Source organism: Nerophis lumbriciformis, linkage group LG07, assembly GCF_033978685.3.
Source record: "Nerophis lumbriciformis linkage group LG07, RoL_Nlum_v2.1, whole genome shotgun sequence".
Taxonomy (NCBI): domain Eukaryota; kingdom Metazoa; phylum Chordata; class Actinopteri; order Syngnathiformes; family Syngnathidae; genus Nerophis; species Nerophis lumbriciformis.
The window spans coordinates 45,263,848-45,332,500 of record NC_084554.2 but is presented as its reverse complement, the minus strand read 5'-3'; the positions used below and the strand labels follow the sequence as shown (position 1 = coordinate 45,332,500).

The window sequence follows — 68,653 nt, the reverse complement described above, 5'->3', positions numbered from 1 at the left end:
TTATATACTTCATTACATTGCAATATACTTCATTACATTACATACTTCATTATATTACATTACATACTTCATTACATTACATTACATACTTCATTACATACTTCATTACATTACATAACATTACATTACATACTTCATTACATTACATTACATACTTCATTACATTACAATATACTTCATTACATTACAAAAAAATGACATGACATCACTACATTACAGTAAACTACATTATATCACATTACAATATACTACATTACTTTACACTATATTGTACACTACATTACAATAAACTACATTATATTACATTACAATAAACTACATTACACTACATTACACTGCATTACATTGTACACTACATTACAATAAACTACATTATATTACATTACAATAAACTACATTACACTACATTACACTGCATTACATTATACACTACATTACATCACATTTACATTACTTTACATAACACTACATTAAACTACACGACATTATTTTACATTACATTACACTACACTACATTATTTTACATTGCATTACATTATACTACATTATATTACGTTACATTATATTCACATTACATTACATTGCATTGCATCACATGATTATATTTCACTCCATTATATTACATTATACATACTGAATTACATTACACTACGTTATACTACATTACAATAAACTACTTTATATTACATTACAATAAACTACATTATATTACATTACAATAAACTACATTACACTACATTATACATTGTATGCAATGCAAGCAGCCCATATTATTACGACGCTATTCACGTTTTTAGTCGCCATTATAAAGGTGCGTACCTATTCAATTGGCCCATTTTCGCTTTTAAATTGGCCGACTTTTTTTTTTAATCGGCCAATTTAATAGCGAAAATGGGCCAATTGAATGGGTACGCACCTTTATAATGGCGACTATTTCCAGCACGAACAATCACATGTTATACCGTCGGAAAGGCCTCGTTCGCGCTGATGGCGGAATTTTAAATTGGGAACATTTCATGTTACCATGGCAACGCTATTCACCAACAACAACAAAAAATGGACCAATTGAATGGGTACGCACCTTTTGTCTAATACGAGACGAATCGGCCAACGAGCCCCCACATACAGTATGTCATACCGTCGGAAAGGTGTGGTTCGCGCCGATGGAGGTACTTTATGTTGGGAACATTTCACGTTACTATTCACGATTAAAAAAAAAAAAAAAAAAAAGGGCCAATGTGCGTCTCTCATATTAGCATGCTAACGTTTTATGCTGGCTTTGTTGCTACGTTCTATGTCTACACCAACAAATACTGCATCTTCTTACGCAGTCATGTGCTTGCTTCTTAACGTTAGTATGCTAACATTAGCATGGCCATGTTTTTTTTGATTGATTGACTGATTGAGACTTTTATTAGTAGATTGCACAGTACAGTACATATTCCGTACAATTGACCACTAAATGGTAACACCCCAATATGTTTTTCAACTTGTTACTATCATATATACTATCATCATAATACAGTCATCACACAAGATCATTATCAGGGTATATACATTGAATTATTTACATTATTTACAATCCGGGGTGTGGGATGTGGAAGGGGGGGGGGGGTGTAGGCTTGGTTGTTATCATCACTTCAGTCATCAACAATTGAGATCAGAGAAATGGACATTGGAACAGTGTAGGTCTGACTTGGTAGGATATGTACAGCAAGTAGTGGACATAGAGAGAGAGAGAGAGAGAGAGAGAGAGAGAGAGAGAGATCAGAAAGCATAGGAAAAAGTATCTACATTTGATTATTTACATTTGATTATTAACAATCCGGGGAGGGTGTTAGTCAAGGGTTGAAGTTGCCTGGAGGTGTTCTTTTAGTGCGGTTTTGAAGGAGGATAGAGATGCCCTTTCTTTTACACCTGTTGGGAGTGCATTCCATATTGATGTGGCATAGAAAGAGAATGAGTTAAGACCTTTGTTAGATCGGAATCTGGGTTTAACGTGGTTAGTGGAGCTCCCCCTGGTGTTGTGGTTATGGCGGTCATTTACGTTAAGAAAGTAGTTTGACATGTACTTCGGTATCAGCAGAGGTGGGTAGTAACGCGCTACATTTACTCCGTTACATCTACTTGAGTAACTTTTGGGATAAATTGTACTTCTAAGAGTAGTTTTAATGCAACATACTTTTACTTTTACTTGAGTATATTTATAGAGAAGAAACGCTACTTTTACTCCGCTACTTTTATCTACATTCAGCTCGCTACTCGCTACTAATTTTTATCGATCTGTTAATGCACGCTTTGTTTGTTTTGGTCTGTCAGACAGACCTTCATAGTGCCTGCGTTTCAACAAATACAGTCACTGGTGACGTTCACTCCGTTCCACCAATCAGATGCAGTCACTGGTGACGTTGGACCAATCAAACAGAGCCAGGGGTCACATGACCTGACTTAAACAAGTTGAAAAACTTATTCGGGTCTTACCATTTAGTGGTCAATTGTACGGAATATGTAGTGTACTGTGCAATCTACTAATAAAAGTTCCAATCAATCAATCAAAAATGTGAAGGAAAAAAGACCCTTTTTTTATTTCAACCGTACTTCCCGTCAAAAGCCTAAAGACTGACTGCGCAGTTCCTGTCTTCACAATAAAAGTGCCGCTCCATCACGCCTGCGCTTTCAAAATAAAAGTCTCCGAAAGCCAGCGCAAACAAGCTAGCAAGCTACGGATTTTGCCGCCAATGTATTTCTTGTAAAGTGTATAAAAACGAATATGGAAGCTGGACAAATAAGATGCCAAAAACCAACCACTTTCATGTGGTATTGGACAGAAAGGAAGACTTTTTTTCGCTTCCATTCGAAAATGTGGACGTTATCATCACTACTGTCTGATTCCAATCAATGCAAGTCATCAGAATCAGGTAATACACCAACTTATATTCTTGTCTTCATGAAAGAAAGGAATCTATATGTGTTAAACATGCATGTATATTCATTAAAACACCTTTAACATGTAAACAAAAACGGCAAAATAAATGAATATAAATTATATACTGTATATATCAATGTATGTATATATATATATATATATATATATATATATATATATATATATATATATATATATATATATATATATATATATATACATATGATATGTGTGTGTATGTTACTCATTAGTTACTCAGTACTTGAGTAGTTTTTTCACAACATACTTTTTACTTTTACTCAAGTAAATATTTGGGTGACTACTCCTTACTTTTACTTGAGTATTAAATCTCTAAAGTAACAGTACTCTTACTTGAGTACAAATTCTGGCTACTCTACCCACCTCTGGGTATCAGGGAGGTGTAGCGGATTTTATAGACTAGGCTCAGTGCAAGTTGTTTTACTCTGTCCTCCACCCTGAGCCAGCCCACTTTGGAGAAGTGGGTAAGAGTGAGGTGGGATCTGGGGTGGAGGTCTAGAAGTAATCTGACTAGCTTGTTCTGGGATGTTTGGAGTTTAGATTTGAGGGTTTTGGAGGTGCTTGGGTACCAGGAGGTGCATGCGTAATCGAAAAAGGGTTGAACGAGTGTTCCCACTAGAATCTTCATGGTGCTTTTGTTGACCAGAGAGGAGATTCTGTAGAGAAATCTCGTTGATGTAAGTAGTTTTTTTTTTTACTGGAGAGTGTATGTCGGCCGTCTTTCACTGCAAAAAGTCAGTGTTCAAAAACAAGAAAAAAAAAATACAAAAATGAGGGGTATTTTATTTGAACTAAGCAAAATTATCTGCCAATAGATCAAGAAAATTTGGCTTGTCAAGACTTTCCGAAACAAGTACAATTAGCTAACTTCAATGAACCCAAAAATACCTTTAAAAAAGTATATTCTCACTAATAACAAGTGCACTTTTCTTGGTAGAAAAAAAAATGAGACCTTTTTGCTCAATACGTTGAAAAATATTCTTAAATGAAGTAAATGCTAGTGCCATTATCTTGACATAATGATATGCGCTCGGCATCAAGATTTGTTTTTCATGCTTGAAGTAAGAAATGATTACTTTAAAAAAGTAGTTTTATACTTGTGAGTGTTAATGACACAGCTTTGCATCAGTTGATATTCTCGTTTCAGGCATGTTTGACTCATTATAGGTCATAAAACCTCAGCAACAAGCTGTAATATCTTACTGAGATCATTTAGGACCAAAACGCTTAAAAAAAGTAAAACACTCTAACATACAATCTGCTTAGTGAGAAGAATTATCTTATCAGACAGAAAATAAGCAAATATCACCCTTATTTGAGATATTTCATCTTACTTAGATTTCAGTTTTTGCAGTGTATATGTCGGCTATCTTACCCTTTTAGCTAATTTTACACTTTTTACTCTATTTCCCCGGCCATACACATTAGAGTCATATAACTTGGTATGCGACACAAGATAACTGTTAGCATGCTAACTTTAGCTTGCTAGCATGCTAACTTTTTTAGCTAATTTTGCTACCCCAGAGTCATATAACTTGGTATGCAACACAAGATAACTGTTAGCATGCTAACTTTAGCTTGCTAGCATGCTAACATTAGCATGCTAACTTTTTTAGCTAATTCTGCTACCCCAGAGTCATATCACTTGGTATGTGACACTTGTTAACTGTTAGCAAGCAAACGATAGTATGCTAGCAAGCTAAATTAGGCTTGGTAACCTTTTCATCAAATGTTACACTTTTTTGTCAAATTCCACAGCCATACACCTTACAGTCATAACTTGGTATTTGAAAAATGATAACCGCATACATGTTTACGTTAGCATGCTAGCATGCTAACATTAACGTGCTAGCTTTTTGAGCTAATTTTGCAACCATTTACCCTTACAGTCACATAACTTGGTATGTGACACATGTTAACTGTTAGCCTGCTAAAGTTAGCGTGTTAACATTAAAGTGCTAGCTTTTTTTTAGCTAATTTTACACTTATTACTCTAATTCCCCGGCCATACACATTAGAGTCATATAACTTGGTATGCGACACAAGATAACTGTTAGCATGCTAACTTTAGCTTGCTAGCATGCTAACATAAGCATTCTAACTTTTTTAGCTAATTTTGCTACCACAGAGTCATATCACTTGGTATGTGACACTTGTTAACTGTTAGCAAGCAAACGATAGTATGCTAGCAAGCTAAATTAGGCTTGGTAACCTTTTCATCAAATGTTACACTTTTTTGTCAAATTCCACAGCCATACACCTTACAGTCATATAACTTGGTATTTGAAAAATGATAACCGCATACATGTTTACGTTAGCATGCTAGCATGCTAACATTAACGTGCTAGCTTTTTGAGCTAATTTTGCAACCATTTACCCTTACAGTCACATAACTTGGTATGTGACACATGTTAACTGTTAGCCTGCTAAAGTTAGCGTGTTAACATTAAAGTGCTAGCTTTTTTTTAGCTAATTTTACACTTATTACTCTAATTCCCCGGCCATACACATTAGAGTCATATAACTTGGTATGCGACACAAGATAACTGTTAGCATGCTAACTTTAGCTTGCTAGCATGCTAACATAAGCATTCTAACTTTTTTAGCTAATTTTGCTACCACAGAGTCATATCACTTGGTATGTGACACTTGTTAACTGTTAGCAAGCAAACGATAGTATGCTAGCAAGCTAAATTAGGCTTGGTAACCTTTTCATCAAATGTTACACTTTTTTGTCAAATTCCACAGCCATACACCTTACAGTCATATAACTTGGTATTTGAAAAATGATAACCGCATACATGTTTACGTTAGCATGCTAGCATGCTAACATTAACGTGCTAGCTTTTTGAGCTAATTTTGCAACCATTTACCCTTACAGTCACATAACTTGGTATGTGACACATGTTAACTGTTAGCCTGCTAAAGTTAGCGTGTTAACATTAAAGTGCTAGCTTTTTTTATCTAATTTTACACTTATTACTCTAATTCCCCGGCCATACACATTAGAGTCATATAACTTGGTATGCGACACAAGATAACTGTTAGCATGCTAACTTTAGCTTGCTAGCATGCTAACATAAGCATTCTAACTTTTTTAGCTAATTTTGCTACCACAGAGTCATATCACTTGGTATGTGACACTTGTGAACTGTTAGCAAGCAAACGATAGTATGCTAGCAAGCTAAATTAGGCTTGGTAACCTTTTCATCAAATTTTACACTTTTTTGTCTAATTCCACAGCCATACACCTTACAGTCATATAACTTGGTATTTGAAAAATGATAACCGCATACATGTTTACGTTAGCATGCTATCATGCTAACGTTAACGTGCTAGCTTTTTTAGCTAATTTTGCAACCATTTACCCTTACAGTCACATAACTTGGTATGTGACACTTGTTAACTGTTAGCCTGCTAAAGTTAGCATGTTAACATTAAAGTGCTAGCTTTTTTTAGCCAATTTTACACTTTTTACTCTAATTCCCCAGCCATACACATTAGAGTCATATAACTTGATATGCGACACAATATAACTGCTAGTATGCTAACTTTAGCTTGCTCGCATGCTAACATTAACATGCTAACTTTTTTAGCTAATTTTTGCTACCGTTTTCCCCAGAGTCATATAACTTGGAATGTGACAGCTGTTAACTGTTAGTGTGCTGACTTTAGCATGCTAGCACGCTAACTTTTTTTTGCTATTTTTACGCTTTTTTGTCTAATTCCGCAGCCATACACCTTACAGTCATATTACTTGGTATTTGAAACATGATAACCGCATGCATGTTTACGTTAGCATGCTAGCATGCTAACATTAACGTACTAGCTTTTTGAGCTAATTTTGCAACCATTTACCCTACAGTCACATAACTTGGTATGTGACACATGTTAACTGTTAGCCTGCTAAAGTTAGCATGCTAACATTAAAGTGCAAGCTTTCTTAGCTAATTTTACACTTTTTACTCTAATTCCCCAGCCATACACATTAGAGTCATATAACTTGGTATGTGACACAAGATAACTGTTAGCATGCTAACTTTAGCTTGCTAGCATGCTAACATTAGCATGCTAACTTTTTTAGCTAATTTTGCATATTCGCAGCCATACACATTTGAGTCGTATAACTTGGTATATGAAACATGCTGACCGTTATCATGCTATCGTTAGCACACATGCAAAGTGCTAGCAGTTTTATGTAATCATGCTACTGTTTTAGGCTGGTTCTGTGGCTCATTTTGTACAGTTACACCTAAAACTGCCGGATTCAGACACTCGGCACCATCTACTAAGTACGGCGGCACAGGTCCAGGGCACAGATAGCAGGCCCGTCAAAATTTCCGCGGGAATTTTCTAGTTGTGTTATTGTGATGGTGTGTTTGCTATATGTCAATATTAGAAGCCAAATATTAAACATGTTGTCACTGCTCGCTGCAAAGACGCAGGCGTACCTAATCATCTGGCAGGCGAGCGCACATACTGCACCACATGTAAGAATCTTGTTGCCAGGAAACCTTCCGACACATTAATGACCAGAGACCTTGGGCTTGAGAGCCGTGCATGACACAAACGCACACTTTGTTCTAACATGAACACGCACCTTGTTCACCGGGCACCGGCGTACGGTGAAAGTAGTTCCCGCCTATGGATTGTGCTGCGGCACAGCAGAGAGATCAAGAAAATCAATGTGGAGCTTTCCGCATGAGCGCGGTTGGAAGTTTTCTTGAAAAGGCGGCTGATTCGCATGGAAGGTCACCTCTCTGCCATTGTGCACACGTTCATTGAAAACAGTACTTCTCAGGAAGTATGCAACAAAATGCTTTGATGTCATCACACTGGAATTTAGTAAGAAATCACACAAAGGATCAACAATGTTTTTTTTTCCCACACAAATATAATTATTTTTGTGGCAAAAACTGCATGCAGGTGTCACTTGAAGACTGTATTTCTGCATGAAGTATACACGGCGGCAATATTTGTGGAGTGCTTTGCTGTATAAAGTGAGTATGTCGGCTATTTTTGTGGAGTGTATTGCTGCACAATGTGTATGTTGGCTATATTTGTAAAACAATGTTGCTGTATGAAGTGAGTATGTCGGCTATATTTGTAAAACAATGTTGCTGTATGAAGTGAGTATGTCGGCTATATTTATAAAACAATGTTGCTGTATGAAGTGAGTATGTCGGTTATATTTATAAAACAATGTTGCTGTATAAAGTGAGTATGTCGGCTATATTTGTAAAACAATGTTGCTGTATGAAGTGAGTATGTCGGCTATATTTGTAAAACAATGTTGCTGTATGAAGTGAGTATGTCGGCTATATTTGTAAAACAATGTTGCTGTATTAAGTGAGTATGTCGGCTATATTTGTAAAACAATGTTGCTGTATAAAGTGAGTATGTCGGCTATATTTGTGGAGTGTATTGTTGTATGAAGTGAGATGTCGGCTATATTTGTAAAGCATGTTGCTGTATGAAGTGAGTATGTCGGCTATATTTGTAAAACAATGTTGCTGTATGAAGTGAGTATGTCGGCTATATTTGTAAAGCATGTTGCTGTATGAAGTGAGTATGTCGGCCATATTTGTAAAGCATGTTGCTGTATGAAGTGAGTGTGTCGGCTATATTTGTAAAGCATGTTGCTGTATGAAGTGAGTATGTCGGCTATATTTGTAAAACAATGTTGCTGTATAAAGTGAGTATGTCGGCTATATTTGTGGAGTGTATTGTTGTATGAAGTGAGTATGTCGGCTATTTTTGTAAAGCATGTTGCTGTATGAAGTGAGTATGTCGGCTATATTTATAAAACAATGTTGCTGTATGAAGTGAGTATGTCGGCTATATTTGTGAAGCATGTTGCTGTATAAAGTGAGTATGTCGGCTATATTTATAAAACAATGTTGCTGTATGAAGTGAGTATGTCAGCTATATTTGTAAAACAATGTTGCTGTATGAAGTGAGTATGTCGGCCATATTTGTAAAGCATGTTGCTGTATGAATTGAGTATGTCGGCTATATTTGTAAAGCATGTTGCTGTATGAAGTGAGTATGTCGGCTATATTTGTAAAACAATGTTGCTGTATAAAGTGAGTATGTCGGCTATATTTGTGGAGTGTATTGTTGTATGAAGTGAGTATGTCGGCTATTTTTGTAAAGCATGTTGCTGTATGAAGTGAGTATGTCGGGCATATTTGTAAAACAATGTTGCTGTATGAAGTGAGTATGTCGGCTATATTTGTGAAGCATGTTGCTGTATGAAGTGAGTATGTCGGCTAAATTTATAAAACAATGTTGCTGTATGAAGTGAGTATGTCGGCCATATTTGTAAAACAATGTTGCTGTATGAAGTGAGTATGTCGGCTATATTTGTGGAGCATGTTGCTGTATAAAGTGAGTATGTCGGCTATATTTGTGGAGTGTATTGTTGTATGAAGTGAGTATGTTGGCTATATTTATAAAACAATGTTGCTGTATGAAGTGAGTATGTCGGCTATATTTGTGGAGCATGTTGCTGTATAAAGTGAGTATGTCGGCTATATTTGTAAAACAATGTTGCTGTATGAAGTGAGTATGTCGGCTATATTTGTAAAACAATGTTGCTGTATGAAGTGAGTATGTCGGCTATATTTATAAAACAATGTTGCTGTATGAAGTGAGTATGTCGGCTATATTTGTAAAACAATGTTGCTGTATGAAGTGAGTATGTCGGCCATATTTGTAAAGCATGTTGCTGTATAAAGTGAGTATGTCGGCTATATTTGTAAAACAATGTTGCTGTATGAAGTGAGTATGTCGGCTATATTTGTAAAACAATGTTGCTGTATGAAGTGAGTATGTCGGCTATATTTATAAAACAATGTTGCTGTATGAAGTGAGTATGTCGGCTATATTTGTAAAACAATGTTGCTGTATGAAGTGAGTATGTCGGCCATATTTGTAAAGCATGTTGCTGTATGAAGTGAGTATGTTGGCTATATTTGTGAAGCATGTTGCTGTATAAAGTGAGTATGTCGGCTATATTTGTGGAGTGTATTGTTGTATGAAGTGAGTATGTCGGCTATTTTTGTAAAGCATGTTGCTGTATGAAGTGAGTATGTCGGGTATATTTGTAAAACAATGTTGCTGTATGAAGTGAGTATGTCGGCTATATTTGTGAAGCATGTTGCTGTATGAAGTGAGTATGTCGGCCATATTTGTAAAACAATGTTGCTGTATGAAGTGAGTATGTCGGCTATATTTGTGAAGCATGTTGCTGTATGAAGTGAGTATGTCGGCTAAATTTATAAAACAATGTTGCTGTGAGTTAGGGTTTCGTGTATTTTCAATGTACGTCCAGGGTTAAGAAGGGGTTAAAAACAAAACAAAAAAATGTGAAGATGTGCGCACGCAGGAGCATTTGTGAGGGAGGGGCAGAGACAGAGAGAACTAGAGAGTTGATTGATTGACATACTTGCCAATCCTCCCGATTTACCAGGGAAACTCTCGAAGTTCAGTGCCCCTCCCGAAAATCTCCCGGGGCAACCATTCTCCCGATTTCCACCCAGACAACAATATTGGGGGCGTGCCTTAAAGGCACTGCCTTTGCGTGCTGGCCCAGTCACATAATGCTTAGGGCTTTTCGCACACACAAGTGAATGCACCGCATACTTGGTCAACAGCCATACAGGTCACAATGAGGGTGGTCGTATAAACAACTTTAACACTGTTACAAATATGCGCCACACTGTGAACCCACACCAAACAAGAATGACAAACACATTTCGGGAGAACATCCGCACCGTAACACAACAGAACAAATACCCAGAACTAGGGATGTCCAATAATGGCTTTTTGCCGATATCCGATATTCCGATATTGTCCAACTCTTAATTACCAATACCGATATCAACCGATACCGATATATACAGTCGTGGAATTATTATGCCTAATTTGGACAACCAGGTATGGTGAAGATAAGGTCCTTTTTAAAAATAATAATAAAATGAAATATGATAAATAAATTAAAAACATTTTCTTGAATAAAAAAGAAAGTAAAACAATATAAAACAGTTACATAGAAACTAGTAATCAATGAAAATGAGTCAAATTAACTGTTAAAGGTTAGTACTATTAGTGGACCAGCAGTATCCCTTGCAGACTGTATTGATATATATTGATATATAATGTAGGAACCAGAATATTAATAACAGAAAGAAACAAATAAATAAAAAAATAATAATAAAATTAAAAAAATAAAACCGATAATAAAAAAAACGATACCGATCATTTCCGATATTACAATTTAAAGCATTTATCGGACATCTCTACCCAGAACCCCTTGCAGCACTAACTCTTCCGGGACGCTACAATATACCCCTACAATGTAACTGAACAAATTTACATATGCATACAAATGTGTCTTTTTTTGTTATTATTTCTTCTAATGAATGAAGTAACGTTTATGACAACCTTTTTCCAAAACACAATATAGAATGTGAGACATAACAGGACAATGCATGCTGTTATCACTTGTTTTCAAAACGCTTACTAAATAGTGGGACCCCAAAAATTTACTGTGGGACCCCATTTTTATGACTTGATGGGGTCCTTGAAAATTCCTAGCACCAACACTGCTGTCAACAGAGGAGAAAAAATGCTTTATTTAAATAAATGTATTATTTATAAAGCAAGTTCGAGTATCATTGGCAAATTTTCACCTAGTCCCGGCCTTGGCACGCATATATATGTCCTCTTTTTGGGATTTCACAATATGGTCAGCCTAATCTCGGCCATATTTGTGGAGTGGATTGATGTAAAAAGTGTATCGGCCATATTTTGTGGAGCAATCAATCAATCAATCAATGTTTATTTATATAGCCCTAAATCACAAGTGTCTCAAAGGGCTGCACAAGCCACAACGACATCCTCGGTACAAAGCCCACATAAGGGCAAGGAAAAACTCACCCCAGTGGGACGTCGATGTGAATGACAATGAGAAACTTTGGAGAGGACCGCATATGTGGGTAAACCCCCCCCCCCCCCCCCCCCCCCCCTCTAGGGGAGACCGAATGCAATGGATGTCGAGTGGGTCCGACATAATATTGTGAGAGTCCAGTCCATAGTGGATCCAACATAATAGTAAGAGTCAACTTGCTGTACTTGGCGTATGTCGGTCATATTTGAGGAATGTGTTGCTGTGACACAGCAGACCGTGCTCAATAAATGCCATCCTTGACAAAGATGGCTGACTTATCTACAAAAATGGGCGACACGCATGCTTCTTGCAGCAATACACTCTTTTTGCAACAAAAACGACAATATTTTGCAACCATTTCACAGCATTTAGCGCCTCTTTTGAACTGCAAGATTCGGGGTTTTTTTCCAGATTGTGTTTGTGGAGTAGAATCAGAGAGAGGAGAAGAAGCGGTCAGAAGAGTGAAAAAGTGAGGAGATGCACATAAAAAGTAAAGAGGATGCATTTTATACAACGTCTTTAAAGGGGAACATTATCACCAGACCTATGTAAGCGTCAATATATACCTTGATGTTGCAGAAAAAAGACCATATTGTCATTTCTGTGTAATCATGTTTTGTCTTAGTCATGTTTTGTTTAGTTATTGGACTCTTTAGTTTCTGGCTTTTCACTCCCTTGTCTTGTTTCCATGATTACCCATTAGTTTCACCTGTTCCACGTTTGGACTCATTGTGCACTCTTGTTTATCAGCATAGCAACCCATTAGTTTTCACCTGTCACGTCACGCACCTGTTTCACGTTTTGAGTCACGCACCTGTTTTCGTTAATCATGTCTGTAGTATTTAAGTTCAGTGTTTTCAGTTTGTCTTTCTGGTGACATCTCCACATTTATGCTTCTGCACATTTCTGACTCTTTTTTCATGTCCATCGTTCACGCTGCTCCTTTTTGTCCATGCCAAGTAAGTTTTGTTTATTATTGCCACAGTTAGTGTTTTTTGTTGTTCATAGTTTTTGCCTTTGTGCAAGTGTTTGGTTTCATAGTGTGTTCTCCGCTATTGTGCGCGCCTTTTGTTTACTTACTTGTTTTGTATTTATAGTGTTTAAATAAAAATGTACCTGCATTCCCGTCTTGCCCGAGCCAACTTTCCGTTGCCTTCGAGAAAAACTAAACCCCAGGACCAAGTCACGACACATATATTTTTTTAACCGATTTCCGAACTCTAAATGGGTGAATTTTGGCGAATTAAACGCCTTTCTAATATTCGCTCTCGGGAAGCAATCCGCCATTTTCTCAAACACCGAGTCAAATCAGCTCTGTTATTTTCCGTTTTTTCGACTGTTTTCCGTACCTTGGAGACATCATGCCTCGTCGGTGTGTTGTCGGAGGGTGTAACAACACGAACAGGGACGGATTCAAGTTGCACCAGTGGCCCAAAGATGCGAAAGTGGCAAGAAATTGGACGTTTGTTCCGCACACTTTACCGACGAAAGCTATGCTACGACAGAGATGGCAAGAATGTGTGGATATCCTGCGACACTCAAAGCAGATGCATTTCCAACGATAAAGTCAAAGAAATCTGCGAGCGGATGAGGGTATGTCTACAGAATATATTAATTGATGAAAACTGGGCACTCTCAAAGTGCATGTTGTTGCCAAATGTATTTCATATGCTGTAAACCTAGTTCATAGTTGTTAGTTTCCTTTAATGCCAAACAAACACATACCAATCGTTGGTTAGAAGGCGATCGCCGAATTCGTCCTCGCTTTCTCCCGTGTCGCTGGCTGTCGTGTCGTTTTCGTCGGTTTCGCTTGCATACGGTTCAAACCGATATGGCTCAATAGCTTCAGTTTCTTCTTCAATTTCGTTTTCGCTACCTGCCTCCACACTACAACCATCCGTTTCAATACATGCGTAATCTGTTGAATCGCTTAAGCCGCTGAAATACGAGTCTGAATCCGAGCTAATGTCGCTATATCTTGCTGTTCTAACCGCCATGTTTGTTTGTGTTGGCTTCACTATGTGACGTCACAGTAAAATGGACGGGTGTATATAACGATGGTTAAAATCAGGCTCTTTGAAGCTTTTTTTAGGGATATTGCGTGATGGGTAAAATTTTGAAAAAAACTTCGAAAAATAAAATAAGCCACTGGGAACTGATTTTTAATGGTTTTAACCCTTCTGAAATTGTGATAATGTTCCCCTTTAAAGCTGCACAACGCCGGCGGCACTCCCGACAAGTTTGTCCAATAAAAATCTCCACCACGTAATTGCTGCACTTTGTATGTAAATACACTTTGTTCTAATAAAACCATTCTCAAAAGCATCAAGCAAATATTAGACGGCGTGCTCTTCATTTCATCAAAGTGTGCACAACCCTGGCCAAGAAGACGCTCGTAATGAAATTACCATGGCAACAGATGGCTTCCCAAATGGCTGGAAGACACCAGCTGTCAATCAAAAATGCCACACTTTGTTGTCTTTCCCGGGTGGAAAAAAATAAAAAGCCTGCCGATTATTTTGCTGCCTAATTTGTTGCAACATCCTCGCGCCTTTTTTTGGGAGTGAGCATCAGGAGTGAAAACCTGGGCTGTTCCGTCTTGGCTTGAGTCACAGAGAGGCCTGAGAAGAATAAGACGGTGGGGGGGGGGGGCGGGCGTAACCTCGCCTCAGGCCTCGTCTTGATGAGGCTCTGCTTGGTGGAAAAACTTCAAAGGGTTCCAAGGAAGGAGAAGTTCACGGCGATGACGTCGTCGCTGCAGAACTTTCTCACGGCTTTTTTGTGCAACTCACTCATAAGTCATCATTCACTTGTGGACTATTAAGAGTTTGTCAGGGGGAAGAAGTGATCCACAGGACAGTGTGACACGGACAGTGGAGTGTGTTGATTTAAGGTGTTTTTTTTTACTGGAGAGTGTATGTCGGCCGTCTTTGTGGAGTGTGTTGATTTCAGTGTTGGGTTAGTTACTGAAAACCAGTAACTAGTTACAGTTACTAGTTACTCAAAAAGTAACTCAGTTACTTACACCAAAACGTAATGCGTTACTGTGAAAAGTAACTACCGTATTTTTCGGACTATAAGTCGCAGTTTTTTTCATAGTTTGGCCGGGGGTGCGACTCATGCTCAGGAGCGACTTATGTGTTAACACATAACACATTACTGTAAAATATCAAATAATATTATTTAGCTCATTCACGTAAGAGACTAGACCAGGGGTCGGCAACCCGCGGCTCCCGAGCCGCATGCGGGTCTTTGATCACTCTGATGCGACTCAGCAGCTTACTATGATGGTACAACATTTGGCGCTCTCTACAATCTGTATTAACAGCGAGCCAGCCCAACACTTGTTATACAATATAAATTCTTCTGATTGCACACGTACGTGACAGCAAGGCATACTTTGTCAACAGCCACACAGGTTACACTGACGGTGACCATATAAAACAACTTTAACACTCTTACTAATAATGCGCCACACTTTGAACCAAAACCAAACAAGAATGACAAACACATTTCGGGAGAACATCTGCACCTTAACACAACATAAACACAACAGAACAAATACCCAGAATCCCATGCAGCCCTGACTCTTCCGGGCTACATTATACACCCCTGCTACCACCAAACCCCGCCCCCACCCCAACCCTGCTCCCTCACACATCAACCCCCCCTCTGTGCGTCGGTTGAGGTGGGCGGGGTTTGGTAGCGGGGGTGTATAATGTATCCCGGAAGAGTTAGGGCTGCATGGGATTCTGGGTATTTGTCCTGTTGTGTTTATGTTGTGTTACTGTGCAGATGTTCTCCCGAAATGTGTTTGTCATTCTTGTCTGGTGTGGGTTCACAGTATGGCGCATTATTAGTAAGAGTGTTATAGTTTTTTTTATACCGCCACCGTCAGTGTAACCTGTGTGGTTGTTGACCAAGTATGCCTTGCTGTCACCTACGTGAGCAAGCGGAAACACCATACAACGTGTGGCTGATCAGGCACGCTGGTTGAAGTGGGCGCTATATGCTGTACCATCACGGCACGCATGACACTGACAAGCGCCATTCATTTAAAACCCGTGTGCCGCACCAGCTTTCAAATTCCACATAAAGGTGTGGGCAGCGTGTCTGCGACCCCTGGTTTATACATAGCACAAAGCAAAAAGAAAACTTTGTATGCAGTGTTATTTCATTGAAAATTTCAAAAAAATTTGCTGCTCCCATTGTTTTCTATAATTTGCGAAACTGGTCAAAATGGCTGGTAAAGGTTGCCGACCCCTGGACTAGACGTATAAGATTTCATGGGATTTAGCGATTAGGAGTGACAGATTGTTTGGTAAACGTATAGCATGTTCTATATGTTATAGTTATTTGAATGACTCTTACCATAATATGTTACGTTAACATACCAGTTGGTTATTTATGCCTCATATAACGTACACTTATTCAGCCTGTTGTTCACTATTCTTTATTTATTTTAAAATTCCCTTTCAAATGTCTATTCTTGGTGTTGGGTTTTATCAAATAAATGTCCCCCAAAAATGCGACTTATACTCCAGTGCGACTTATATATTTTTTTCCTTCTTTATAATGCATTTTTTCAGCCGGTGCGACTTATACTCCGAAAAATACGGTATTTAGTTACTTCTTTTTTTCTTTCTTTTTTTTTTTAAGGCTCCCATTAATGCCCTTTTAGCCTTCATTTCAGTACTGTTATTGCACTTGGAGAATAATACAATCTGTTGATCAACTTGGCATGCATTTGCATCACTGCTAAGCAATGTGGTCTACATACAACACACAAAGACAAAGATATGTTTCAAAGGGCCAATTTATTTCAGGCCAGAACAAATTGACAAAACTATTTTAAATAGCTGGAACATAACATACATAAGTAACAAACAGCATAATAACAACATAGTTGTAAACCTGGCTTCACCCAAGGAAGGCACACATGACATACACAAAGCCTAACCAGGCATTTTTTTCTCTCAAGGAATTGTGAAATAAAATCATGTCTTCAGGAGATCAACACTGTACTGAAGCCCAGAACACTCTACACATTTCCCCAGTTTTAGTTTAGAGATAAGGAAAGATTGGCTTGGCCCACTAGGATCCTTCTTTATGTTTGTGAACTTTATAGTCTATACATTTAGAGTGATGTGACAATCAAACACTCTAGAAGTCTAGAAAGAAAGAGTATATAAGAGAATTGACAGAGTGTGTACCTTCAGTGCTGAATGATGAGCAGAGGCAGAGATTGGAGTGTTTTCTTTAGATCGCTTTCCATGTTTATGTACTCACTGTCAACTGTGTCCAGGAACTTGGAAAATGCTTTCGTGCCATTTGCTGTTTGACGCCGGTATCATGCTAACTAGCTGCCTGAAATCAGGTGACTCCACTGTAGAAATAGCCTGCAAGTCTTCTAGCACATACGATGCAATGGCTCTATCAATGTTGTCCTGGCTAGCAGTACCTCCGTTAAAATCCTTAAGTGGAGCTGAAGTGGCATCGGCGTCTGTGTCTCTCTTTACTAGCTTCATCGAAGCATATTGCTTTGGTAGCAGATTTGAATTGCTGTTTTGGGCAGTAGATGGGATCTTTGATCCAAGACACAACTTACATTGAACTAAAATGTTATTTTCTTTGTGCTCGACAAAAGAAAAGTAGTGAGAATATCTCCATGTTAAGAAACTCGACTTCTGGCTGCGCCATCATGTCTTGTTAGTAAACACAGACACCCCACCCCCCCACCCCGCCCCCACCCACACAAAGCACGCCTCTTCTCTTCCTTGTGACACAGAAGGACGACACTGCAACTCTCCAATAAAACACACTCAGATCTTCTGTTTCTAGCCGATACTACATAAAAATAACGCAAAAATAACGCAGTAACGCATCATGTAGTAACGGTAACTGAGTTACTGAATATAAAAAATAATGCTAGTTACCGCCGAAAATAACGGTGTTACAGTATTGCGTTACTTTGTAACGCATTAGTCCCAACACTGGTTGGGACTAAAAGGTGTTGTTTACTAAAGATTATGTCGGCCATCTTTGTGGAGTATGTTGATTTAAGGTGTTTTTTACTGGAGAATATATGTCAGCCATCTTTGTGGAGTGTGTTGATTTAGGGTGTTTTTTATTGGAATGTATACATCAGCCATTTTTGTGGAGTTTGTTGTTTTCATACTTGCCAACCCTCCCGATTTTTCCGGGAGACTCCCAAATTTCAGTGCCCCTCCCGAAAATCTCCCGGGACAACAACCTGTCGACGCGTCTGCTTTTTCACCGTACAAACAGCGTGCCGACCCAGTCACATGTTGTATGCTGCTTCTGCAGACACACGTAAGTGACTGCAAGGCATACTTGGTCAATAGCCATATAGGTCACACTGAGGGTGGCCGTATAAAGAACTTCAACACTGTTACAAATATGCGCCACGCTGTGAACCCACACCAAACAAGAATGACAAACACATTTCGGGAGAACATCCGCACCGTAACACAACAAAAACACGAACAAATACCCAGAATCCCTTGCAGCCCTAACTCTTCCGGGCTACAATATACACCCCCGCAACCACCAAACTTTAAGTGCCTCTGGTTTTATATATATATGTATACATATATACATATACATATACATGTGTGTATATATGTATATGTGTACATAAATAAGTATATACATATTTGTATACACATACAGTATGTGCATATTTACATACATGCATATATACATACATGTATACATATATATGTATATACCCAATACGTATATATGCATATATATATATATGTATACGTATGTATGCATATATACATAAATGTGTATATGTATATATGCATGTATACAAATATATGCACATGTATATACGCATATATATGAGCATACATATATATGTATGTGTATATATGCACATACACATATATATAAATGCGTATATATGCACATATACATATATATGTATGCGTATATATGCACATATACATAATGTATATGTATATATGCACATATAAATAAACTATATATGTATACGTATATATGTGCACATATACATACAGTATATATATATATACGTATATATGCACATGTACATATACGTATATACCTTATCGAGTCATACCTCAAATTAAAGCTTGTGATAATTCCTTTGAAAAAATGTCATTATTTTGTCAATATACTCTACTGTGATGATGTAATGACCCCAAAAAATGTTTGTATTCATAGCACATGGTGCTGTATGGGGAATAAACAGTAAATACAACATAAACCCAATAAATAGCTAATAAAGAAAAACTCATTAGATAACGCTAACACACTGAGAGGAGAGTCCCAAAACCAACAGCAATGTTTTAATTACAGCTCTTTCTCCCGCTGGACCAACATAAAGGCCGATTTTATTCTATCTCGCTCACTGCACAGCTTGGCGAGCAGGCATTAATTGGTTTTTATTTAAAAAAAAAAACAAAAAAAAAACGTGGAAGCAGCACAACAAGTGCTTCCTGTCTTTGTTTAATTGGCTCTGGAGGAGTTGGAGGGCTTGAAAAGAAAGAATGGGAGCACTGCTGTTTATTGGAGAGGCTTTGTTTGACATCTGAGGACTTTAGAAGGCAACCTAATGGCGGATGGATGGCGGCCTCTAGTGGACAAGCAAGGAAATGCCTCCTATTACTTTCTTAAGCACGAAAGTTAAATGTTAATTACAACAAAAAATATTTTATTTATAAACCAAGAAAATCTGAGTGAAAATGTGTAGCACTAAAATAACAAAAAAATTATGTATTAGCATATAATTTAATTTTCTTAGTTTAAAGCAATATAATTAATGTTGGAAAATTATATTTTAGAATGATCATAAAGTGCAATTATGTGGAAATACCTAACAAAAAAACCCGAATAAAAATTGACTTTTCTTCTGTCTCGTTAAAAGCGCAAACATGAAAATAGTTTATAATAGGGATGTCCGATAATGGCTTTTTGCCAATATCCGATATTCCGATATTGTCCAACTCTTTAATTACCGATACCGATAACTCCTTAAAAAACAACCCCACACCATAATTCCTCCTCCACCAAATTTCACACTCGGCACAATGCAGTCCGAAATTTAGCGTTCTCCTGGCAACCTCCAAACCCAGACTCGTCCATCAGATTGCCAGATGGAAAAGCGTGACTCATCACTCCCGAGAATGCTCTGGAGTCCAGTGGCGACGTGCTTTACACCACTACATCCGACGCTTTGCATTGGACTTGGTGTTGCATGACTTAGATGCAGCTGCTCGGCCATGGAAACCTTTTCCATGAAACTCTGTGCGTACTGTACGTGGGCTAATTGGAAGGTCACAAGTGATTAGGACACCTGATTTTGATCATTTGGATGGGTGGCCAAATACTTTCGGCAATATAGTGTGTATATATATAAAAAAATATATGTGTATATATATATATATATATATATATTATTTTTTTTGTATTAATATATATATTTATATAAATCAATCAAATATATATTAAATATATATATATATATATACATATAAAATATTAATATATATTAAATATGATTACATTAATATAAATGTATATAAATAATACATGTGTATATATATTTTTATATGTAAAATACATATAATATATATATATATATATATTTTTTTATATATATATATATACATATATATATATATAACTATATATATATATATATATAACTATATATATAACTATATATATACTGTATATATAAAAAAATATATATATTACTATATATATTACTATATATATAACTATATATATATATTACTATATATATAACTATATATATACTGTCTATATAAAAAATATATGTGTATATTTTACTATATATATAACTATATATAACTATATATATATAATATATATTTATATATATATATTAGTTGTGTATATGTATGTATATATATATATATATATATATATATATATATATATATATATATATATATATATATATATATATATATATATATGTATGTGTGGGGAAAAAAAATCACAAGACTACTTCATCTCTACAGGCCTGTTTCATGAGGGTTTCCTCAATCATCAGGAGATGAAAATCTCTACTACGGTATCGAGCACTATTTTTTGGATAACCTTATTAAGACATATATATATATATATATATATATATATATATATATATATATATATATATATATATATATATATATACATACATAACTAAAATATGTGTATATATATATATATATAAACATATGAATATGAATTAATAGATATATAAATACATCTACAAGAAAGTATATGTATAGTATATATATATTTCTTTGTGTGCAAAAAGTAACATGAAAGTGTTGCCAAAGGGTAAACAGGAAAATAACTTTCACTTTATTTGGCGTTAGTGATCTCACTCCTTGGAATGTTCCAATCCATGATGTCCAACGCGAGACTTTTGTGCGTCACAAACGACTCAGAAGCCGTTTATCAGATCATATGACTATTTTTTTTTTCCTTCTTAAAGTGATACACACACAGAAGCAGTCACTCACACCGATGCTCGGTAACATTGACCCATCACTAACATGGCTTCACTTCTTTGTACACTTGCATGAGGACAAGAAGTGTGTGCGTGTTTCTGCACCACCACTCCTTTACATTTGACTCATAAAAAACATATTTTTTACTCATTCCCATTCTTAATCCAGTCATCATTTTTCAGAATTGATTTTATCTTAATTTCATTTTTTAAGAAATACATTTTTTGTTTAAACTATTATTCATATTATTATTATTGTTGATACTGTGGCTTTTAATATATACATATATATTAATAAACCCAACTAAATCTGAAATAGGAAAAATCAGCAAAATAATCCTGGACAGAGTCAACACAAGAATCAAGGACAAAACACCACTCAACCAATGAAGAAATACAGCAGCAGTAATCAAATGGTTCAACAACATCCAAGACAAACAACAGCACAACTTTATCTCCTTTGATATCGAAGAATTTTACCCTTCCATCACGCAAGACCTACTGACTCAAGCACTAGACTTCGCCTCAGACTACGACTCAATCACAGGCAACGAAAGAAACATCATCATCCACGCAAAAAACTCCATTCTCATCCACAACAGTACACCATGGCAAAAAAAGAACAATGCAACATTTGACGTCACTATGGGAAGTTTTGACGGAGCAGAAACGTGTGAACTCGTTGGGAGTTTCCTCCTCTCCCAGCTCGCCAGCCTCAATCTGAACCTTGGTATTTACCGTGATGACAGACTGGCAGTGTGTCGCGCCTCGCCAAGGAGCAGCGAGAATACCAAGAAGCGCATATGCCAAATTTTCAAAGAGAACGGCCTACGGATCACGATTGAAGCCAACAAGCAAACCGTCAACTTCCTTGACGTCACTTTCAACCTGAGAAATAACAGCTACCAACCATTCACGAAACCCAACACAACACTCCAATATGTGCACCATGACAGCAACCACCCACCCACCACCACGAAAAGAATACCTACCGGAATTAATAAAAGGCTATCGATGCTGTCATCTAGCAAAGCTGAATTTGACCAAGCAACCCCCCCGTACCAAAAAGCCCTTGATGAAAGCGGATACAATTTCACCCTCACCTATGAACCCACGCCAGGAAATCAGCCAAAAAAGAACAGAAAACGAAACGACATCATCTGGTACAACCCCCCATACAGCAAAAATGTCTCAACTAACATTGGACACAAATTCCTCAATCTGATTGACAAACACTTTCCCAAAGACAACACCCTAAGAAAAGTATTCAACAAGAACAACATTAAATTGAGCTACAGCTGTATGAACAATATACGACAAATCATCTCAAACCACAACAAAACAATTGCAAATGAGCCGTCGGCCCCCCGGACAGAGCGACTCCAAAACCAACAAAGGCTGTAACTGTCGAAAGAAACCTAATTGCCCTCTCAACGGGGGGTGCTTACAAACATCAGTTGTCTACCAATCTAAGGTAATACGCAAGGACATTAACACATCCGACACATATGTAGGATTAACCGAGGGAGAATTCAAAACCAGATGGAACAATCACAAGGCTTCTTTCAGGAACCAAAACCTGCGGAATACCACAGAACTCAGCAAACACATTTGGGACCTCAAAGACAATAATGTTGAATATTCAATAACATGGCAAATTCTTGCATCCAGCACACCTTACAATAGTGGTAATAAAAGATGCAACCTATGCTTGAAAGAGAAACTGTTTATTATTTACCGTCCAGACCTGTCATCCCTCAACAAGCGCAGCGAAATTGTAACAGCATGCCGCCATAGACGGAAACACCTCCTAGGTAACACATGAGCCAATCACCACGCCCCTAGGCCAGCCTGTACCCACCCACTCTGTGCCCTATATAAACCATGGTATGCGAATGCTCCCATTAAAATCTCCTGACGATTGAGGGTACCCCCCCTCATGAAACAGGCCTGTAGAGATGAAATAGTCTTGTGATTTTTTCCCACACATACATATATATATATATATATATATATATATATATATATATATATATATATATTTTTTTTTTTTTTTTTTTTTTTTTTTTTTTTTTTTTAAGTATTTTATTTACTAAGTCTTAATTGTTTAGTACATTTCTAGCGCTTGGGTTGAAGTTGCTCTATTTCCTTTTCTTACATGAGATGATGTCAGTTTTGTCATTTAAATTTTAATATTTTTAGGCCAACACAAACAATTAAGAGTAGGAATATTTGAGCACCTAACGATTCGATTCCTGCGGTGATGATTCAAACCAAACGATTCTCGATTCAAACCCATTCTCCCAATGTATTATTTGGTACAATAAACATATTTTAAAACATGTTACAGGTTAAAAAATATCCTTCTGGTTGCATGGAGATGGCCCCAAAACATCTTTTTCTAAAATGGATTCCTATAAATATATTTTAAATAAAATGTAAATATCAAAAAACTTTTTTTTTTTAAATAAAAACTGTGGTGCCATTCATAGTAAAACACGGAACAGTTGTTGTTTTTACCGTAAAAAAAACAACTAACTGTTGGCTCTGGTGGCAGAATATTCCAGTAAAAAAGCAGCTAAAAAAACGTACATTTTGCAGTAAAATTCTGGCAACTGACCTGCCAATTTTTTTTTTTTTACATTGTTCGTAAAAAAAATCAAGTACATCAAGACTGTAAAAAAACGGAGGTAATACAGTAATACAGCGTAAAATCTAGTGTTTTTTACAGTAAAAAAAACAAAACCTGGTAGCTCTGTAGGTAGAATTGTACCATTAAAAAAAGCATCTTTGTATTTACAGAAACAACAAAAACACATTTTAACAGTAAAATTCTAGCGACTGAGCTTCTTTTTACCATAAAATCTAAATTTTGTGTGTGATTTGACATTGTACATAGAAAAAAATCTATGGTAATAATCAAATGCATGAAGAGCGGCCCCCTGGGGTCAGACTGTAAAAAAAACAAAAACGAGGTACCGTTCTGCCATTTACAGTAATACACCGTAAAATCTACAGTGTTTTTTACAGTCAAAAACTGGCAGCTCAGTTGGCAGAATGTTACTGTAAAAAAAGCAGCTTTCTATTTACAGTAACAAAAATAACATACATTTTACAGTAAAATTCTGGCGACTGAGCTGCCAATTTTTTTTACTGTAAAAACAAAACATTTCGTGTGTTTTTATATTGTACTTAAAAAAAATCTAATCAAATGCATAAAGAGTAGATCTTTGGGGTCAAACAGTAAAAAAAAAAAAAAAACTGGTACCGTTCTGCCACTTACAGTAATACACCGTAAATTTTACAGTGTTTTTTACAGTCAAAAACTGGCAGCTAAGTGGGCAGAATTTTACTGTAAAAAAGCAGCTTTCTATTTACAGTACATTAAAAAAAAGTACATTTTACAGTAAAATTCTGGGGACTGAGTTTTTTTTTTACTGTAAAATCTAAAATTATTTTTGTATTTATCCATCCATCCATTTTCTACCGCTTGTTCCTTTCGGGAAAAAAAATCAAATGCATAAAGAGAGGCTCTTTGGGGTCAAACAGTAAAAAATGTTAACATAAATGTTAGCATAAAAGTTATCATAAATGTTAGCATGAATGTTAGAATAAATGTTAACATAAACGTTAGCATGAATGTTAACATGAATGTTAGCATGAATGTTAACATGAATGTTAGCATGAATGTTAGCATGAAGGTTAGCATGAAGGTTAGCATAAATGTTAGCATGAATGTTAACATAAATGTTAGCATGAATGTTAACATAAATGTTTGCATGAATGTTAATGTCAGAAAAATTGTATTTAAATTATCAAAAAACTTTCCGTTCTGAGTTCTCAATGAACAGACAAGAAGCGGTCTTTGTTGCACCAAGCCAAACGCTTGGAAGATTCCGCTGTGGACGATGGAATGAGACGGGAGGGGTCATCCATTGTCCTCGAAAACCTGCCCAAGCTGAATCCAGGACGAACCCAAGCCTGAGGGATCTTCTTCTTTTGTCTTCAATGTGACCGAAAACAATGACTGTTTACATGCTCCCCATTCCTGCTGAGACAGGTGTTGTTGCGTAAACATTGAAATCTCTAAATAAAAGAGGAGACGAAAACCTTCTTTGTCAGAGCATGGTGCAGGACTGTACAGAGAGTGCAGTGGCCATGTCTCTCCTCAATATTGAGTCCAAATTGAATTCTGTCTCTGTTTGATTCCTTGCCTTTTGTCTTGTTTAATAGATGTCCTCAGTGTTTGAACGTGACAGTTAACATGAATGTTAGCATAAATGTTTGCATGAATGTTAACATAAATGTTAGCATACATGTTTGCATGAATGTTAACACGAAAGTTAGCATGAATGTTAGTATAAATATTAACAAATGTTAGCATGAATGTTAACAAATGTTTGCATGAAAGTTAGCATGAATGTAAACATACATGTCAGCATGAAGGTTAACATAAATGTTAGCATGAATGTTAGCATAAATGTTAGCATGAATGTTAGCATGAATGTTAACATAAATGTTAGCATGAATTTTAGCATACATGTCAGCATGAATGTTAGCATACATGTTAACATGAATGTTAGCATAAAGTTAGCATGAATGTTAGCATGAAGGTTAGCATAAATGTTAGCATGAAGGTTAGCATAAATGTTAGCATGAATGTTAACATGAAAGTTAGCATGAATGCTAGCATGAATGTTAACATAAATGTTAGCATGAATGTTAGTATAAATGTTTGCATGAAAATTAGCATGAAAGTTAGCATGAATGTTAGCATGAATGTTAGCATACATGTCAGCATAAATGTTAGCATGAATGTTAGCATTACTGTTAGCATGAAGGTTAGCATAAATGTTAGCATGAAGGTTAGCATGAAGGTTAGCATAAATGTTAGCATGAATGTTAACATAAATGTTAGCATGAATGTCAGTATAAATGTTTGCATGAATGTTAGCATGAAAGTTAGCATGAATGTTAGCATACATGTCAGCATGAATGTTAACATAAATGTTAGCATGAATGTCAGTATAAATGTTTGCATGAATGTTAGCATACATGTTAGCATGAAAGTTAGCATGAATGTTAGCATACATGTCAGCATGAATGTTAGCATACATGTCAGCATGAATGTTAGCATGACTGTTAAAAAATGTTTGCATGAATGTTAGCATGAAAGTTAGCATGAATATTAGCATACATGTCAGCATGAAGGTTAACATAAATGTTACCATGAATGTTAGTATAAATATTTGCATGAAAATTAGCATGAAAGTTAGCATGAATGTTAGCATACATGTCAGCATGAAGGTTAGCATAAATGTTAGCATGAATGTTAACATAAATGTTAACATGAATGTCAGTATAAATGTTTGCATAAATGTTAACATAAATGTCAGCATGAATGTTAGCATGAATGTTAGCATGAATGTTAACATAAATGTTTGCATGAAAGTTAGCATGAATGTTAGCATGAATGTTAACATAAATGTTAGCATAAATGTTAGCGTGAATGTTAGCATGAATGTTAGCATAAGTGTTAGCATAAATGTTTGCATGAAAGTTAGCATGAATGTTAGCATGAATGTTAACATAAATGCTAGCATGAATGTTAGCATAAATGTTAGCATGAATGTTAACGTAAATGTTAGCGTGAATGTTAGCATGAATGTTAGCATAAATGTTAGCATAAATGTTAGCATGAATGTTAGCATGAATGTTAGCATGAATGTTGTCATAAAGCTACAGGTTGAAGAGACTTCATGCATCAGGACTTTGAGGAATGTCCCGCCAGCTGTGGGTGAGTCAGGCGGTGTTTTTGACTAGTGATGAGTGGCGAGGAGTGGGTCAGCTGATTTTACAGAAAGTGAAAAAAGTATTCCAAGAAAAAAAAAAAAAAGTTGAATTCTTTCTTTATGCTGCTTTTTTTCTGTGTGCAGATAACCTTTCACCTAGTTATCATTAGCAGATAATAACACTTATAATACTAATGATAATCATGGTAATACTACTACGTCTAGTAATAATAATAATAATAAAAATAATACAAATACTAATAAAAATACTAATATTAATAATGTACATACTAATAAAAATACTACTACTAATAATAATAATATTATACTTCTACTAATACTACTACTAATAATAAGCCACAGGGGTCAAATTCAAGGCCCTAGAAAGCCCCCAAAAATTTGTCAAACAAATATTTCATCATTTCTTACTAAATGTAGTCCTTCTTTCTACTTTGACAGAAAAAAAAACTACAAGCAATTGCATAAGTTTTTTTAATTTAAAAATCTAATAGAACAACAAACATTATCATACAAATGAAAGGTTTTCATGTTAAAATAGAAAAATACTTCATCTGCTTGACAAAGTAAGTTATCCAGCACATTTTACTCTGTAAAAATATATTTTACGGTAAAGTTGTGACATTTAATGTGGTTTTTGATGCATTTTACTGTAAATGGAAAAAAACGTACCGATAAAATTCTGACATTTGAGCTGCCAGTTTTTTTTACTGTAAAAATACTGTGGTACCATTTTGCCATTTACAGTAATACACTGTAAAATCTAGTTTTTACAGTACAAAAAACACTTACAGCTGAGTAAAAAAATTAATTTTCTATTTACAGTAACCAAAAAAAAAATTCTTTTTTTTTAGCAAATGAGCTGCCAGTTTTTACTGCAATAAAAATAAACTGGTACCGTTTTGACATTTACGGTAATACACCGTAAAATCTATATTGTTACCGTAGAAAAGCAGTTTTTTATTTACAGTAACACAAAAAATTAATTAAAAATTCTGCCAACTAAGCTGACAGTTTTTTCACAGTAAAAAAACCTGGTACCGTTTGGCCATTTACAGTAATACACTGTAAAATCTAGGGGTATTTTTACAGTAAAAAAAACTGGCAGCTCAGTTGGAAGCATTTTTTCTATTTACAGTAACAAAAATAACAAATTTAGCAATTGAGCTGCCAGTTTTTTACTGCACAACAAAATAAACTGAGGTACCGTTTTGTTACAATAATACACCATAAAATCTACTTGTTTTACAGTAAAAAAAAAAAAAAAAAAATCCTGTCATCTCAGTTGGCAGAATTTTACCATAAAAAAAGCACTTTTCAATTTAGAGTAATAAAAAAACATTCAAAATTCTGGCAACTGAGCTGACAGTTTTTACTGTAAAAAAAACCAAAAAAACGGTTGTACCGTTTTGCCATTTACAGTAAGACACTGGAAAACCTTTTTTTTTTTACAGTAAAAAAAAAACATTTTATGTGTTTTTTACAGCATTTCACTGTAAATAAAAAAAACCAGTACTGATAAAATTCTGTGACAGTTTTTTACTGTAAAAAAACCCCACTGGCACCGTAAAATCTACAGTTTTTACAGTAAAAACAAAACAAAAAACTGTCAGCTCAGTTGGCAGAATTTTTCAGTAAAAAAAAGTTGTTTTCTATTTGCAATAACAAAAAACCCAATTCTAAATTCCGCCGACTGAGCTGACAGGGGTTTTTTTTACTGTAAAAAACTATGGTACTGATTTGCCATTTACAGTAATACACCGTCAATTCTACAGTTTTCACGGTAAAAAAAAAAAACTGGAAGCTCAGTTGGCAGAATTTTGCGGTAAAAAAAGTTTTCTATTTACAGTAACTAAAATGTTTTTGTTTTTAAAATAGGTAACTGAGCTGACAGTTTTTACTGTAAAAAATAACAGCGGTACTGTTTTTCAATTTACAGTAATATGCTGTAAAAAACACAGTGAATTTTATGGTAAAATTCTTGCAACTGAGCTGCCAATTTTTTACCGGAAAAGCTACAGATTTATTTTTTTACATTGTACGTCAAAAGAAATATACTAAACAAACACAAAGAGCGGCCCTCTGGGGTCAAACTGTAAAAAAAACAACTTTGGTACCGTATTGTTATTTACAGTAATACACCGTAAAATCTACAGTTTTTACGGTAAAAAAAACTTTCAGCTCAGTTGGCAGAATTTTACCGTAAAAAAAAAAAGTTATTTACAGTAATAAAATACCCACTATATATTTTACAGTAAAATTCTGGCAACTGTGGTACAGTTTTGCTATTTACAGTAATACGCCGTAAAATCAACAGTTGTTTTTACGGTAAAAAACTGACAACTCAGCTGTTAGAATTTTACCATAAAGCATCTTTTTATTTACACTATCAGAAAAAAAGTACATTTCAGAGTAAAATTATGCCATAAACCTGGCGTTTTTTTTTACCGGGAACATTTTTTTCCATTCACAGTAATACGCTGCAAAATTTACAGTTGTTTTTACGATAAAAAAAACTGTCAGCTCAGTTGGCAGATTTTTACCGTGAAAAAAGTTTTCTATTTACAGTAACAAAAAAAATAAAGACTTGGGCAACTGTGCTGACCAGCGTTACTGTTTTTCCATTTACAGTAATATGCTGTAAAAACAACTGTGAACTTTACGGTAAAATTCTTGCGACTTTACTGCCAGTTTTTTACCGTAAAATCTACAGATTTGTTTTTCTTTTTGCATTGTACGTTAAAAAAAAAATCAAATACATAAGGGGCGGCCCCCTGAGATAGAACTGTGGTACCGTTTTGCCATTTACAGTAATACACCGTAAAATCTACAGTTTTGAAAATCTGCCAACTGAGCTGCCAGTTTTTTATCGTTTAACAGTTTATTTACAGTAACAAGAACAAAACATTGTACATTTTACAATACATTTCTGGCAACTGTGGTTCACTTTTGCCATTTACAGTAATACGCGGTAAAATCTACAGTTTTACAGTAAAAACTGTCAGCTCAGTAGGCAGATTTTTACGGTAAAAACCAGTTTTCTATTTACAGTAAAAAACAAATAAAAAATGGCACTGTAAAACACTGTGGTACCGTTTTGCCATTTACAGTAATGCACTGTAAAATCTGCAGTTTTTACAGTAAAAAACTGTCAGGTCAGTTGGCAGATTTTTACCGTAAAAAAGGTTTATTTACAGTAACAAAAAACCCATTGTACTGTCTGGCAACTGTGGTACTGTTGTCATTTACAGTAAAACGCCGTAAAAACTGTCAGCTCAGTTGGCAGAATTTTACCGTAAAAAAAGCAGTTTTCTATTTACAGTAACAAAAAAAAAGTCAATTTCAGAGTAAATTGCTGCCAACTGAGCTGACAGTTTTTACTGTAAAAAACTGTGGTACCGTTTTTCCATTTACTGTAAAATCAAGTTTTTTTCTTAAGGTAAAAAACTGTCAGCTCAGTTGGCAGATTTTTACAGTAAAAAACTTTATTTACAGTAACAAACATCAAAAAATTGGGCAACTGAGCCGACAGTTTTTACTGTAAAAACAGCAGTACTGTTTCCCATTTACAGTAATACACTGTAAAATCGATTTTTTTTCTTACGGTAAAAATACTTTTCTATTTACAGTAACAAAAAAAGTCAATTTCAGAGTAAATTTCTGCCAACTGAGCTGACAGTTTTTAACTGTGGTATCGTTTTGCTATTTACAGTAATACACTGTAAAATCTACAGTTTTTACAGTACAAAATTGTCAGTTCAGTTGGCAGAATTTTACCGTAAAAAAAGCAGTTTTCCAGTAACAAAAAAAAAGTCAATTTCAGAGTAAATTGTAGCCAACTGAGTAACAGTAAATACTGTCAGCTCAGTTGGCAGATTTTTACGGTAAAAAACTTTGTATTTACAGTAACAAGCATAAAAAATTGGGCAACTGAGCTGACAGTTTTTACTGTAAAAAACAGCGGTACTGTTTTCTCATTTACAGTAATACACTGTAAAACCTAGTTTTTTTCTTACAGTAAAAAAACAGTTTTCTATTTATAGTGATAAACAAATATAAAAAATTGGGCAACTGAGTTTTTACTGTAAAAAAACAGCGGTACTGTTTTTCCATTTAGAGTAATATGCTAAAAAAAACATGAATTTCACAGTAACATTTTTGCGACAGTTTTTTACCCTAAAATCTACCGATGTGTTTTTAAATTGTATGTAAAAAAAAAAAAAAAAGATCTACTAATCAAATGCATAAGGAGCATCCCTCAAGGGTCAAACTGTAAAAAAAACAACTGTGATACCGTTTTGTCATTTACAGTAATACACTGTAAAATCTACAGTTGTTTTTACAGTAAAAAAAAAAAACAGTTGGCAGAATTTTACCGTAAAAAAAAAAAAAGCAGTAACAAAACAAAGTCAAACAGTAACAAAAAAAAGTCAATTTCAGAGTAAATTGCTGCCAACTGAGTAACAATAAATACTGTCAGCTCAGTTGGCAGATTTTTACGGTAAAAAACTTGTTTTTATTTACAGTAACAAACATAAAAAATTGGGCAACTGATTTGACAGTTTTTACTGTAAAAAAAAACAGCGGTACTGTTTTCCCATTTACATAACACACTGTAAAATCTAGTTTTTTATTTACAGTAATAAACAAAAATAAAAAAAATTGGGCAACTGACAGTTTTTACTGTAAAAAAACAGCGGTACTGTTTTTCCATTTATAGTAATATGCTAAAAAAAACATGAATTTTACAGTAACATTTTTGCGACAGTTTTTTACCGTAAAATCTACCGATTTGTTCTTAAATTGTATGTAAAAAAAAATTATCTACTAATCAAATGCATAAGGAGTGTCCCTCAGGGGTCAAACTGTAAAAAAAACAACTGTGATACCATTTTGTCATTTACAGTAATACACCGTAAAATCTACAGTTTTTTTTACAGTAAAAAAAACTGTCAGTTCAGTTGGCAGAATTTTACCGTAAAAAAAGCAGTTTTCCATTTACAGTAACAAAAAAAAGTCAATTTCAGAGTAAATTGCTGCCAACTGAGTAACAGTAAATACTCTCAGCTCAGTTGGCAGATTTTTACGGTAAAAAACTTGTTTTTATTTACAGTAACAAACATCAAAAATTGAGCAACTGAGCTGACAGTTTTTACTGTAAAAAAAACAAACAGCGGTACTGTTTTCCCATTTACAGTAATACACTGTAAAATCTAGTTTTTTTCTTACAGTAAAAAACAGTTTTCTATTTATAGTGATAAACAAAAATAAAAAAATTGGGCAACTGAGTTTTTACTGTAAAAAAACAGCGGTACAGTTTTTCCATTTAGAGTAATATGCTAAAAAAAAAACATGAATTTTACAGTAACATTTTTGTGACAGTTTTTTACCCTAAAATCTACCGATGTGTTTTAAAATTGTATGTAAAAAAAAAAAAGATCTACTAATCAAATGCATAAGGAGCATCCCTCAGGGGTCAAACTGTAAAAAAACAACTGTGATACCGTTTTGTCATTTACAGTAATACACCGTAAAATCTACAGTTGTTTTTACAGTAAAAAAAACTGTCAGTTCAGTTGGCAGAATTTTACCGTAAAAAAAGCAGTTTTCCATTTACAGTAACAAAAAAAAGTCAATTTCAGAGTAAATTGCTGCCAACTGAGTAACAGTAAATACTGTCAGCTCAGTTGCCAGATTTTTACGGTAAAAAACTTGTTTTTATTTACAGTAACAAACATCAAAAATTGGGCAACTGAGCTGACAGTTTTTACTGTAAAAAAACAGCGGTACTGTTTGCCCATTTACAGTAACACTGTAAAATCTAGTTTTTTTCTTACGGTAAAAAAGTTTTTTATTTACCGTGATAAACAAAAATAAAAAAATTGGGCAACTGACATTTTTTACTCTAAAAAACCAGCGGTACTGTTTTTCCATTTATAGTAATATGCTAAAAAAAAAAACATGAATTTTACAGTAACATTTTTGCGACAGTTTTTTACAGTAAAATCTACCAATTTGTTCTTAAATTGTATGTAAAAAAAATTATCTAATAATCAAATGCATAAGGAGTGTCCCTCATGGGTCAAACTGTAAAAAAAAAACTGTGGTACCATTTTGCCATTTACAGTAATACACCGTGAAATCTACAGTAAAAAAAACTGTCAGTTCAGTTGGCAGAATTTTACCGTAAAAAAGCAGTTTTCCATTTACAGTAACAAAAAAAAGTCAATTTCAGAGTAAATTGCTGCCAACTGAGTAACAGTAAATACTGTCAGCTCAGTTCGCAGATTTTTACGGTAAAAAACTTGTTTTTATTTACAGTAACAAACATCAAAAATTGGGCAACTAAGCTGACAGTTTTTACTGTAAAAAAAACAGCGGTACTGTTTGCCCATTTACAGTAACACACTGTAAAATCTAGTTTTTTTTGTTACGGTAAAAAAGTTTTTTATTTACAGTGATTAACAAAAATAAAATAAAAAATTGGGCAACTAGGCTGACAGTTTTTACTGTAAAAAAAACAGAAGTACTGTTTTTCCATTTACAGTAATATGCTAAAAAAAAAAACGTGGATTTTACAGTAAAATTCTTGCGACTGAGCCGGCAGTTTTTTACCGTAAAATCTAGAGATCTGTTTTTACATTGTGCGTAAAAAAAAATGTACTCCAATGCATGAGGCGCGGCCCTCAGGGGTCCAACACAAGTGCGATGTGGCCCTCAATGTAAAGGAGTGTGATAGGCTGAGAAACAGGAAGTGATAGAAAAAAAAAACAGTTCATGGTAACTTGACTGTTACACATTTTTATTCACGTTGCTTCCCGGTTACAAAACGGCGCCACGTCGAGCACAGGAAGTGCACGGCGAACGTTGAAGAGCGTGGCGAAGAAATTGCGCTATTTGTCGGAGGGAGCGGGCCCACGGGTGGAGGATCTAGGGCAGCCCTAGCGGCTTGTGCGTCCACCTCACCTTCCTCAGGGCCTCCTCCTCCTCCTGGCGCCGCTCGTAATGTGCAAAGTCGTCAAAGATGGAGGTGCTGTGCTTGTAGGCGGCGATGATCTTCAGCACCTGCTTGGCCTTCTCCAGCGGCACTTCCTGCGTGTCGCGCGAGTTGGTGACAGGCTTGTTGTCGTTGTTCTCCAGCCGGACGTGCCGCAGCTGGTTGTTGGGCACGTCCTTGACGAAGGCCCACCTCACCTCGAACTTGCCCTTCCACTTGTCCTGCGACCAGACGCCGGCGTGGGCCTCGTAGTCCACCGGCGAGCGCATCTCGGCCACGCCGCAGAAGTGCCCGCTGCCGTTGACGCTGAAGAGCAGGTAGAGCGGCCCCTTGCCGCCCAGCGAGCGGTAGGCGGCGTCCAGCCGCTTGTTGCCGTGCTCCGTGCTGCACCAGATGGAGTACTTGATGGAGCGGTGGATGTCGTCCTCCGAGTAGCTCTTGATGATGAAGACGCGGCCGTTTTTCAAGCTCCAGTCGAACTCCCTGGGGTTGTAGTTGTTGAGGGCGCGCAGCTTCTCCAGCGCCGGGTGCGCCTCGCCGGGGCACGGCAGCGCGCACGGGGGGACGCCCGGTCCGAAGCAGTCGCCGCGGTTCCTGGGCGCCACCCAGCGGCTGGGAGGCGGGGGGCCAGGGAGGTGCAGGGACTGGAGGTGGAAGGGCTGGGTCAAGGGGGTCTGCAGTAAGGCCGGGGGCGGGGCGAGGAGCGGCGGCGTGTGCATCACCGTCTGAGCCAAGGGAGGCTTGTTCAGAGAGCCTTTGTCGTCCCAGGTGCCAATGTTCAGGTTGTGCTTTATGGGGGGCGGTGGAACGGCGCCGCACGCCATCCCCATGTTGGCCTTGGGCTTGGCCTTGATTGACGGCTTGGCCGGCTTCTTGGCGACGGCGGCCCAGGAGGAGGGCTTGATGGCTGAAGGCGGAAGGTTATTGACGGCCACGCCGCTCATACCCAGAGGCGAGCCCACCGTCTTCGTGACGGCCACGTCGGCGCCCAGTTTCAGGCCCGCCATCCCCTGCTCCACGCCGCTCGGCACCGGCCCCTTGCCGAGCTGGCCGTCGCCGCCGAAGCCCGCCTGCCCGTCGGCGATGGCCCGGCCCAGCGAGCTGGGCGCGTAGCCGTAGCTGTTGCTGTAGACCGAGCTCTGCGTGGACTGGCCCTGGGACACGCTGGTGCCCCAGGTAGAGAAGTCCGCGTTGCCGGGGAAGAAGTTGAAGCCGTGCTGGCCGAGGAAGGGCGGGGTGCTCCCCAGCGCGCCGGGCTGGTTGAAGACGCCGTCGGGGATGAAGTGCGGCTCGCCGTTGCTCATCTGTCCGTAGGTGGCGAGGTAGGGCATGGTGGCCGCGTCCCCTGCCGTGGACCAGGCAGCCTCCCCCAGGGAGTAAGGGAAGCCTATAGACGGGGTGTAGTAGCTGGGCATGTAGGGGTCGGACATGGGTGGGTAGTTGGTACTCTGTGGGGTCAAGACAAACATCACTTAGCACGTTTGTCATGTCTTTACAAATATCATGCACATAACAGCCTTTTTCTTCTTTACTTGGCGCCATCTTAGAAGAAGCCTAATGTTGACATGCTAACACTTTTGCTCATTTTATTCGTATCCATCCATCCATTTTCTACCGCTTGTCCCTTTTGGGGTCGCAGAGGGTGCTAGAGCCTATCTCAGCTGCATTCGGGCGGTAGGCAGGGTACACCCCGGTAAGTCTATTAATCATGGCTTTCCATACTTGGCGCCATCTTGGAAGTATGTTCATTTGTTTTATGTTAGCAGGTTAACGTTTTTGCTAGCATTTTTGAAAATGTTATTTCTTTCAACTTAAAGATCATAACTTTTTAGACTTGGCGCCATCTTGGAAGTTAACATGGTAATATTTTTGCTAATTTTGTTCTTATAAACCTAAAAAAATCATGGCTTTCCATACTTGACGCCATCTTATAAGTATGTTACCTTGTTTTATGTTATAGCATGTCAACGTTAGCATGCTAATGTTTTAAGATAGCATCTTTGCGCATTTTATGCATTGAAATGTTCAAACTACGGATTATGATTAGGGATGTCCGATAATGGCTTTTTTGCCGATATCCGATATTCCGATTTTGTCCAACTCTTAATTACCGATACCGATATATACAGTTGTGGAATTAACACATTATTATGCCTAATTTGGACAACCAGGTATGGTGAAGATAAGGTCCTTTTTAAAAGAATTAATAAAATAAAATAAGATAAATAAATTTAAAACATTTTCTTGAATAAAAAGAAAGTAAAACAATATAAAAACAGTTACATAGAAACTATTAATTAATGAAAATGAGTAAAATTAACTGTTAAAGGTTAGTACTATTAGTGGACCAGCAGCACGCACAATCATGTGTGCTTACGGACTGTATCCCTGCAGACTGTATTGATATATAATGTAGGAACCAGAATATTAATAACAGAAAGAAACAACCCTTTTGTGTGAATGAGTGTAAATGGGTTAGGGAGGTTTTTTGGGTTGGTGCACTAATTGTAAGTGTATCTTGTGTTTTTTATGTTGATTTAATAAAAAAACAAAAAAACAAAAAAAAACGATACCGATAACAAAAAACAATACCGATAATTTCCGATATTACATTTTAAGCATTAATCGGCCGATAGTATCGGACATCTCTAATTATGATACTTGGCATTGTCTTAGAAGAATTTTTCGGAGTATAAGTCGCACCTGCCGAAAATGCATAATAAAAAAGGAAAAAAACATATATAAGTCGCACTGGAGCCCGGCCAAACTATGAAAAAAACTGCGACTTATAGTCCGAAAAATACGGTACTTTAATGTTAACATGCAAATGTTAGCAGGCTTCCATTTTTGCAAATTTTAATTCATTTAAACCTAAAAAGTATATTGATTGTGATTCTTGGCGCCATCCTGAAAGTATTTTAATGTTAATATGGTAATATTTTTTGCAAATAAACTGCTTCTTATAAGTATCGATCATGATCACTGGAGGACAAGGAACGGCCAAACATGCTACACCAGTGATTCTCAAACTGTGGTAGCGGTGCGCCAAATAATCACCTGATAAAATATTTAAACAAAGTGTTACTGTTCAAACTGTGGGTATGTTACAGTGGCCAACAATATTAAATATACTTGTTTATTGAATATTTAGGCCTACTATGCTACTGTATTTCAATGTTGGTCATTAAGGTACAAAAAGAACCACTGTGCTACGCTACACGCTAGGGATGTGAATCTTTGGGCACCAGGATTCAATTTGATTCTTGTGGGTAACTATTCGATTCAGAATCGATTCTTGATTCAAAATCAATAGTTTTTTAATAACATCGGGTGCTAGTTTTATGATTAACAACATTCCTTCATAAAACAATAATAACAGCTCTGGTAAATTGCTAGATTACTTAAGAGAAAACTGGTTTTGTTTCATAAAATTCTACCCAAACATTTAATAAAGTCAAACACATATAAGGCAACAGGAGAAGTATCCAATACTTCTCTTTTCTAAAGTAAATCTATACAGTAGATATGATCATGTACATCAGGGGTCTCCAAACGTTTGAATTTTAGAATTGTTTTTATGGTGCATGGATGATTTTATAATATCCACAGAATTCAGTGAGCAGGTTGTTGTGTGATTTTATGGGGTTTTTTTGCACCATGACTAGGGAAGGTTGTTTGCATTTGGGTCATACAGGTAAATGCTGCGCATTGGTTTACTCGGAGCACATCCATCCATCCATTCATTTTCTACCACTTGTCCCTTCCAGGGTTGCGGGAGCCTATCTCAGCTGCATTCGGGCGGAAGGCGGTGTACACCCTGGACAAGTCGCCAATTGAACTTAATTACTCGCATTGTCCACTAGATGGCAACAAACTGGCAGCATTAAAATCAGTCTTTTAAAATGAATGCAATCTCCTCATGATGTTTTGCGGGCCAAATTGAATGGCGTTGGCGGGCCACATTTGACGTGGACACCCCTGATCTACATCAATATGATTTGCCTGAGTGGCTGGACAGGACAGATTTTTAAATGTAATTTTTTGTAAAATTTATTTTTGATTTTTTTTTAATAGATAAAAAATCGTTACAAGTAAGAATTGCGATTAAAAAATCTCTTTTTTCCACACCCCTACTAAACGCCACGCTAACCGCTAAGCTAGAGCTCTTAAATGTAAACACAGGGAGGTGGATTGATGCACATATAAAGTGATTAGTTTAATATCATGTGTTTGTTAGTTTAAAAATAAGGAAATAAGTCCCCAGACACAGGAGGGCTTTAAGTGCAAAAAATAAAATAAAATCAGAGCCATAAGTAGGAAATATTTTGAATATTTAATTGATATTGTTTAATCACCATCCTGTGTTTTTGTCTCAACAAAAATTGAATCATTCAATGATCTTGAAGTATCAGCATTTTTAACCTTTATAAATAATAAATTGTTATCACAGGAGGCTGCAATATATATTGAAGGCAGTGTTTTTCAACCTTTTTTGAGGCAAGGCACATTTTTTTTCAGAAAAAAAATACGGAGGCACACCACGAGCACAAAACGTTAAAAATTCAACTCCACCAGAGCCTTATTTTGAGTTTGTTGGTGTTTTTCTTTAGTTCTTGTCTTGCGCTGTTATTTTGGTGGCCCTTCCTGTTTTGTTGGAGTTTTCCTGTACCAGCTTCACGCCTTTCTTTGAGTGCTATTGCCCGCACCTGCTTTGTGTTAGAAAGCAAGACTATTTAAGTTGTGCGGACGATAGCTTTCTTTGTCGGGACATTGTTGATTGTCATGTCATGTACGGATGTACTTTGTGGACGTCGTCTCTGCTCCCCAAGCTGTAAGTCTTTGCTGTCCTCCAGCATTCTGTTTTTGTTTACTTTGTAGCCAGTTCAGTTTTACTTTCATTTTGCATAGCCATCCCCATGCGTCATTGCCTTTTCCTTTCACCTTTGTTCATTTTTAGTTTAAGCATTACATACCTTTTTACCTGCATGCTGTCTCCCGCCGTGGTCTGCATATTGGGATCACAATAAACCATCCTCGTATCCCCCGACACGTTCCGACTTTTACAAAGCAATTAACTACCTGTTGCCACCTACTGATATGGGGTATTACATGGTTACCCTGCAGAGCTCTACACAGCACAGACTCTGAGCAAAGGCACATTATTTGCAGATTATAATTATTGATTTGCAAAAAATATTTTTTGGACCAGTTAGGTGAAGTTGCATAATTTCCCACGGCACACCAGGTAATATCTCACGGCACACTAGTGTGCCGCGCGGCACAGTGGTTGAAAAACACTGTTTTAAGCGATATCGCCCATCCCTGCCGGGACAGACTGTAGAAAACATGCAGCAAGTTGTGCGTTGTCATGAAGCGTGTTACCTGATTTGTCTGGCTGCTTATGTAAGGCTCAAAGTCATCATCATTCACTCCATCCTTCTGATGCATTGATCCGTTTTGCACTGGGTGGAAAGAACACAGAACGTTAAATCATGGCAGGTGGAGTAATACAAACATAAATATTTCATATGTGCCCAATATGCATGCAGGAGTGGAGGCTGGGAAAAAGGTGCTGTGTGGCAAGAGAGAACCTGAGCTACATGTTAATTATTCCAAGCAGAGCTTACCTTTATTTCCCTGTCCTTTAGGTCTCTGCAAAATAGGAGAATGGATACTGACATTAGCACATATTGCATGGTCTTGTGGGTAAACATTGGCAAGAAGCTGCAGCTTGCATGCGCTTATTGACCGGATGTCAGCCGGTAAAGGTGCCGCATCGTCCAAAAAGCTGTGAAAACTATGATGCGGTGTTCCAAATTTGGATTATTTACAGAACTTGTGTGAGCCTATGGCTTTACATTTAGTTACATATATATATATATATATATTGCATTCTATTTTAGTTACTTTATTGAGTTTACAACCCCCTGGCGCTGTTTTGTACTGTTTCTGTACTATTTTGATTATTATTATTTCTTGATTGTATGTGAATGTTGCATATTACAAATAAAGGTTTAAAAAATTCCACCAAAAAAAAAAAAAAAAAAAAAAAAAAAAAGGTGCCGCATCGCCGACCGCGTCCGCCCGGCGTATAGTGCACTAGGCTCGGCCTGCGTCCAGAATGCTAGCCGCTGTGGCTTATCAAAGCTGGTTTGATGTGACATCCCCACCAGGATCAAACTGCTGTCGACCAAACTTTCCCAACCAGCGAGCGGCCCGCTGTTTACCCCCACGTCATGCTAAGCTAACGTGGCACTAACTAACCTGCTCCACGGTGGTGGCAGACATCCTCCAGGAAGCGGGGGGCTGCTCAGCACGCTGTCCGAGCGCGGCGTCCTCTCCCTCGGTCTCGCGGCGCTGCTCTCAGCCGCTGCGCTCCGGCTAGATCCCTCCGCGGAAAACACACGACGACGCCTTTTTTTTCGTAGGCAAAACAATGGCCTCTTTTCTCCGAATGTCGCCTGCGGAGGGGATGTGGGCGAGCGAGTCAGCGGGAAAGTGACGAGGGTTTTACGGGAATATGCCGTGCCATGTTCCACAATGGCGGACAGGCTTCGAGTCCCGCTTCCGCTCGGTTCCTCCGCCCGGTGACCTTCCGCCAGTGACGCTGTGAGTCCTGTTCCACTCTGACACCTCACATGACGGCCACCCACACACCAGGCCCCCGCTGGATGACCGCAGCCATTTTACGTGATATTATTCATGTTATCTTTGGACTCCTTTTTTGATCCACGTTTCAAACTCTAATGTGGTTAAATAACAAACAAGTAGACATTTACCGCCACATCAGTAAAACTATTTTTATTTTTTTGCTAGCATTTTTGCTAATTATATTCGCTTAAACCTAATAATAATAATAAAAGTAGATGTTATTTGTAAAAAGCACTTTACATTGAGTAAACAACCTAAAAGTGCTACAGAGTATTAAAATAAAAAGATAATAAAAATAAATAAAAACTACAACAGCCAAATAGCTAAAACTAGTATGCATGTATCTATAAAAAAAAAAGAAGCCTTTTTTAAAAAGAAGGGTTTTTAAGCCTTTTTTTAAAAGCATCCACAGTCTGTGGTGCCTTCAGGTGGTCAGGGAGAGCGTTCCACAGACTGGGAGCGGCCGAATAATCATCGATTTTGTATGCTGACATTTTTGCTAATTTTCTTCTTTGGCATAAATAACAAAAAAAAAGTGGAAATTTACCTTAACGTCACTAAAATTATATTTATTTACTATTATGTTTACTAATTTTATGTTAGCAGGCTAATGTTTTTTGCTAGCATTTTTGCAAATTGTATTCATTTAAGCCTAATAATCATTGCGCCATCTAATGCTAATACTAACATGCTAACTTTATATTTTGATTTTCCTGAGGGAACTCTCCTGAAGGAATCAGTAAAGTACTATCTAAAGCTAAAAATCATGGGTTTCCATACTTGTGCCATCTTGGAAGTATGCTAACTTATTTTATGTTAGCATGCTAACGCTATTAGGCTAACATTTTATTTGTTTGAACTTACAAATTATAGATTTTGATACATCTTAGAAGTATGCTAACTTCTCTTATGTCATAGCAAGGTAACGTTAGAATGCTAATGTTTTAAGCTTTTATTTTTGCTAATTTAATTCTAAAAAACTAATTGATATTGATACTTGGCGACACCTTAGAACTAGAAGTATGCTATTGTAACTTAACATGCTAACATTTTTGCAAATTTTATTCTTATAAGCTCAAAAATCATGGTATTTCATACTATACCTAAACATTATTTTGATACTTGGTGCCATCTTAGAAGTATGCTAACTTATTTTATGTTAGCAAGATAATGTTTTACGCTTGCATTTTCGCTAATTTAATTCAATTAGATCTAAAAAAAAAAAATGATTTTGATACTTGGCGACATCTTAGAAGTATACTACTGTAACTTAACATGCTAACATTTGCGCTAATTTTACTCGTATAAGACCAAAAATCATGGCTTTTCATACTTTGCTTCATCTTGGAAGTATTTAAACTCATTTTATGTTAGCAGGCTAATGTTTTTTTTGCTAGCAGTTTTGCAAATTATATTAGCTTACACCTAATATTCATTGCTTTTGATACTTGCACCATTTTAGAAGTATTTTTGCTCATTTTCTTCTTTGGCATAAGTAACCACAAAGTGGAAATTTATCAATCACGTCAGTAAAATTATATTGATTTTCCATTATAACTCTCAATCATAGCTTTCCATACTTGGCTCCATCTTGGAAGTATGTTAACTTATTTTATGTTAGCAAGCTAACTTTTTTTGCTAGCATTTTTGTAAATTGTATTCGTTTAAACCTAATAATCATTGATTTCGATACATGGCGCCATCTTAGAAGAATGCTAACATTAACATTCTAACATTTTTGCAAATTTTATTCTTCTAAACCTGAAAATCATGGCTTTCCATACTTGGCGCTATCTTGGAAGTATGTTAACTTATTTTATGTTAGCATGCTAACATTATCAGGCTAGCGTTCTTTGCTGGCATCTTTGCTAATTTTTTTTGTTTAAACCTAAAGATTATTTTGGTACTTGGCGCCATCTTAGAAGGATGCTAACTTGTCTTTTTTCATAGCATGTTAACATTTCATGCTAATGTTTTAAGCTTGCCCTTTTTCAAATTTTAATCCATTTAAACCTTAAAAATCATTGATTTTGATACTTGGCACCATCTTAGAAGTATGCTAACGTAGTTAACATGCTAACATTTTTGTTAATTTTATTCATATAAGCCTAAAAATCATGGCTTTCCATTCTTGGCTTCATCTTGGAAGTATGTTAACATATTTTATGTTAGCGGGCTAATGTTTTTTGCTAGCATTTTTGCTAATTTAATTGATTTTGATACTTGGCACCATTTTAGAAGTGTACTAAAATTTTTGCTAATTTTCTTCATTGGCCTTAATAACAAATAAGTGGAAATTTACCACCACTTCTGTAAAATTATATTTATTTTCCAATATTAGCTCTCAGTCGGGTTAATTTGAATAAATTGAGGCCAGAAGCAGAATTTTATTTTGAATTTACTTTTTCATAATTACACTTAACATTTTTTATACTTTTTTAATCAAACTTAAATTTAATGTGATGCATGTTTTGTACTAAAACTAATTTTAAGGAAAGAAGTTAAATTATTATGGTTTTATTATTTTGAATTCAACATAACTTGCAAATCTTTTTGACACATCTCCAACTGGACTATAAACTTCCAACAAAAGGGTGGGCGATACTGAGAATGTTGGTATCGTACCAATACCATGTGAATATGGGATTAAGATCGCCGATACCTATACTTTGACATGAATTGTCACAGTTAAAGGTGTCCCGATTTGAAATTGATATCGAATATTGATATTAGGGGGAAAAAACAAGTATCGTAGATCTGAAAGAAGTGGTTCATAAGGGGAATAAAGTTAGAGACAAAACGAAAGTGTGTGGAAGGAAATGGATCTTAAAAATATCACTTTCATCATCTTGTATAATACAAATGATGTGTATTTCTGGTTTTGTCATCCTCGTCCGGACAAAAGGGTGACACGGCAGTGCGACCGGATCAAAAGAGACGCCATAGACGCTTTACTGAACCAAATGTTGCTTTATTACAAGCGAGCATCATTATACAGGACTGCAGTACCTGGAGGAGATCAAGTCAAAAAATGAGGCATTCCTCACTTGGAGAAGCCAAACCATCAGTTGTGTATTCCTCCTTCCTGTCTGTGTGTGTGTGTGTGTGTGTGTGTGTGTGTGTGTGTGTGCTAAGTCAGGAGAGCACATCCTGACCATAAAAGGAGATGTTCCTGTGTAAGTGTCTGGAAAACAACTGCTTTAAGTCATAACTTAAATGTTGGCGTTGAGCTTGACAGGTAGTCTCTTCTCAAGGATAGGGCTATCACTTTTGCATTCCAAAGTCCCAATTAGGGCCTCTTTCCTACGAGAAGTGATCCAATCCACCTTCGAATGTCAAACTAAGGGCCCTTATCTTATTATATGCTCAAACTGAAATACCACTATTTGGTTTGCTTTCTCCAAGATGAATATGTACATTCACCATGTGCAAAACAAAATATGAGTTAATTAATTCACTTCACAATCGGACCATGCTTGTGTCTGCAGTGATCACTTTGTAAAATCTTTGTTTGAACATTTGATTTGTTTTGAGAAACTTTATGTGATGCAATGGAGTTTACTCTCTACTATGTTGGTAGTGTTTGAGAGCAGAAGTAAATGTAAAGAAAGGACAAGAGATGGCATTAGTTTGTGTTCTTTTGTGATTGCATTGCCTAAATATAACTAGAAGACCTGCTTGTGCAAACAAACTAACGTCATGTTAATAAATATTGTGATTGTTGGTCCAAGCCAACGTATTTTCATTGTCCATTTTTATAACAGAAACTAAAAGCTTAGTTGTTGTTGTGCAGGAAAGACAAGTGCTTTATTGGACACGGATGACCACATTATAGCGTCTTTGGTGATATTTTTAGCATCAAGATAATATCCTTAATAGTAGGGCTGGGCGATATATCGAATATACTCGATATATCGCGGATTTGTCTCTGTGCGATATAGAAAACGACTATATGGTGATATTCGAGTATACGTTCTCACGCAGTTGCTTTTAGCTGCGGGCATTACACTACAGGCTTTTATCACTCTTTCTTGTCTCTCCTTCTCACAGAGACGTAAACAAGCGCACATTCTTACATACGTCACATACTGTCGCGCGTGCAACGTCATATGCTCTCGCGGAGCAGAGAGGTAGCGGCATGGGTAACGTTAGCTGTGATGCTCGCGGTGTGAGTGGTAATACGAGAGAAAGAAGGTGCGAATCTGGTAACAAATGAAGGAAGAAGAATTAATTCCCAAGAAAAACAGCAGGGGGTCCATCGTCTGGCGGTGGTTTGGCTTCAAGCGGGAAGATGTCGAACAGACAACCGTAATATGTCAAGTATGCGGCAAAAGCGTTAGCACCACTGCTAATGCGTAGCATCATTTGAAAAAGAATGAAGAGTGCTTGAAACTCCGCATGTCAACATCTCCGGCCGGTGCCACACCCACAAAATGCCCGAGCAACCATTTCCACATCAACACCGTATGAAAAAAATAGTCAACAACAGAAGGAGATAACGTCCGCAGGAACCTACCACATAGCGAAGGACATACACTACTTGATTTCCTATTATGCAGCTCATTTTTATTTGACAGTTATTGAAATATCTTGTGTGACATCATGCACAAAAGTGCTCTTTATATGTTTTAAACTATTGTAGTTGCGTTCTGTACAAAAAGTGCACTTTAATTTAGTGTTGTTTTGATAAGTCATCTTAGTGACATCATGCACAAAAGTGCACTCATAGCTTGTTTTAAAATGTCTCTGACAATCTTGCTCTTTCTGTTTTGAAATGACATGAATGTTTGTGCCACTGCTTAATAACTGTTTAATAAATACACTTTTGGTCAATTGACTTAGTTGTGATTTCCCTCTCTGCATGAAAGTTCAAAATGAGCATATATTAATGCAGTATGAAGAAGAATGTTTTAAAGTAGACACATAGAATCATCATACTGCTGTGATTATATGCATCAAGTGTTCATTCAAGGCTAAGGCAAAATTTGGAGATATATATAGTGTATCGTGACATGGCTTAAAAATATCGAGATAGTAATAAAAGGCCATATCGCCCAGCCCTAGTTAATGGTATTAATGAACTAGATCAGTGGTTCTTAACCTTGTTGGAGGTGATGAACCCCACCAGTTTCATATGCGCATTCACCGAACCCTTCTTTAGTGAAAAATATATATACAGGTATATATTTTTCAAATTCAAGACAAAGTTATGTTTTTTTACTGGTGCACAAAATGAACCGTGCATGAACATCACCTTGTTCAAAGAACAACACAAACACAGTGCATGAACTCACAACAAACTACACACCTGCAAATCAGATGGAAAATTAGAGGGAAAATTGTTTGGGGGTTTCCATAATACGCCGATAGGGAGAAGTTTTTATTTACATGATGAGTCGGGTGTGTCTTGACCTCAGCGACGACGGCTCCACCGAACCCCTGAGGCCAACTCACCGAACCCCTAGGGTTCGATCAAACCCAGGTTAAGAACCACTGAACTAAATTAATACATCTCTGGTAGGCTCAACTGCATATTGAATCTTGATATCGCTAGCAAACATAGCTGAACAACAGGGACACCTTTAGCTAAATAATAAGACAAAATATGAACTTCACAGCATAAAAAACAACTGCAGACATGAATTGTAAATTAGACTAATATTTGTAGCAGGAAATCAACTGCAAACAAACATCCTTTTCCTTATTAGCGTCACAATCACAGCAGCACGACACTCATTATGTCAATCAAATACTTAGCGATGCACAAATAAGTCCAACTTTGTCTTTCATGGATTAATGTTTCATTTGTGGACCCCTCAGATGTAAAGATATGATGTGCCTCCAATTTTTTCTTCTCTAAATCCTTGTGAGTGTAACCTCTCGGTGATGATAAATGGTTGAAATCTTTCAAAAATGATTTTTCTTAAGAGTGTAAAAATCCACTCCATCCCATTTTAAATATTTTTTTCATGATCGCTTTTATATTTTCCTCTAAACCTTTCAAAATACGCCCAAATCCGCACTGGCAAATAAGCAGTAGCCTAACGGGACTTAGACCATCGCGTTATACAACCCAGCTATTTCAGTGTAAAACAACACATTTGTCAATACAAATAATATTTAAAGTTGCATATTTTATGCTTTTTTAATCAAACTTGAATTTAATTTATTTTATGTTTTGTACTGAAAGGAATTCACAGGAAATAAAATCATATAATAATCATTTTCTTAGTGCAAAAAACCAAAATTGTACATAACTTGCAAATCTTCCTGACATCTCCAACTGGGATTTCAACACTAAACGTTGGGCGATACTGGGAATTATGGTATCGATTCAAAACCATAACCTCTCTGCCTTTCCCGTTTCACCCGGGACCCGAACCTGGGTCACTGGCATGAGCCCGAGCTATCAGCCAGACAGCCAGCACTGCTCTTGAGGGTGTCTGGGATTACGGTTTACCAACGTACAGATGGACCAGCACACGGTCTGGACTTTGGTACGTAAATACAGAGTGAGTGAATACTTTGACTTGAAATGTCGACATATTGCAACATGTGTCCATTTTTGTATAGTACATAGAAATAACTAGTTACTTTTACTCTGAGTATATTCTAAAAGAGAAACTTTTCTTTTGCTTTCATACAATAATTTTGACGACACTAACTGAAATTGTTTGTTATACCTGTGTACGAAGAAGAAGAATCCTGATTACCATTTTGAACCTTATTTTAAAAAATGAGATAGCATTTAACCCATTTTGTCAATGTGAAGGTTTCCCTCTGGTGTGGGTTCTCCTGGCCGACAGATCTTCGGGAGACCGGTAGATCGTTTTGGATCAAGACTTTTTATTTTCATGTAGCGATTGCTTTCCAGCAATATATGTTTTTTCTCTTTTCAGTCTCTCGTGTCTCGCCCTCGCTCCAACTCCCACACCTGTGTCTCGTTCCGGCTGCTGCTAATACAGGGGACCGGTGATTAGATAACAAGGCCCACCTGGGCCATCTACTTGCACACCCCGTTCCGCGGCAGGCCCGCAGGCCACGCCCCCCTCCACAGTGAATTATAAATTACGTAACTAATTATGAAAATTGTATTTGTTATTTATCCATCCATCCATCCATTTTCTACCGCTTGTCCCTTTCGGGGTCGCGGGGGGTGCTCGAGCCTATCTCAGCTGCAATCGGGCGGTAGGCGGGGTACACCCTGGACAAGTCGCCACCTCATCACAGATAGACAACATTTACACTCACATTCATTCGCTAGGGCCAATTTAGCATTGCCAATTGTATTAGTTATTTAAAAAAATGTACAGACGTCTCAATTACGCACGCTAGCGGGGATCTACTGTATACAAAAAACAGATTGAGATGAATTAATTTAAAGTGAAGTATTACAATCAACACATGCTCTACAAAAGGAGTGCTGTGTGGAAACAAGGTAACTCATGCATAAATACTTAATATTTGGCAAAAAGGTGAATCAGGATTTGCTGGAAGTTAGATTGGAATACCCACTTTCCTTAAAAGGACTTCACTTAAAGTTAAAGTAAGATCAGTCGAGTATAAACCAAAATGTGTACATAATTCTCTTTAATAAAGTAGCCTCTTTTTTTTTCTCCCATTTTCATCCTGAGATAGGCTCCAGCATCCCCGCGACCCCGAACGGGACAAGCGGTAGAAAATGGATGGATGGATCCTGAGTGTTTTCAGCTCTTCCTCAGTATTTGGCACTGCAGCATTTAACAGGATTATCAATCCTGAAAGGGGCAGCACGGTGGGACAGGGGTTATAATAATAATAATAATAGATTTTATTTGTAAAAAGCACTTTACATTGAGCAAACAACCTCAAAGTGCTACAGTGTATTGAAAAAAATAAAAAGATAATAAAAAATAAAAACTAGAACAGCCTAATAGCTAGAACTAGTATGCATATATCTATAAAAAGGCTTGTTTAAAAGCATCCACAGTCTGTGGTGCCCTCAGGTGGTCAGGGAGAGCATTCCACAGACTGGGAGCGGCGGAGCAGAAAGCCTGGTCTCCCATAGTTCGTAGCTTTGGTTAGTGCATGTGCCTCGCAATACGAAGGTCCTGAGTGGTCCTGAGTTCAATCCCGTGCTCGGGATTTTTCTGTGTAGAGTTTGCATGTTCTCCCCGTGACTGTGTTGGCCCTGCGATGAGGTGGCGTCTTGTCCAGGGTGTATCCCGCCTTCCGCCCGAAGGCAGCTGAGATAGGCTCCAGCGACTCCAAAAAGGGACAAGCGGTAGAAAATGAATGGCTGGATCATTCCCGAAAGGGACAAGCGGTAGAAAATGGATGGATGGATCATTCAATAGATCAACTGAATATACAGTGCAGTACATAGCAACAGATGATTATGTTGGAAACCGCATATTGAATATATAAAGGGAAAAATATCCAAATCCATTGCTATTCTGTATAAAGTAAGACATGAATAAGAAATGTCTGCATATGTTATATTATTGTTTTATTTTTCCATATTGTGTTGAAGTTTGGGGAAATGTTTATAGAACAAACATAGACCCAATAATTAAACTTCAAAAAAGGGTCATTAGAATAATACACAAAGCGTGCTACTATGAACCTACCAATCCATTATTTATAAGTTCTAATGTGTTAAAATTTTCAGATAGTGTGTTTTTAAAAACAATGGAAATTATGTTTCGAGTAAAGAACAACAGCCTTCCAGCTTGTATTCTTAGGTTATTTCAATTAAGGGGAGAAAACTATAATTTACGGGGGGTATTGATTTTTGAAATAGGTAAAGTAAGAACAAATATAAAATATAAATGGATTGCAATCTAATGTTCAGTGAATGTATAGGATAGGCAAATATAAGCTTTGGCTTCAGCCCAGGGGCGTCACTAGCTTTTAAGGACAGAGGGGGCTTAGCCCCCAGGAGAGCGAACGTAGCGCACGAGCACAAAACTTCACAAACGGCTAACAAAGACTTCGAAATTATTCATTGTTATTATTATTTAAAAAATGCACGGGACGAAATGAAATGCTCCCCGGGACGATGGCTTTTAACCATTTTTTTTCTTTTTCTTTTTATGTATTTATTCATTTTACATTTTATATTAAATGTCTTGGTTTTTCCTCCCTCTGAAAATCCTATGAAATGTTTAACAAGCCATCCTATAATAATAATACAACAGCTATTAATATAACAATACAATAAAACAAATCTATTTAATTATGTTTTTTTCATTATTTTAACATTAGCCTAATATATATTACTTTATATAGATTCTACAAGAGTGATGTGGGCGTTTTCTATATGAACAAGTCCAAGGACCGCAGGCAAGGTCGCAGAGAAAATGCGGACTGGATTTTGAGTGATGTGGGCATTTTCTATATGAACAAGTGGAATGGATTGGATACCGACACACTAAAGGGGCTCTCTACCTTAAAGTACCAATGATTGTCACACACACACTAGGTGTGGTGAAATTTGTCCTCTGTGTTTGACCCATCCCCTTGTTCACCCCCTGGGAGGTGAGGGGAGCAGTAGGCAGCAGCGGTGCCGCGCCCGGGAATTATTTTTGGTGATTTACGCTATAAAGTGAGGGGAAACTGAGTGAATAATGACAGTTTATATGATTATTTATTTAAACTCATATTCGGGCCACTTTATAATGAATATGTCGGCATGTATTTGTAAAAAAAATTAAAATAAATAAATATATATATATATATATATAACACCAAATTATTTATTTATTTATTATTAATTATTAAGAATATTTTAGGGGGGCTTGAGCCCCCCTAAAATAGGCCTAACAACGCCAATGCTTCAGCCTATTCCTTTTTCGGTCATTCTTTTTCTTTTCTTTTCTTTTTGTGTGTAAATGTGTATGATTGTTAAATATGTCTAATCTGTACTGTTAAACTGGTCACACAAAATGGTTGATGGTTGATTATATGACCGAAATAAACTTATTTCATTCATTCATTCATTCATGAAAGGTGGTATTTGATAATTATTCACTCATGCATTTGTCTATTTATTTATATATTTACCTATTCATTCATTGTTGTGTTAAAGAATGAGTAGCAAAACAATTTGTTAAAAATGGCTCAAATACAAAAAGGGGTAGGATTAAATAAGCTCTGCTTCTTCCTACTCCTTTTCGGACATGCTGTAATGGCAAACTGTAAATATGTGATGTGTCATATTGTAATTATATGCATGTTCGGATTAAATTGACACCATAAACATAACCATTCCAAATACTGTGACAGTGCCAATAGTTCAGTGAAGCAGGACCAGGTGTCTTCAACGAGACTTTCTCTTCTCGCGATATTTCCTCGGCGGCACCCGCTCCAATATGGCGGCCGTGGCTCTGAGGTCTTGTCGGAGCGGACTCGCACACATTTTGAGTCATGGACACCTGGCTTCTTTGTCCTCTACGCATCTTAAAGGTTTGCTCGCCTCTTAATAACAGATTGAGCCTTTTTAAAACACAATTTGTGTCCAACGGGGAAGACATTTTAAACGTCCACGAGGGGGGTGTGGCTTTGATGGACTGCGTCGTTCTAAGAATATCGGACCAGAAATGACGCTTTTACGTTGTCTAGTTACTAATTCCGAACAATAACCACCATATTGGTGTAATTAGCACTGATTAATTGTGGGGTTTAGGCCTGTGGCGTTCATAAAGTAATAGGTTACCGTCCCTTTAAAAAGTTGGGCCGTCAAGTGTGTCAATTGTCGTGACATTGTGCTGCACATACACAACAAGGCCATATTAACCAGGCTAGTACAAATATTCCAGTCCAGTACGACCTAAAATGGTACCTCGCATACAGTCTTGTTGTTTCCATACATTTTGATGACAAGCTAACACTGTGTCCCCGTTAGGAGACAGGAGACACAAGTCCACAGTCCAGTATGCTTCCAGGCCAGACCTTCCCAAGCTGGCCTACAGAAGGGTGAAGGGCAAGAGTCCAGGTGTGATCTTCCTGCCAGGTTATGGGTCCAACATGAATGGGCAGAAGGCCGAGTCCCTGGAGGAGTTCTGTATGTCTCTTGGACACTCGTCCCTCAGGTAAGACAAATAATAAACTCACACTTGGGAGACGTACGGTTTGTTTTGGACAAAATGTCATGATAACATTTACACAATTTAACAAGTCCAAAAAGGAGTACGAAGAAGCGATAAATAAAGAAGTTACCGCGCATATTCAGATGGCGGTCGTGTGTTTGGAAAATACCTTTTAGGAACACCCCCAACTGTGTTCAACCAATCAGCGTTCCACACCACAGCCCACCGCTGAAAAGTTCCTGAAGAACTAAGTTTACCTAGGTAGTTTTTGGTGAAAACGCAGGGGGAGATTTATTTACCAGGGAAAGTTCCTGAAAAAGGTCCTGCGGTGGTAAAGGGCCGAATGAGCAGGTTTTGTAGTGCGCAGCTTTATGAAGCATGATACTGATAAAGCATATTCCCTAGGGCAGGGGTCGGCAACCCAAAATGTTGAAGGAGCCATATTGGACCAAAAATACAAAAACAAATCTGTCTGGAGCCGCAGAAAATTAAAAGCCATATTACATACATATAGTGTGTCATGAGATATAAACTGAATTAAGAGGACTTAAAGGAAACTAAATTACCTCAAATATAGCTACAAATGAGGCATAATGATGCAATATGTTACATATTGCATCATTATGCCTCATTTGAGATGTCCGATAATATCGGCCTGCCGATATTATTGGCCGATAAATGCTTTAAAATGTAATATCGAAAATTATCGGTATCGTTTTTTTTATTATCGGTATCGTATTTTTTTTTTTTAAATTTTATTAAATCAACATAAAAAACACAAGATACACTTACAATTAGTGCACCAACCCAAAAAAAACTCCCTCCCCCATTTACACTTATTCACACAAAAGGGTTGTTTATTTCTGTTATTAATATTCTGGGGCCGTATTTATCAAGCGTCTTAGAGTGCCATTTTACACTTAAGTCCTTAGAATTTGCGAAATTTAGTCCTACTCTCAAACTTAAGAATAAAAGCTTTTTATCAACTTTCTTAAGTCTAAGAATCACTCCTACTCTCCACGATATTTAAGAGACCTTCAGAGGTGTCCTAAGTGGTTAGGAGTTGCCAGCGGGGGATGGCACTGAGGCGAGAGAGACGTGTGCGAACGTTCAGGGAGCGGAAGGATGTCCTGGCTTTGTTTGATGACGAGCAGCTGATCAAACGGTATCGTTTAGACAGAGCGGGTATTATTTTTGTCACAGATTTAATCTCATCAGCAACATCACGCAGCAGAGCTTTCACAGCAGAACTAAAGGTCATCACAATGCTTTGATATCTCGCCACTGGGAAAATGAATTGGAAAGAAAAGGAAACATTTATTTTTGATTCATTGCCAATATTGTTTATTTGTTTTGTATTATTTTGTAGTTTATTGTCAAAATATACACTCCCATTGTCCACTTAAATATTTCTAAGATATTTCTTTATTCTTGGACAAGGGATTCCCTTCCGTGATTGGTCATTTCTATGGACACAGAAATGACGTCACCTAAAATTCCGTTTACGGCACATAGTAATGTCGTAATTCAGCTCTGAGTGTGACACTTAAGATTCAGTACAACACTTCGCTGAAAGTGTGAGTAAGACGCTTGATAACTAACTTTTAAGGGCAGCTTTCAGCGAAGAATTTCTTTACTCATAAGTCAACTCTTAGCAGACTTCTTAGGAGTAATTCTAAGACGTTTGATAAATACGGCCCCTGGTTCCTCCATTATATATCAATATATATCAAAACAGTCTGCAAGGGATACAGTCCGTAAGCACACATGATTGTGCGTGCTGCTGGTCCACTAATAGTACTAACCTTTAACAGTTAATTTGACTCATTTTCATTAATTACTAGTTTCTATGTAACTGTTTTTATATTGTTTTACTTTCTTTTTTATTCAAGAAAATGTTCTTCATTTATTTATCTTATTTTATTTTTTATTTTTTTAAAGGACCTTATCTTCAGAATCAGAATCAGAATCAGCTTTATTGTCATTACGCAAGGTAACGAGATTGAGGCCATTCCATACAGTGCGATGTGTGCATGCTAGAAAAACAATGTGCAAATATATAAAAATATAAAAAATGTAGAAGTGCAATGAATATAGTGTGAAATGAATATATACACCATACCTGGTTGTCCAAATTAGACATAATAATGTGTTAATTCCACGACTATATATATCGGTATCGGTAATTAAGAGTTGGACAATATCGGATATCGGCAAAAAGCCATTATTGGACATCCCTAAATATGTACATATAGCTAGCCTAAATAGCATGTTAGCATCGATAAGCTTGCAGTCATGCAGTGACCAAATATGTCTGATTAGCACTCCACAAGTCAATAACATCAACAAAACTCACCTTTGTGCATTCATGCACAACCTTAAAAGTTTGGTGTACAAAATGAGACAGAAAAAGAAGTGGCATAAAATACGTCCTAGAAAGTCAGAGAAAGTTATGCATGTAAACAAACTACGGTGAGTTCAAGGACCGCCAAAATTAGTAGGACAAAACGGCGCTCGCCAAATACTCGAATCAGTGAAGCATGTTTAATACAAACAGTGTGCTTTATAACAATTAGGGAGGTTTGTGTAATGTTTGTCCTCCTATAGAAACCATATTAAAACAAAAACAAAAAAAATTTTTCCCTCATCTTTTTCCATTTTTCATAAATTTTTGAAAAAGCTCCAGAGAGCCACTAGGGCGGCGCTAAAGAGCCGCATGCGGCTCTAGAGCCGCGGGTTGCCGACCCCTGCCCTAGGGTCACTCGCAATGTTCCCTCTAATTGTTCATGTGTGTAAGCAAACACAAAAACTCCCTGAGCATTCAGTGGAGCACATGTGAGCAACATCAGACGTGCACACTGTGGCCACACCTGTCTCAAACCAATATTTTATAATAACACTCAAAGGAGAGGAGTCATTTTCATGAGATTATTTAGTAATATTAGTGATTTGGCCCACTTGTAATGAAAATAAAAGAACTGTTGTTTTTCATAAGCTATGGATTAGTATTGTACAATATGTCTGGGTGGGGGTCCTGCTTTGGAAATCATTTGTACCCCTTTCAGAGATCACATTTAGTTCCCCTTAAACATCCTCATGTTGCACAATGAAATGTAAGCATAGGATGAAGTGTGCATTCCTGTAACTTTCTCTAGTAACAGCATTCCATGATTAATATCAACAAATTAACATTAATAATAAATGACAGTGGAATAAACACACGTATGACTGAGGAGTCATAGTGTAACTTTGTGTGGTGTTTGAGTTGTCCGACTTTTTGTGTGGCCATAAAAGCACCAGTGGCTTAGTGCTATGCGTGTTGGTGACAGATGACAAGTTGGTTTTGGCCTGGTTTGTACAGCAGAAAATGACTAGTTTTTTTAGATAGAAGTTTTTTACTCATGTTTTTGGTGTGGTTATGGCCCAATATAAACAGTTTTGCTCAATAAAGTGATCGATATAATTCCTGTCCCCGAAGCATCTCGATAGACGTTACAATAATTGAACGGTGTTCAATTGAACGGTGTTGACGAACACCGTTAGGGCCGCTTGTTGTCACTGTCACTCAGAGTTGCATTGCAGAATTACACAGAATAAATGTGTTTATTTTGTTTAGAATTCAGGTGGGATTTGATTTGGTGCGCGGCACATATTTGCTGTGCGCAGAGGACGATTGAGCAGTGCGCAATTGCGCAGGCGCGCACCTTAGAGGGAACGTTGGTCACTCGTGCCTCCCCCCCGGCATTGCACGTGCTCCACCAAAATATTCAACAGTGACATTTGCTACTGAACGCTTCCACAGGTTCGACTACACGGGACACGGCGCCTCAGAGGGAGTCCTAAAAGAAGGAACTATCGGTACCTGGAAAAAAGACGTCCTTTATGTGTTGGATGAATTAACAGAAGGCCCGCAGGTAAAAAATGAGTGCTTCCTAAACACGTCAGAGGTCATCAAAGTGGGCTAATTTCTCATACGATGAAGATACTGGGACATGTTTAGAGCGCTGTCACCGCCATGATTAAAAATATGATAATATATAACCATCAGCGCCATGTTTGAAATAAATCTGTTTTGCAGATTTACTTTTATGGTATTTGTGAATGCACCAGACCTCAGGTGTCCAAAGTGCGGGCTGTCGCAAATGTTTTAATAGCCCGAGGCACATTCTAAAAGTAATATTGTATAGAAAATTATTATTGACCTATTCAAGGCTCCAATTACTTCAAATCAAATATTGCACTTTGAAATATTTTTTGGGGGGAAATATTGAATATTTTGTATTTTTGCTATATAAAAATGCAAAAAAACATAAAACAAAAAATTATTTAAAAATATGAATAACGTATAATGGACAGAGATCTGAAGTTGATCTAAAAATGTAAGCATTGCAAACAAAAACATGTCCTTTTTTTAATTTATTTTTATCACTGAGTTTTTTCAGATCCCCGAGACATTAAGGCTGATTCTTCTAACCTGTCATTGCTCTAAAAATGATAATGAATCAAAATCAATGTCTTTATGAATCATTGACATATTCAAAATACTTCACATCAAATATTGCACTTTAAAATATTTTTTGGGGGAAAATATTGCATATTTTGTGTGTTTGCCAGATAAAACAAAGGCATAAAACAAACAAAATTAAACATGAAACATATTAACTTAATGGATGGATGGATCTGAAGTTGGTCTAGAGATCTATTTGTTAAAAAAAAATAAAAAAAAAATCCTTTTTTGACTTATTTTTACACTTTTATGAGTGAGTCCTTTGGGATCCCCAAGATCTTAAGAGCTATTTTTTGTCATTGCTCAAATAATAATAATAATGAATCAAAATAAATTTTGTTATGGATTATTGACCTATTCAAGACCCCGATTACTTCACATCAAATATTCCACATTGAAATATTTTTTTGGGGAAAATATTGCATTGGTTTTTGCCATAAAAAAGCAGGGTTTGTTTGTTTTTTACAAAAAGAGCATAAAACATTGGAAAAAACAATAAAAACTTAATATTGACAGATAGATTTGATGTTGAGATTTAAGCTTTAAAGAGGAACTGCACTTTTTTTGGTATTTTGCTTATCGTCCACAATCATTATGAAAGACATGACGGATGGATTTCTTAATGCATTCTAAATATTAAATAAACGTAAATAAAAGTCCGCTTTTTTTTTGACAAAAAGGGCATAAAACAATTTTAAAAAAAACTTCCAATCGGCGGATAGATCGGAAGTTGAATTAGAGATTTAAGAGTTGAAAGTAAAAATTAAAAAAAATAAAATATATATATATATATATATATACACACACTAGAGATGCGCGGATAGGCAATTATTTCATCCGCAACCGCATCAGAAAGTCGTCAACCATCCGCAATCCACCCGATCTAACATTTGATCAGAACCGGATCCGCCCGCACCCGCCCGTTGTTATATATCTAATATAGACGATGCAAGGCATTAGTGAGGTTATAAAGCTTTTGCCTGTTAAAGAAAGGAGACTGATCCAATGCAGCACAGACATTCGCGTGCCACGCTGTCACGACCCAGACGCACACCAGTGCGCAATCATATGGGAGCCGCGCTGAGCGCACCTCCAAGCGCGTCTCGCTGCCGGCGACGGCCGGGTATGGGCCCAACGCTCCAGCGCCATCCATTTTCAGGGCTAGTTGATTCGGCAGGTGGGTTGTTACACACTCCTTAGCGGGTTCCAACTTCCATGGCCACCGTCCTAGCTGCTGTCTATATCAACCAGGGTGAGCCCCACCCCTTTCGTGAGCGCACTGCGCGCGGATTGACCCCTGTTACGCGCCCCCGGCAACAGGGGTGGCGGGCAGGTAAGCTGCGCGGGCGGAGCGCGCGAAGTGACCCCTGTTACGAGCCCCCGGCCACGGGGGTGGCGGGCAGGTAAGCTGCTTACCTGCTGCGCGTGACGCCGGCCGCGGCGAAGGCGGACGAGGCGGGGTGTCGGTGCGGTGGGCGCGGTGGTGACCCTGGACGTGCGTCGGCCCCTTCTCGCGGATCGCCTCAGCTACGGCTCCCGGTGGGGCCCTCTCGGGGGAAGGGGCCTCGGTCCCGGACCCCGGCGAGGCGTCGGGGGCCTTCTCCGCTCCGTAAAAGTGTCCATCTCTTTTTTTTTTTTTCTTCTGTTGTGGCATATGCAGCAGGTGCCTGCTCGTTTTTCGTATGTGGGTAACAACATTTAACTATGTATATATATTTCCGAATTGGTTTAACTGCCACCCGCCTGAATCTATTTAAAATCTAATTTTTTCTATTTCAACCGCCCGACCCGACCCGCGGATAAAATATAATTTTTTTAAATTTCATCCGCCCGATCCGCGGATAATCCGCGGACTCCGCGGTTGTGCCCGCAAACCGCGCATCTCTAACACACACACATACAGGCCTCAAAATTTAACTTTTTAAGGTCGAGGCAAGTGTTGCCTGAAAGGAGGGCTCATATTAATTAACATTGTTATCAATATTGAAATCATGATTACTGATTGTTAGGTAAAGTAGTGTTGGGGTGTCAACGTAATACCATCATGTCATTTGTAATATCTAATAAAAAGGCTATAGATAAACGTTATCCATATATCTAAAGACAAATATTAGTTTTTTTATTCATTAATATCAACTTGTCAGCTTTTTGTCATTACATGATGCCTTCATCTCTATTTTTACATTTTGATATAGGGAGGTTTTTTTTTTATTATCTTTATTTAAGTTATGTACATTTATATGTAAATGTAGATGATGAAACGGGACAGATCCGTTAAGAGTTTGAGCAGAAATATGTCATAGGAATTAACCATACACAATAATACATTAACAAAATGCTATGGCACATACATTAACAAAATGCTATGGCACATGAATGGTTTTTGAAGTAATACCTTTGTGACATAAAAAAAACACAAGTGTTGTAAAAAAAACAAAAAACCTGGTGTTTACTTTTTGATATCAAAATAAAACACAAACCAATTTGGCTAATGAAGATGAAGTTTAAAAACAAGCTTTGTTCTTCTCCAATACCTCCTATCAGTACAACAGTTTGGCCCACAAAAATGAAGAGTGACACCTCGCACATCGAATACACAATCTTCAGTCAGCGTTCAGTTTGATGAGATGATAAAACATTTTAGCTAGTATTGACGTTATTTGAACACTGATACCGTTTGCAGTTAAATGAAGGACAAGTGAACATCCCAGTAAACAAACTGAAGACTTTATAAAAAAGTTGTGACAACGTTCACGACACCTGCTGCATGTTTCCTCACCTCATTAACTCTGTCACAGCAGCTAAAGGACGCAGTATTGAGAAAATAAAAGAAACATCAAATAGTTTTTTTTCCTTCGTTGTATACTTTTAGTGTGGGGACAAATGCGTCTGTCTCCAATATTGTCCACACCTGTCTCCATCTAAACAAAGCAATGCGCTCTTAAACGCATGGCGGGAAGCGAGGAAAAAAGGAGTTAAACCAAGCGCTTGGCTCCGTTTACTCCGAGGAGAAATCTTCGGAGCAAACTTGTGTCGTTAGTCTGCCATGATTATCAAGCCAAACGACGCTAGTGCGCATGCGCCTCACTTCGTGTTGCCTAAAATGCATTAATAAATGACGGTTTTTCGGTAAATAAAAAATTAGACGATGTTACTAACCGTCTGGAATTTTTTCGCGAATTATCATGATACCGTTGACTGTTACCTCCCTCGTCCATTAACAAGTAAAAAGTTAAGGGCGGGCACGGCATGTTGTTGCCGCCTATATTGGTCAATTTTTTAGGGCATTACGGCAAATGTCGAGGGCAGTCGTGGCTTAATTCGAGCCCTGTATATATGAGTATTATGAGTTATTTAAAGGGGAATATTATCACCAGACCTATGTAAGCGTCAATATATACCTTGATGTTGCAGAAAAAAGACCATGTATTTTTTTTAACCGATTTCCGAACTCTAAATGGGTGAATTTTGGCGAATTAAACGCCTTTCTAATATTCGCTCTCGTTGTGACGTCACATCGGGAAGCAATCCGCCATTTTCTCAAACACCGAGTCAAATCAGCTCTGTTATTTTCCGTTTTTTTCGACTGTTTTCCGTACCTTGGAGACATCATGCCTCGTCGGTGTGTTGTCGGAGGGTGTAACAACACGAACAGGGACAGATTCAAGTTGCACCAGTGGCCCAAATATGCGAAAGTGGCAAGAAATTGGACGTTTGTTCCGCACACTTTACCGACGAAAGCTATGCTACGACAGAGATGGCAAGAATGTGTGGATATCCTGCGACACTCAAAGCAGATGCATTTCCAACGATAAAGTCAAAGAAATCTGCCGCCAGACCCCCATTGAATCTGCCGGAGTGTGTGAACAATTCAGGGACAAAGGACCTCGGTAGCAAGGCAAGCTATGGCGGCAGTTTGTTCCCGCATACGAGCAAGCTAAACCCCCTGGATGTCTTGGCTCACACCGTCCCTTATGCCACCGAAGAAGATCAAGAGAAGAATATCGACCCTAGCTTCCCTGGCCTGCTGACATCAACTCCAAAACTGGACAGATCAGCTTTCAGGAAAAGAGCGCGGATGAGGGTATGTCTACAGAATATATTAATTGATGAAAATTGGGCTGTCTGCACTCTCAAAGTGCATGTTGTTGCCAAATGTATTTCATATGCTGTAAACTTAGTTCATAGTTGTTAGTTTCCTTTAATGCCAAACAAACACATACCAATCGTTGGTTAGAAGGCGATCGCCGAATTCATCCTCGCTTTCTCCCGTGTCGCTGGCTGTTGTGTCATTTTCGTCGGTTTCGCTTGCATACGGTTCAAACCGATATGGCTCAATAGCTTCAGTTTCTTCTTCAATTTCGTTTTCGCTACCTGCCTCCACACTACAACCATCCGTTTCAATACATGCGTAATCTGTTGAATCGCTTAAACCGCTGAAATCTGAGTCTGAATCCGAGCTAATGTCGCTATAGCTTGCTGTTCTATGCGCCATGTTTGTTTGTATTGGCATCACTATGTGACGTCACAGGAAAATGGACGGGTGTATATAACGATGGTTAAAATCAGGCACTTTGAAGCTTTTTTTAGGAATATTGCGTGATGGGTAAAATTTTGAAAAAAACTTCGAAAAATAAAATAAGCCACTGGGAACTGATTTTTAATGGTTTTAACCCTTCTGAAATTGTGATAATGTTCCTCTTTAAAAAAAAAAAAAAATGACTGAGACCCTTTTAAGGGAGGTATAAAAAAAAATCTCTTATCAAAATTGCCCTTTAGTGGAGAAGGTTTGGACACCCCTGCACTAGAACCTCTTCAATTATTATTGCTAGCAACTACTTTCCTATATAAATCGATGGAAATACAAGTCATGCTATTGATTTTGTCATGATGCTTGCTGTAGAAATATCTTATTTTTGCAGATATCTCTTCAGTTATTTCATATTTGTTAATTTCAAAAGTTGGCCACAAGGTGTCACTATGACACCACAATGCCCAGAGCCGTGTATAGAGAGAGTATAGACAATGCTGTTTCAGAGTTGGTCCCAAACATGGCTCCCTGTAGTCACGTGAGGGGCTTTTGACCCATCATTTAAGAGATTTTCTGGCCAAACTCTCTCTGATTGGTCAAAATGCCCCTCATGGCGTCATGTTTGGGACCAGCTCTGAGGCGGAGGTGTCCGTACTCTCTCTATGAACGGCTTTAGCCCCGCTAGCTGTGATGTCACTGACACATGTCTACTAAACCTTTTTGTTTACTTCTAGATACTTGTGGGCTCCAGTATCGGAGGCTGGCTCATGCTGCTGGCAGCCATTGCAAGGCCGGAGAAGACCGCCGCCCTGGTGGGCATTTCCACCGCCGCTGACCACATTGTCACGTCGTTCAAATCTCTCCCCCTCGAGGTGAGTGCTCTTTTCCGTACCGCTTGTACTGAAATAGCGGCCTCTGCTCCAGGAGATGCCCCGCCTCGATTAGTGGCAATTACCTGTAGTGTAGCCGTGTTTCCAGCAGGTGGTACAGTTGGGACCGTTACAATACCCCCTGATTTTTTGTTAGCATTCATAGGTTGTGAAGAATTGTTGCATCTCAGCAGGAGGACATGCCAGAAAAGAAAACACTGCTGGTACTCTCTGCAGTTGATTGACGTAAAGAAACTATTTCAGGGATTCAAATGTTTTTCTAGTGCAGGGCTGTCAAAAGTGCAGCTAATTTTTAACGGCTTGCGGCATGTTATAAATATATACTATAAAACAAAAGTAAAGAAAAAGAAAGCTATGAAATGTAACGTGAAAAAGTTGCAATGTTGATGCTAATAACACAGAGCTGCCATGCAAGCTGTTTTTTTCTTTAAAGGGGAACATTATCACAATTTCAGAAGGGTTAAAACCATTAAAAATCAGTTCCTAGTGGCTTATTTTATTTTTCGAAGTTTCCTTCAAAATTTTACCCATCACGCAATATCCCTAAAAAAAAGCTTCAAAGTGCCTAATTTTAACCATCGTTATATACACCCGTCCATTTTCCTGTGACGTCACACAGTGATGCCAATACAAACAAACATGGCGCATAGAACAGCAAGGTATAGCGACATTAGCTCGGATTCAGACTCGGATTTCAGCGGCTTAAGCGATTCAACAGATTACGCATGTATTGAAACGGATGGTTGTAGTGTGGAGGCAGGTAGCGAAAACGAAATTGAAGAAGAAACTGAAGCTATTGAGCTATATCAGTTTGAACCGTATGCAAGCGAAACAGACGAAAACGACACGACAGCCAGCGACACGGGAGAAAGCGAGGACGAATTCGGCGATCGCCTTCTAACCAACGATTGGTATGTGCTTGTTTGGCATTAAAGGAAACTAACAACTATGAACTAGGTTTACAGCATATGAAATACATTTGGCAACAACATGCACTTTGAGAGTGCAGACAGCCCAGTTTTCATCAATTAATATATTCTGTAGACATACCCTCATCCGCTCTCTTTTCCTGAAAGCTGATCCGTCCAGTCCAGTTGGAAATGCGTCTGCTTTGAGTGTCGCAGGATATCCACACATTCTTGCCATCTCTGTCGTAGGATAGCTTTCGTCGGTAAAGTGTGCGGAACAAACGTCCAATTTCTTGCCACTTTCGCATCTTTGGGCCACTGGTGCAACTTGAATCTGTTCCTGTTCGTGTTGTTACACCCTCCGACAACACACCGACGAGGCATGATGTCTCCAAGGTACGGAAAACAGTCGAAAAAACGAAAAATAACAGAGCTGATTTGACTCGGTGTTTGTAATGTGTTTGAGAAAATGGCGGATTGCTTCCCGATGTGACGTCACGTTGTGATATCATCGCTCCGAGATCGAATAATAGAAATGCGTTTAATTCGCCAAAATTCACCCATTTAGAGTTCGGAAATCGGTTAAAAAAATGTATGGTCTTTTTTTTGCAACATCAAGGTATATATTCAAATCAAATCAAATCAACTTTATTTATAAAGCACATTTAAAATTTACCACAGGGGTAGCCAAAGTGCTGTACAATGAACAGGTTAAAAGATAAAACGAGTACCGAGCAAACACAACACAACACAAACAGAACACGATAAAAAAATAAATAATTAAAATAGAATAAATAAAAACATAAAAACAGGTTCACAGCAGGTGTATTATGGGGCGCCATTGCAGGATGGATATCACTGTGTTAAAAGCCATGGAATAAAAGTATGTTTTTAAGAGAGATTTAAAAACAGGAAGAGAGGAGGCTTGTCTAACACTCAGGGGTAGGTCGTTCCAGAGCTTGGGAGCAGCAACGGCGAAAGCTCTGTCACCTCTAAGCTTCAGCCTTGTGTCAGGGACCGTCAACAGCAGCTGATCGGCTGATCTTAAGGATCGGGTGGGGCAGTAAGGCTGAAGGAGGTCGGAGAGATAGGTTGGCGCGAGGTTGTTTCGACATTTAAAAACAAATAAAAGGAGTTTAAAATGTATTCGGTAACGCACAGGGAGCCAGTGAAGGGACGCTAAAATAGGGGTGATGTGCTCACGTCTGCTAGGTCTGGTGATAATGTTCTCCTTTAAAATTGGCCATCCATCCATCCATTACCTACCGCTTATTCCCTATGGGGTCACGGGGGGCGCTGGAGCCTATCTCAGCTAAAATAATAATGAATCAAAGTCAGTGGTGTTATGAATTATGGACCTATTCAAGGCTCCAATTACTAGCAAACAATGTATATTTTTCCAAAACTTTTTTTTCGCTAAAATGTCGTAAGGGGGACCCTTACCCAAAAAAAACAAAAAAAAAACTGTCTTGCTTCAACAGAACAATACTGGTCCTGGAGTTGTGGGAGACGTCCCAAAACCTCTTTGGGAGTACCGACATAACCCGAAAATATCAGAAAATTCTTATTTTTCCGCTTAAATGTCGTAAAGGGGACCCTTACCCCAAAAATTATAAAATCTGTCTTGCTCCAACGGCACAATACTGGTCCTGGAGTTGTGGGAGATGGTCCAAAACCTCTTTGGGAGTACCGACAAAACCCAAAAATGGCAGAAAATTCCTATTTTTCCAAGTTATTTTCGCTGAAATGTCGTAAGGAGGGACCCTTACCCAAAAATTTTTAAAAACTGTCTTGCTACACCGGCACAATACTGGTCATGAAGTTGTAGGAGATGTCCCAAAACCAGAAAATATCTGAAAATTAATTTGTTTCCCACTTGAATGTCATAAGGGGGGCTCCTTACCCAAACAATTATAAAAACTGTCTTGCTTCAACGGCACAATATTGGTCCTGAAGTTGTGGGAGACGTCCCAAAACCTCTTTGGGAGTACCGACAAAACCCGAAAATGGCAGAACTTGTATATTTTTCCAAAACCTTTTTTCGCTAAAATGTCATAAGGGGGACCCTTACCCAAACAATTATAAAAACTGTCTTGCTTTAACGGCACAATACTGGTCCTGGAGTTGTGGGAGACGTCCCAAAACCTCTTTGGGAGTACCGACAAAACCCGAAAATGGCAGAAAATGTAAATTTTTCCAAAAGTTATTTAGCTAAAATGATGTAAGGGGCGACCATTACCTAAAAAATTAATAAAACTGTCATGTTTCAACCGAACAATACTACTGGTCCTGGAGTTGTGGGAAACGTCCCAAAACTTCTTTGGGAGTACCGACAAAACCTGAAAATGGCAGAAAATTTATATTTTTCCAAAACTTATTTTTGCTAAAATGTCGTAAGGGGGGACCCTTACACAACATTTTTTTTTTAAACTGTTTTGCTTCAACAACACAATATTGTCCTTTGAAATATTTTTTGTGGGGGAAAATATGAAAAATGTTGTGTTTTTGCCATATAAGAAACATTGTTCTTTGACAAAAACGGCATAAATCAAACAGTAAATAAAAGAAAATAAATAAAAAAAACTTGTATTTGGCAGATCTGAATTTGATCAAAAGATTTAGGCTTTGAAAGAAAATAATTTGTTGCTCTTTAACACTTATATGGGTGTGGGGGTGCCCTTTTTGATCCCCAAGAATTTTAGTGTTGTTTTTTCCCACGCTGTCATTGCTAAAAAAATAAGTAATTCAAATTGATTCTGCTATGGAGTATTGACCTATTTAAGGCTCCTATTATCAAATGTTGTGGTGACCATCAAATATTCCACTTTGAATTTTTTTCTGTTTTTGACAAAGAAAAGCAATGTTTTCTTTAACAAATAAGCCATTTAACATTACAAAAAAACGTTTTTAATACTGTATTTTAAGGCATACTTAAAATCCTTTTTTCCCCTCAAAACTCGACAGTGCGCCTTATAACCTGGTGCGCCTAATGTATTGAATAAGTTTGGTTGAGCTATTTTATTTGGTACATGGTGTAATGGTAAGTGTGACCAGTAGATGGCAGTCAAACATAAGAGCTGTGTGTAGGCTGCACTATGATGGCAACATGACTCAAGTAAACACCAACATTTTAAATGTTCCATTGAAAATATAGAACATTACTGTGGGGAGGCGGGTTCGCCGGCCACGCCTCCTCGCCGCCATCTCGGAGTCGGCGTGCCACGTCTACCCACAATTACACACGGCGCACAAAAATCTATCAAAATGTTTTAGTAGGACTTTGATAAGCTATGAAGCCGCACCGCTTGAAGGATTAAACATACACGTATTATTATGGTGTGTGTATAACGTAAGACAAGTTTTTTGGCGTTTTGTTTAGCAATATTATGCAAAAGCAACTTTTCTTACCTTCTGGTACCTGCTGATCTGTATTTTGGGATCTGCATAAATATTGTTTTCAATTTAGAAAAAAAAAAAATATGACTCCTTAAATGCGCCCTATAATCCGGTGCGCCTAATATATGAAAAAAAATTTTTTTTTAAATAGACCATTCATTGACAGTGCGCCTTATAATCGGTGCACCCTATGGTCCGGAAAATACTGTATATATCAACAGGTAGACCTTAAGTCGAGTGTTAAGTAATAATACTATTTAATTTAAAAAAAACTAATAATTGACTTTTTTCAACATTTTTATGACTGAGACCCTGCCGGGTCCCCAGTACCAAGGTAAAAAAAAACATAAATATATTGTATTGGTTTTGAAAATGAAAAATATTGTGAGTTAAAAAGGTGACGTAGACCTGAATGTTGTTGTCCTGTGCAGACGCAGAAAGAGTTTGAGGAGATAGGTGAGTGGACGGTGCCCACAAAACACTCGGAGGACGGCATCTACAAGTTCAGCATGGACTTCCTTCGCGAGGCGGAGAACCACTGCGTGCTCCACAGCCCCATCCCCATCACGTGCCCCGTGCGCCTCATCCACGGGCTGAAGGACGAGGACGTGCCGTGGCACATCTCCATGCAGGTGGCGGAGCGCATCCTCAGCCCCGACGTGGACGTCATCCTGCGGCGCCAAGGCCAGCACCGCATGTCGGAGAAGGACGACATCAAGCTGATGGTTTACACGCTGGACGACCTCATAGACAAGCTGACCACCATGGTGTGACCAGGTACTGGGGGAGAGGACTGTTTAAAACTAGCCAACACCGGCATGCTGCTTTGCCAAAAACACCTTTTATTGGTCATGCTTCCTTTTAATTCCACTGTCACGAAAAGGGAGCTCCTTCAGGTTCCCAATGTTGTGTTGTCACTCACTGCTGCTTCCTCTCCCCTCCTTTTTAATACCATAGCCTTCCCGTGCCTTTTTTAAGACCTCATTTCACCCGTGTGGGCCCAATAAAACCTCTGCACTCTCTAAGTGCAGCTGTGTCTTTTCTAGACAGCATGTTTGTTTTCAGCCGCAGCAGGTAAGTAAAGGCGAATGATGGAGGATACCAGCTTGACATTCTTTATCGCCCGAGTTGCGGATTACTCACGCCGAATTGAGCACGGCCGACTACTGCTCAATGGGGCGAAAACAAGCGCTGAAACTGCGGCCCTGACCTTTAACTTGTGCTTGACATATGCAGCCTGTCGTCACTCATTTAGAAGGACATCTATTTCATGCTCTCATACGCGGGAGTCCAAACTTGGCCGCACACTGGAAAATACACAATACATATATACAGAATATATATATATATATATAATATAATTTTTTTCCACCTTTAGGTCTCCTTTCAAGGACGCTGAAATTTTAAAATTAAGTCATATTAATTTTTCAAATGTTTTTATTCAACGCTTAAATCTCCAGATTACCTTCAGGTCTATCTGTCAATAAAAGTTTTTTGTTGTTTCTTTTTTATGTTTTATGCCCTTTTTGTCAAAAACTAAAAAAATGCAATGTTTTCCACAAAATCCTTTTTAAATTGGAACATTTGGTGTGAATTGGAGCCTTGAATAAGTCAATTCTTTTTTTTGCAGTGACAGCTTGAAAAAAGATGCAATATTTTCCCAAAAAATATTTCAAATTTGAATAGTTGATGGGAATTGGAGCCCTAAATACGTCACCAATTAACACAATTGATTTCATTATAAGTTTTTGTCATCAATGACCGTTTAAAAAAAAAAATCTCACTAAAATTATTTGAGATCCAAAAGTAATACTCATAAAAGTGTTAGAAATGAGTCGTATATTCTTATTCTTTTTTCTTTTAAATCAAAGCTTAAGTACCGTATTTTCCGCACCATAAGCCGCCCTGGGTTATAAGCCGCGCCTTCAATGAACGGCATATTTCAAAACTTTGTCCACCTATAAGCCGCCCCGTGTTATAAGCCGCATCTAACTGCGCTAAAGGAATGTCAAAAAAACAGTCAGATAGGTCAGTCAAACTTTAATAATATATTAAAAACCAGCGTGATGTGGGCGCACATGGAGTCGTATATCAACATGGACGGAGCTGCGTGAAAAAAGCCACCCGGCCTCTTCGCGTAAACTTACCTTAACCACTCGCTCATCTTTTTCTTTTTCTTCTTCATCCATCCATCCCTTCGAGTTAGCTTTTATGATGACGCCGGCTGGAAAGGTCTCTTTTGGCAAGGTCTTCCTTTTGAATATCACCATGGGTGGAAGTTTCTGGCCATTAGCATGGCAAGCTAGAACCACAGTGAAGGATGACTTCTCATTCCCTGTGGTGCGAATATTCACCGTACGTGCTCCCGTTGTATCCACAGTGCGGTTCACAGGAATATCAAAAGTCAGTGGAACCTCGTCCATGTTGATAATGTTCTTTGGCCGGATCTTTTTTTC

General features: G+C 37.7%; 2 protein-coding genes across 2 annotated transcripts; one reads left to right on the top strand and one right to left on the bottom strand.

Annotated features, from left to right (window-relative positions):
- Positions 1-33,919: 33,919 nt before the first annotated feature.
- Positions 33,920-41,063, bottom strand: ythdf3 (YTH N6-methyladenosine RNA binding protein F3). Its single transcript, XM_061965074.2, has 4 exons — positions 40,510-41,063; positions 39,873-39,897; positions 39,628-39,707; positions 33,920-35,693 (listed from the first exon to the last, which is right to left on the bottom strand). Exons 1-4 carry the CDS (start codon positions 40,531-40,533, stop codon positions 34,179-34,181), a joined length of 1,644 nt encoding a protein of 547 aa, XP_061821058.2. The 5' UTR covers positions 40,534-41,063; the 3' UTR covers positions 33,920-34,178.
- Positions 41,064-51,130: 10,067 nt separating this feature from the next.
- Positions 51,131-67,222, top strand: abhd10b (abhydrolase domain containing 10, depalmitoylase b). Its single transcript, XM_061965075.2, has 5 exons — positions 51,131-51,342; positions 51,782-51,968; positions 55,768-55,879; positions 61,738-61,875; positions 66,629-67,222. Exons 1-5 carry the CDS (start codon positions 51,249-51,251, stop codon positions 66,968-66,970), a joined length of 873 nt encoding a protein of 290 aa, XP_061821059.1. The 5' UTR covers positions 51,131-51,248; the 3' UTR covers positions 66,971-67,222.
- Positions 67,223-68,653: the final 1,431 nt, after the last annotated feature.

Bases quoted from the DNA above. Each gene is read 5' to 3' on its own strand.
- ythdf3 (XM_061965074.2), bottom strand. From the start codon at position 40,533: ATGTCTGCCACCACCGTGGAGCAG. The intron at 39,708-39,872 runs GTAAGCTCTGCT...CTTTCCACCCAG, and splicing joins TAAAGGACAGGGAAATAAAG to TGCAAAACGGATCAATGCAT. The intron at 35,694-39,627 runs GTAACACGCTTC...TTGACCCCACAG, and splicing joins TAAGCAGCCAGACAAATCAG to AGTACCAACTACCCACCCAT.
- abhd10b (XM_061965075.2), top strand. From the start codon at position 51,249: ATGGCGGCCGTGGCTCTGAGGTCTTGTCGGAGCGGACTCGCACACATT. The intron at 51,969-55,767 runs GTAAGACAAATA...ACGCTTCCACAG, and splicing joins CTTGGACACTCGTCCCTCAG to GTTCGACTACACGGGACACG. The intron at 55,880-61,737 runs GTAAAAAATGAG...GTTTACTTCTAG, and splicing joins AATTAACAGAAGGCCCGCAG to ATACTTGTGGGCTCCAGTAT.